The sequence below is a fragment of the Gymnogyps californianus genome, chromosome 9, assembly GCF_018139145.2.
Source record: "Gymnogyps californianus isolate 813 chromosome 9, ASM1813914v2, whole genome shotgun sequence".
In the NCBI taxonomy this organism is placed as follows: domain Eukaryota; kingdom Metazoa; phylum Chordata; class Aves; order Accipitriformes; family Cathartidae; genus Gymnogyps; species Gymnogyps californianus.
The window spans coordinates 14,959,499-15,031,587 of NC_059479.1; the positions used below are offsets into that span (position 1 = coordinate 14,959,499).

The 72,089-nt window shown below is 36.9% G+C and overlaps 2 protein-coding genes across 6 annotated transcripts; both read left to right on the plus strand.

Moving 5' to 3' along the window:
• Nucleotides 1–23,438: 23,438 nt before the first annotated feature.
• FMR1 (fragile X messenger ribonucleoprotein 1) lies at nucleotides 23,439–56,111 on the plus strand. 5 transcript variants are annotated; one of them, XM_050901595.1, is made up of 15 exons: nucleotides 23,439–23,640; nucleotides 31,683–31,735; nucleotides 32,779–32,872; nucleotides 33,956–34,027; nucleotides 34,302–34,450; nucleotides 35,565–35,658; nucleotides 35,749–35,865; nucleotides 40,615–40,785; nucleotides 40,889–40,967; nucleotides 43,871–43,980; nucleotides 47,404–47,490; nucleotides 50,656–50,851; nucleotides 52,022–52,201; nucleotides 53,585–53,667; nucleotides 55,472–56,111. In XM_050901595.1, the coding sequence occupies exons 1-15, from the start codon at nucleotides 23,590–23,592 to the stop codon at nucleotides 55,631–55,633; spliced, it is 1,698 nt and encodes a 565-aa protein (XP_050757552.1). In that variant the 5' UTR covers nucleotides 23,439–23,589; the 3' UTR covers nucleotides 55,634–56,111. The 5 variants fall into 5 exon arrangements, with proteins under 5 accessions (XP_050757552.1, XP_050757554.1, XP_050757555.1 ...); XM_050901597.1 differs by having other exon boundaries at nucleotides 55,523–56,111; XM_050901598.1 differs by having other exon boundaries at nucleotides 52,097–52,201.
• A 5,905-nt stretch (nucleotides 56,112–62,016) lies between these two features.
• On the plus strand, nucleotides 62,017–71,932 carry FMR1NB (FMR1 neighbor). The gene is made up of 5 exons (XM_050902023.1): nucleotides 62,017–62,086; nucleotides 64,070–64,183; nucleotides 65,755–65,892; nucleotides 68,617–68,713; nucleotides 71,830–71,932. The coding sequence occupies exons 1-5, from the start codon at nucleotides 62,017–62,019 to the stop codon at nucleotides 71,930–71,932; spliced, it is 522 nt and encodes a 173-aa protein (XP_050757980.1).
• The last annotated feature ends 157 nt before the right edge of the window (nucleotides 71,933–72,089 follow it).

A 72,089-nucleotide genomic window follows, 5' to 3' on the forward strand; every position in this document is an offset into this window, starting at 1 on the left:
CTACCATCTGCTTCACTGCAAAAGATTTTCCCCCTATGAAGACTAAATATATAAACACAGAAATGCAGATTTCATGTCAGCAAGTTCTTCTCTAGAGATTAGGAACTATTTGCATGAGCAGGGACTGTTAGCTTGATTGTATCTTAATATTGAACAGTCCCTAAATTGCTGGCTAAATAAAGCCAGACAACATACAGATAGACTGATTTTTATTTATATAATGTATATAATTAAGATAATACAGAATCTGAAGGAGCTGTAAGAATACAAATCTATGTAAATAAAGAAATCAGACCTATGCAAATAACCGACTTGGGGCATGATGAAAGGAGTTTCTGCTTAAATTAAATGAACTGTTTGACCTGACAGATCTTGTTCTGGAGAGTTTTAACACTTCCTTAAACTTTCATGTATGAATGAACTTTTTAAACAAAATACAAAAACCAAAACTTTATTGATCTGCCAATATCAAGGTTGTAAAGTCAAGGATGTGTTTGCAGAACTGAAGCTCCACAATGCACAAGCTGCATTGGCAGGAGAGGAAGAAATGAAGCCTGATCTTTTTACCTATGAAACTACTCAGAAATCATGTATGCTTGATAGAATATGTGGTACTTACAATGCAAGTGCTGTATTGAACTCTGTTTCTCTGGAGGAAAATAACTTCTCAGTCTGAGAGACTTGCCATATGAATAGCTGCTACTTACAGAATCTCTCCTCCTTTTCTACTTTGTCATTTTGCTGAAGTGGTGACTTACAACAGAGGTAGACAACTCAAATGTCTTGATCTGTGAGTATTCCAACTTTGATATATTCACATATACCAGGCATATGAAACAGTCGTCATGGGGAAAGTTAATAAAATTTATTAGTCTATCTTTTAGGAAGCCCTAAGGAATGGTTAGTGTGTGAAAGCCTGTCTGCTATTTCTGATTTAACAGTTGATTACCTGCGTTTGGAAACTTTCAAAGGTTTGCTGCCATAATAAGCTACATCAAGTTATTGCTTTTCAATACCCTTAAAAGCAGAACTCATGGTGCAATTATTTGGCTTCAGTTGGTCTGGTAATAAGTAGAAGTGGTAATAACCACTAACCAATACAGCCCACCCCCAGCATTGCACCTCTGCTGTTCCGCTGTCTGACCTTGCACTGTGCTACCTGATCTCTCACCAAGGTTGTGGAGCACAGCGCCTTGCCCTTAGGGGAAACTCAAACTGGGAAACTCAGCTAACCTTGTTGCTGAAACTTTTTGTAGTAGTGCTGCAGTCCTTTAGAAACCTGGAGAATCATGCTAACAAAATCCAGTCTGACTAGTAAATGTTAGGGATGAGAATAGATTTTCGTTCTACACAAAGTCTCTTCCTGGTGCTCCAGAAACAGGCTGGTCACACAGGGAGCCAGAAGCAAGAAACATCCTTCCTCTGCCTCCACCGTGATAGCTAGATGGCTTACGGGGTAGCAGTCTGCATCTATCATTGCTGAAGGAATGGCAAGAGACTTACTGAATGCAGTATGTGTCTTAGTATGATTAACACTCTGTTCCTAACAAGCATGTAGAAAGGAATAAAATACTAAACAGCTCACCCTATCTGCCACAGCCCCCCCAAACCTTTTCCACAGGCAAAGGAGGAGCTGCTTACGAGCATGCAGAGCAGCTGAAAGAAGTTGTGTGGTTTCTGTTAATGAAACCTGTCTCTGAAGAGAAGCAATGGTTGGAACACTGAATACTAAAGTGCAAAATATTTCTCCTTCTTATGCAGGTACTCCACAAAAAAAACATGATCGTATTTTTCAGTGAAAGAAGAGATCGTGGATTAAGAAAAAGAACAGAAGATAAGGAATGAAAGAAGTAAATAACAAAATTGCGATGTTGACCTTTTGCAGACAAAGATAAACATCTAAGGGTTTTCAGTGATATGTATTTTCTATGGGCTGTTTTAAAAATGCTAAGTGCAGAGTCTTTTGTGTTTATACCAATGTTTAGAAGAAGCACAAGGTATTGTTCTACGATGAATCATGATTAGAAAATAACTGAAACTGAGAGGCTTGTGAACATTGCTGTTTGAGATATATAAAGAAACACTGCTACATTTTCCCCAGGCTTCATCAGCTTTATTGCAGAAGTGATGAACTTGCAGTGGAGCAAAGGGAGGTTTTTCATTTCTAGGAAAAAAGCATCTTTAATTTATAGCAGTGTTTCTCAAAAAGGTCACAGATTTTTCCCAGGGTAAAATCCACATGCTTCCATGGGAATTCTTCAGTGCTTCTGTGGTCTTGTGTGTGACTTTATAATTATGTTCACTCTTCTGCTTTTTTGAGAGACCAGTAATAACTGATCTAGACTTATTAATACTCATTTGCATTCATTCTGTTTTCAGGGTATCTTTTTCCTACTTCCACAACCACCCTATTTGAATTCTGCTATGCGACAATGTTTTTTACTTTGGCAGGAGGAGCATTGAGGCCCAAAATGAAAAATGAGAGCATCGGATGATATGGATTCCCCTGTCTTTCATTCCTGTTCTAACAATCTTGCTTCCAGTGCTATTTAATTGCTTCTCTATGGTGTTCTGCACCAATCAAACTTCCTATAGAACTAATTTCAAAGTACATGAGGGCTGATCCCTGAACTGAACTCCTGTTGCACCACTGAATCATGCACTACATTAATTTATACGAGCTGAATTAGCTCTGTTTGGGATTGGGAGAGGGAATAGCAAACAAGCAATGTATCTCATCCTTGCTAGGAGCCTGAATCTAGATTGCTCCATTTATGAGGGCTAATTCCATACAGTGATTTTTCTGAATGTGCCCATTACTAGCTCTTTCACATAACAAAAAAGAAGAGGAAGGATCATATGGTGATGATCATTAGCTCTTCTCAAAGTAAAATGCCTGTATGAAAGGCGTTTGTGGAGGTGTTGCCATCTGTAGCTAAACAAATGCAGGTAGCTAGGGTTCTAGGTAATGTGACGCTCAGGCATGGCAAAATGCTGTAGTAGACTGAGAAACTGAATTTCAAGCTAGAAACTAAGAGTTGCTGTTGTAACACTTCCTAATGCACAAAGTTATAGACCAAAACAACATACACTTGAAACCATAAAGGAACTGTCACACTAGAAGCAGTGTCTAACAGAATTATTTGGAGAAAACAAGGACTAGGATCTGGGGTAAAATGAGATATATAGTGTGATGCCTTCAAGGGGACCCGGGCTCAACTGAAGATAGAACATGGAAAAAGAAAATTGATTCCTAAAAGCCATGAGTTTGTCATACAGGAAAGATGCATTTTGTTGCTTTTGCAAGCTGTTTGCCATTCCAGTGGTGTTTCTCTTAATAATAAATTTTTAATAAATCTGCTGTTACGTAGTAAAAGTAATACCCATTGTCCAAAAAAAAAAAAAAAAAAAAAAAAAAGGCAGGTCTTGCAGGACATTTAACGCCTGGAGCATTTAACAAAGCAAGGAAATTATTTCCTCCCATTAAAGTACATTGCAGAGAGTTACAACAGGCACTCAAAATCCAGAAAGTTTAAAGCCTAAGAAGGAGACATGAGTTTGAGAGGGCACAGGTAATACCTCCCTAAACAAAATCTGCTTTTCAGCCTAAATGTTGAAGCTTTGTTTGACTGCTCAATTTGCCTCTGATTTGCAGGGAGAAGAGCAAACCTAATTTGTATTGTGCTGGCTACCTGGGCTTCTGTTTACAGATCAGACCTGCACATAGCAGAAATAATTGGAAGGCTCTTAGTGGGGTTATATTCACTTTGTTGCCACTTATCAGTTCGTAGGTAAAGCACTGTAGACACTAAGACTTGCTCTTTGATACCCCAAGCTACATCCTGCTTCCGTGGCTCCTGGTGCAATGACCCGCACCACCCCACTGCAGTATAAGGGCTAACGGCAACCCAGAGACCCCGTCAAGCCCTAGCGTTTTCAGACAGAAGGTACTGGATAACCCAAGCCCCTAAACAGATCACAAAAACAAGTATTTTTTTCCACCATGGGGCTGCTAGATGTTTGTTCCACATGTACATCAACCACTTCAAGTCCTTGCCCTAACCAAGGCTCTTCCGTATGTGTCTTGTTTAGTCTTGTTCTTATTTTCCACATTGCTTGATCAAGGCCTGTTATGACAGTCTACCTTTTTCCCATAGCTTCTCTTAGCTTCTTACCAGCTTTCAAAAATGATCATCAAAACGTGACCTGATTGCCAGCCTTTAAGCCTTAAATGAGCCAAGGTGGGCAGCCATAGCTGTGGGTTGGGTCATCCTTTCTCTGACAGAAAGGTTTCTCCAAACTCCAGGTGGGCTACTGTGCGATTATTTTATTTCCACCGTGTGATCAGCGTTGTTTCTCATTGTACTCTTACTCACTGGGCACACAGTCATTGTACCTGTCTCTGCTGAGAAAGATGACTCCTTATTTTTAGTCTGAATGTCTGTTTTCATTAAAAATGAAGTGAAAGTGTACTTACATGTATAAAATTTGTCAGTAATATTTTGGTGGTTATGAAAGTAACAAGACTTTTCAGTATGTGCTGACAGCTACACATCATACGCTAGAAATGATAAAAGCACAGAGCTAACACAGTCCATGGACTAGCCTGGTCTGTAGTGAGGAACCTATATCCCAGCACAGAGAAAAGACAGTTTGAAAGGTTAGGCACTGGTTGCACAACACGGGTTAAATTCTGCTTGTTGCCTCGGAATTGCTCTTTGACACAACTCCCCATCTACAGATGCTCTTTAGCTTATCTATATTGAGAATTTAGATTCAAAAGTGAATGGTATCAGGTAGATTCAGATTCATTTAGTTTTTTCTTGACAAACAGTAAATAATTGAAATTGAGCAACCTGATCTCAGGTTTGCCTGGTTTCAGTTTGTCCTGAGCAGCATGGTCTGACCTTACAACTGACCCTGCTTTCAGCACGAGGTTGGACTAGATGAGTTCCAGAGATCCCTTCCAACCCAAAATACCTTGTGATCCTATGATATTGGGTTTTGAGGGATTGAAATTATTTATGAATTCCAATTAAACTCAGTAAATAATTCTTCCTGGAAAATGGACAAAAGCATTTTCCAGCTTTTGTCAATATCACATTTTCGAAATTATTTATTTGAAAAACTTAAATTGCTTCACTCATATTTTCTAAATGAAAGTTTTCATTACAAAACATGGTTTTTCATTTAAAACTGAATCTAAATTAGAGGAAGATACTAGGGGAAGAATCTGGAAGTTAAGAAGCCCTGAAGGGCATTGGACAGAACCAAATATATATATAATGAATTCCCAACAATATTTGAATCTTCAGACTAATTTTGCCACATTTGTCCTTTTTCTCAGTTTGAATTCTGTAACTATATATGTCATAAATTTTAACTGCCAGCAAGGCAGACTTATTATCGTGAGTCATAAATAGTGAACTATAAAAAAAGGCCTTTGCCACCATTCAAGTTCCTGTGAGCTTTGCTGCCAACTTGCTCCGGGCTCCTTCCAGGCTCCCACCCTGTCCTTTAGCCTGGCTGTGCCATGGGAAGCTATTAGCCCTGTCCCCTGGGGAATAGGTGCTTCACTGCGGTGGGTCACTGGACCCTCGCTACTGGAGCCAGGTTTGCAAATTGCTGCAGAAAGAGCTTCCGCAGTTTGATAATGAAAGCTTTGTCTCTGCTAGAGAAAGAGAGAAATTTATAGCTAGGGATGAGATTTTCACTAGTGTTTCATCCAAGTTAGATTCCTGAGTGTGTTTTAAGATACCTTGATATTGGTTTTATGTGTGCAGACCTCTGAAGCAGGTGCTGAGAAAGATCAAGTACCATGTGAACCTGACTTGGAGGTGGACTATCAGTTCATGTGTGGCTTTTCTGCTTTCAAGCTGAGACGTTATACCTACCCAGCAATATGCTACACTGCATGGACTAACAGATTCAGGCCAATGCAAGTTTAGGATCTCTGTCCTGCCTTCAAAGATTACCAGGTCCTGCTGGTTTTCCTTGTGAATCCAACTTCAATGTGTCTACTGATTACATCTGACTGTTTTTATTTTAACTTCTTATTTGATTTAATAATGCTTTTCCATTGCCAACGTGCATCTTGGTGCACTCTCAGAGCTATAGATTTTTCTTTTTTTCCCTATTTGCATGTTTTTCTCAGTGAAGTTGAGGAATTTCCTCAGGACTTTGCTCTGTTGCTTTGAGTAAGATATTTACTTGTTGTCACAGTAGCAGCCTGAAACCAGCAGCTTTCCTCTCTCAGGCTGCTGAGGGAGAATGTAAAGGAAGCCCTTGCGACATGATAGAAGCAGCAAGTTATTATTTTCTGTTTAAAATCTTAGGAAGTGCTACTGATCATGCTTTGAATGAAGCATAGATTTCTCTTCCTAACTTCAAAATGCAATTCTTAACTACATATCAACCCTGGAACTTTTTTCCCTCAGTCAGTCTGAGGTTAGCAGCAAACAAAAAAATGAGTGACAGTTGTATAAAGCCTTATACAACCTCATTTCCTTCAACCACAAAACTGGCTTTCTGTTTTGTTGTTCCAAAGCATCTAAATTACTTTTTTGAGACTTCTAATGAATTCACCCTAGGCACTGAAATTTCAGCCTTGAATGGTAAGATTTTAAGAAAACTAGAAGAATTCAAGCGACAGAATAGACCAAGCCTTTACTGCAGATTTCTTGGAGCAAAAAATATAGTTCCCAATTCAATAGAGCACTTCAGCTTTGAGCATGAGTACACTCATGACTGGCACATATATAAAAAAGGATAAATATTGTCACTGATGTATCTGCTCACGGGTTTAAGGTCAATAGCATACTTGCATCTTTTCCTTAATAATGGGAGGAAAACCTATAAGTTACACAGATACTCTTAGATTCTTTTTGGTGCTTTGAAGATGTAAAGTGTCATAAGAATTGTTACTGTGTCTTACTGCTTATGAATTATCACAAGGACAGAAGAAGACTGTAGGTTACTTGGAAAAAGATGGGAAAATACTTCAAATAATGTCCTAAATAGGTACCATCAAAGCTAGCTTTTGGCTTTCTATCTTGTGAAGCTGGATGCTAATCACACAAGCAGGTGTAAATCTTTAGTAACTTCTCTGAAATCTGCTAAAACTATTTATCCTGGTATGATTTAGAAAAGACTGTTTCTTGAAGTATGCATTTTTCTTTCTTTAACCTGAGGAAGTTTTTCACCTACATATAGAAAGGTGCTACTTTATTCTGGAAAGAAAAATCTATTTTTTATTTGAAGATTTCTTTGGCAGAAGAGAAACTCAGTTGTAGAGCTGCTCTTAGGATCCTGTGGGAAATAAAGGAACAGAGTATGCTGAAAGAGGGGGGAAAAAAAGCAAAGGAAATGTCTTCAAATATGTGCCACTATATTATTCTGATCTATAGAGGTCTTTCACAGTGTAATGCCATACAATTTATTTTAGGGGGGATAGCACCCCCATGAGGCGCAATTTTGAACTGATAGATGTCAAAACTGGAGAGGGGCAGCATAGAGCGTAGAAGGGAACTGCTGCTTGCTTCTGGCACGTGTTTATATAAAAATCAATTTGCTGTGAATAATAGTGGCTTTGAAAGCAGAGTAGAGAGAAGTGTGCAATAAAAGACGAAACAGTGCAGTGATTTTGGGTGCTTTCTTCACACATCTATGTGCATAGTCATGTTTGGAGAAGATTACAATTCATGTAAATAACTGTTGTAATGACTATAAGGATTAATGCTATTAAACTAAGAGTCTTTCTGAATTCTAGGGGTGTCTGAATACCAAAGCCTGCTGGTATTAGGAAGGGAATTAGGAAGAAGTTCTTTTCTTTTTTCACCTAGCCCTTCAGTGAATAACCAGTAAGAAGCAATGCACAGTGTTTAAAATCAACAGCTTTAGCTCTCTTTCCTTGGAGAAGACTAAAACCCAGCAGGAAATTCAGGATGATATGCCATTTGCATGCATAAAACCATGGACATAAAGGCTGGATAAATGTCCTTAGCTTGGATCACCCTGAAGTCCACAATGCCCCTACCGCCTTGGAAAACAGAGCTGCACGTTTGTTACACATGGTGTGGTAGTCAATCAGTAAGACCTATTTAACTTTATACTTCTGAATACATTGCTACTTTCTGCCTTCTAGGACATGCTCAGCATTTCATGCAGAAGATATTTTGGATTTGCAGATAAGCAAGCCGTTTAGTGGCTGAAACCTCTCTGCATTATAGGTCAATAGGAACTCTTTAGTCAGCTTTTTCCCTTCTCTGTGTACAGAGAAAATTTCAAAACACGTCACTCAGCCCAAGAAACAAGCTGATGCTCTGACTAGTTATTTTTAAATTTGGGACTTCACAAACAGAATATCTAACAGATTTCTTAATTTGTTATGCCACTCATTGGCTTCAAATCTATAGCACCATTTAGCAACAAGACCAGTTTTGCTGTCACTCTTGCTACCTGCCGTGTTGTGCCACTCTACTACCTGCAACCTGCAGGACTTGATGACAGCCTGTATGTTTTAACTAGAAGCAGCTTCAATTATAGTTTAAGCAAACTCAGTTTATTTTGGTATAGTGGATTAGAATGCTTACCGTGCATGCATTTTGCTACCTACCACATATGAGCTGAGGAGGAGTTAGTTTTTATATTGCTCTAGTTTGATTCCACACAAACATGAAGTCTTACATCTCTAATACAGGGCGGAAAGGTCTTACAGCTACGTGGTGAAACAGTGACAGTAACAGTAGATGGGTTCTAGCCCTCACTTTCCAGGATATTTCTTGGGTTACCTGTGAGAAGTTCTCGATTATGCTCAAAAGGGGCTCCTTCAATCTTGAACTGCTCAAATTAACATGCCTGTACTGTAATCTTTGACACACTGCCAATAATTATCTGAAATTGGAGCCCAAGACATTGAGAGCACCTTAAATCTTTGACTCCACATGCCTCAAACTTGGCTTCAGTATTGGTTACAAACTTCAAGACACAGACATTAGCCTACCAATGCTTCTGTCTACCTATGTCCTTCTGTTCAGAAAACACTGAATATTGTCTTAGTAAATGCTGACAACTCTGTGGAAAGCATTAAGGTGGTTTGTAGTTTTTGTTGTTTTTCATTTTTCTTTTCTGATGAAATATCCTGCTTCTACTCAATGAATTCCACAAGTACCATACTCAGCCTCGAGGTCTCTTCACGCATGCTTTGCTCTGTGAAAGACTTCATGTTCTACAACCGTGAAAAGTGATAAATAGGTTTTCTATTATCTGCCTCCTTTAGCAGCTCCTTTTTTTCAACTTTCTATTTAATTTAACAGTCAGACTCAGAACTCCTTCTTTTCAAGTTATGGCATAAATTTGATAAATGTCGAAATTGTGTAGCTTACATTGCTTATGCCTTATACCCTTTCCCTAAAACCATTTTGCCTACTCATATTGTCAATGGTTTGGAGCAAGGACAAACCTACTACTTTAAATGTACCATGCCAACCAAGTGAGCTCTCAGTCTAAGCTCTATCCAATGCAGTAATGCAGCAAATGTAGTAAGAGGAAACTGCAGTGAAAGTCACTGAGAAGCTGGTTGCTAGACAACTGAAAGAACAAAAGAGAAAATAAAGGCAATACATTTGCAGGTAAAGTTCAAAGAAGTCTGAAATAGATTTCTTTAATAGAAAAGTAAAAATGGAATGGCAGACCAAGAAAGCAGCAGAAATCAAGAACCTGACAAAGAGATCAGGGCAAGTCAGTATTTTAAACTTGACGTATTTGCTGAAAATTTCATATTCTTGTAGATATTCTAGACTCAGTCCAGTACTGATTATTTCTATTTCTTTGATTCTTCTGATTATTTTATTTCTTTGGCTCTTACATTATTCCTACCAAGCAGGGCTTGTTGTTTTATCATGAGGTCATCTTTCCCTTTTCTAAGCCGCTACCTCAACCATGCACTCAGAAAACCAAGTTGGTATCTGGTGCAATAAAAACGATTTTGGTGTTACCAGCACAGCAAAGGACCACCACCCCATACCATGTAATTCTTTTCCAACCCAGACTCCTATTACTTCACAGGAATGATAGCAGACGCAAGCCTTCAGGTAGGATCAAACCGATCAACCAATACTGCCCTTAAAAGAAAAGAATCTCAGATATGGATGCAGTCTGCGAAGTGAAATCTCAAACTTCACGGCACTCACTCAAAAGTACCAGCAATGCAAACTTAGGATAAAAAGGAAGGAATCTTAACTATTTTTTTTTAATGGCAAAATCTAAACACAAGTAGTCTAAAAAAGTTGGGCTTTTTCAGTGTATGTTAAACCTCAACAATACAGGCTGACAGCAGCAATGCTATTAATATAACTATTCATATTAGCACATTTTTACCACAGGAAACAAGATGTTATTGTTTCTAATCTCTAACCTATTGAATAATATTTTCAATAAGATAATTCCAAATGCGTTTCCTCTTGTAGCTATTTTATTACATTTCCTACAGATAACGCTTATAAAATTTTCTCACTTATTGTTATTACTATAGCCTCTGGTTCAGGAGCCAAACTCTAATAAAAAGAAAAATTCTGTTTTACATTTCTTAGTCCTAACAGGGATAAAACCTTCCTGTGTTTAGCCTCTATTACCAACGCTTACAGTGGAAAGTGACCAAAAATCCATAAATTAATCCAACTTCTAAAAAAATCCCCAAACCTCCAAGCATCAATCACCCCTAGCCTATCAAAGGGGACAAAATACCTTAAGCATTGCTTCTAAAGAAGTTATAATTATTCTGTTTCATGTGAGTGAAAGATTAGAAGGCTCATGCCATATTTTAGGGCAAAAAGGAAAAATAAATTGAATAATCACGTGTTAATGACAGGCTTTCACACCAAGATAGGAAAACCAGTGTTTCTGCACTATGGTACATCTGAAACTATGGTGTGATAAGGGAAAAAGGGAACTAATGTAAGCTGTTTTGTTTTATGGTACTGACCAAAAAGAAAATTTAATCCTGTTTTCTAGCTGAAAAAGCTTTTCTTTTTAGCTTTGCACAAGAATAGCTGGTCAAGCAAGCAGTTCTAGGAGACAGCAAACAACTCTAACAAAATACAAATTTCCCAGAAAACCATTTGATAGTCTTCTGTATAGTAACTGGAGAGTTAAAAATGAGTACCTATTATTCTTTCATTAAGACTGTCATCTGATAAGCACTCATTTTTTAAGAGACCAAGAATACTGGTTAGGAACCAAGGCTTCATGTTTTGACAGACACACTGCTGTATTTGCTCAGCTCGCATAAAATCTTAATGGTGATTAATTTGACATAGATCAAGTAAAGTAAAGTTTTCAGGGAGCTCAGATTTTTATTAACATATATCTCACTAACAATAGCTATTGAAGAACACCATACTGATTTTCTTCTATCTGCATAGATTCAGATCCTAAAAAAAAAAATTCCCCAAAAAACCCCAACAGGCTAAGTTCTGTTCTTTTATGTGGTAAAGTTTGAGTATTTTTCTACCTGTTTTCTCAGAGTCTTTCTAGTTTCTATCAAAATCATTGGGAAATTAGCCTTCATGTCTGTGGGAAATAAGATCTTTAATTGTTGAGAGCCTTGAATGGCTTGCACAGCATGTGCTTCAGGCTCTGAGAGCTGGGAAATGTCTCTTACTGGTGGATGGACCAAGAAGGATGCTACTCCCCTCACTGTTTACTTAATTTAGACCTAAAACAGACTTGAAAAGACATACCTCAGTTGTAGTTCCTTATTTGTCCTCCTAATGCCCTAAATAATTTTTATTTGAACATAGATCTTCACTTTTCTTCTCGGAGAATTCTTGCTCTGTTCTGATGTACAATTTTGTTATCCACAGGGGCACATACAGCCTTTTTCTCATTAAATAGTATCTCTGAATGACTTATTTTAATCACTCTTTTTCATGTTGGGAAGCTGTCAAAGCTAAAATGAAATCAAGTGAACACATTAGCAATAGCTAATTACTATATATCCAAGCATTGCTGAGATTTGATAGACCTGTTTCATGCACAGAGCATTGTTGGGTCTACCCTGCTCCTATTCAGGTAACAAACAAAACTGTTCTTGACTTTAATAGGAATCATTCTTACTTGATATTTGTCTTACTGGAATGCTTAACTAAGATTGCTGGCCTATTATGATAGACCTCAGAGATAAGGAGAAAGATGCTGTTCCACATAGCCTGCCCATGCCCTTCCTGTCCTCCATCAGGATCACGCTCAGTGGCTTTTCCTCCTGTCCTCCCCTACGTTCTTGCAGGACAGAGGGCAGGGAGAAGGTGGAAACAGGCTTTACGCCGTTGCTCTTTTCAGTGTGTATCTTGGCTTTTTCACTTCATACAGCTTCACGATCAACATACTGTTGGCTCATAAAGCCACTTGCTCACCCGTAAGTAATTCTCTTCATATCCAGGATCACATTTTCATCTGCTTCAGTGATATCTCCTCTTGGCCTTTCATCCTTCTATCAATTGCACCATCCAGAGCAGGAGTTCTTAATTTTTCTTCCTGTCTTCTCTGCAAAACTCTTATTATCATCATCTTCCCTAACACTTTAGCCCAGAGGTTGAGGTTTATTTATTCTTTGTCTAATCAGTAACAAATAGGTGAGAAATTACCTGATGAGCAATATTGTTTCATATCCTCTCCTCAGGTAATCACAGTTCTGCTGTTCTTCCTCAGGCTGTTGTAAAAAACATAGTGGGTTTCCAATGGGCCTAAAGCTTTGACTAGTTTGATTTTCTTCTTTTTCATGAGTGACACAACTAAAGCCATTGATAGCCTTTACAGTTTACTATGGGAACATTTCCGTTCATGTGAATTGGTACAACAATTTGTGTTTATACCATTTGGAAGCTGCTTTACATGAAACTGCCACACTACTTCATTAAGACAAATTCCTTCAGGGTTTAAGATGCCTATCATCATAATGTCATATAAGAATAATTGGTCTCTTGTGATTCTGACTGATAATGCTTGTCTCTTCCTGGGAAATGTTAGACAGTCATTTCAGAGACGTTTTCCTTCTATTCCGAGATGCTTTTTCTCAGTTGTTGGTTAACTATGTCTTCTGTTATTTTATCCCTCCATATTCATCAGCTACCTTTTGGCAATACCTGACATCCCTATAAAGCCTGTGTGGCAGAACCTGTGTCCACATTACAACCTTTCTGTGGTATAGTTTCCAAATCAGAGATCTGCTGCAATGCACTCTGTAGCAGGTGAGCTTTAATAAGGCACTGAAAGAGTCAATAAAGAAGGAAAATATTGCCTCCTAAGCGTTATCTTTTAACCACAGATGTGGCATTTTAATATTTAATGAAAACTGGCCACATGGACATCACTTCTTGTTCCATCAAACAGCATGAATATCTGAACATGCTTGAAATGCAGAATTACTGCACCATTACAGAATCACAGAATAATTTAGGTTGGAAAGCATGTCTGAAGGTCATGCAGTGCAACTCCATTCATAGCTGGGCAACTTAGATCCTGAAGACTGAAGTGGTAGATGACAGGAGGAATTTTGACCTCACTGAAACCAGTAGCAAAGCTCCTGGATACTTCTGTTCAGCAGAGCACTTCACCAACATGAATCTTATCACAGGACCTCAGTATTTGTGGTGTGGTTTAGTCTGTGATACAGAGTGAGAAAATAACTTGTGATTCCTAGTGATGACTTTTTGCACGTCACCAACCCAAGCTGTCATTTTGCATGCAGACTAGGTGATGCCAAGTAGCCTACGCTCTCAAGCAACCAACAGAAAAACAGCCACCTGCAACTGGTGCAGAGGCACAACATCTCTGCGAGAATAACCACGTCTTTCACTCACTGAAATCTGTAACTTTCCTTCCGCAGTTGAAACATTTCTTCCACCAACTCCCAGATTCAGCAATGTCTGTTATTCCAAGAGATTCAGAGAGCACTCATAAAATAAATTTACACTTCTTTTTTCCATCTCTTCTGAAAAATGTTACATGTACAAAAGGAAAAATGATGCATTGAGTGAATGACACCTCTTTAAAATGCAAATCAATAATCATGTCTGACATCAAGACACTGGAGTTCTGCCAAATCTTTTATAAAGGTGTGAACTGCTAATCTAACTTAATACAGGACTAGATGTTTTGACAATAATGCTAACAAAAGCAGAAGATGTATAAAGTGGGGAGACAAAGCAGTTTTGCTAAAACATATGGTAATCACAAGCTAAAAGACCACAAAATCATCTATTTAGTCTCATGATCCTTTTTTTTTTTAGGGCAGGGGGTGGGTGGGGGAACAGATACCATGTTGTGTCCATGGCATTGAATCCCTGTCACACAAGTTGTGATGCAAGAGCCTTTCAAACTGTATTTTCAAAAACCGAACATACACTCTCAGGCTTTTGCCTACAGTAGAATATATAAATATAGGAATGAATTAGCAGTGAAGTTAATTTATATTTTCTTATTGGTGAATACACCATATAAATTTGGGGCTGAATTCCCTTCAGGTACAATACCATCATTTATAAAGGAAATAATTTTAATTACATTAAATTAGGTCCAGCAGTGCTTCTGATTGCTGTCTGGTATTTTCCATAGTGGCAGAGAAAAGACCCGTCAATGAAGTCAAACACTTTATTGATATTTACACATACAAGAACCTGGCTTCCTACTAACATGATGATACATCTGCATGAGATTTATGTTAGTCTTTCAGGCGCTTTGCTCTTGAGGAAGTACTGATTAATACTGGATAATCTATCTAGATGTATCTTTGTGAATAAAAGCAGACTGACTATTGTAGTAATGATTTATCTAAACTCAAGCTTATTCAAGTCTCGGCTCAAAGATGTGTCATCAATATTTTCATACCCAGATTAAGAGATTTGAGGAAAATGTTCTCTATGACACTGCAGTAAAACTAGTTCATACTGGTTTTAAGAATACCTAAGTGTTGCTTGTGTTGAACACGGGCCTAGAGCCTTTGATTGTTACATGAACTGCAGGGATTGTATAACTTCATACAGAATGGTGGGAATATTCATGACAATTAATTGCCATTTAGCTTGATTATCATTGTAAGTAGAATATCGCCTTCTTTTATAGTATCAAAATGTGTCTTACTTTCTGTGGGACTATAGTTGGTTGAACCATCATAAACTATTTGCACTTCATGTTTTTTCTAAAAAGTAATGGGAAAATGTCCTGGTTTTGTCTATCTATAAAGCCAGGGCCTTGGCTTTATACCATATACTTTTATAATCTAGATTCACCTCTTCTGTAGTTGAAATTAGACCATTCTAATGCGTTACTGTAATTTTTACACATATATTTATTCACCGAAGTGTCCTGATTTAAAATTTTCTGAACACTAGGTAGACTATCTTTCTAAAGTTATGACCTTAATTTTTCTGTGGTTTGTAAAGATAGACTTTTCTAACTTGCCATTAAAAGGTAGTTTAAAAGTTTTGAATAAGTTTCCATTCCTTGTTTGATACTCCCTTTTTTTTTTGAGATTAAATTAAAGGGGATGTTCCTTTAGCAGCCTTCCATTTAATATCATGATGGTTTTGCTGAAAATTTCATTTGATTTCGTTCAGCAATACATTATTGAAGTGGAGCTTTTTAAAGAGTAAAGCACCAAAGTCCTTCCTGTAGAATGAGAACATTTAGTTGACTTTTCATTATAATCCAAGAGAGCACAACCTCACTCTCCACCTTCAGTACATAGGATTTTCTTTGAAAGTCTGTGAAAATGAAAAAGAACTCTAAGCTGAAAGGGACAGGACCATTAAAGTAGAATAAGTATAGTCTAGTTAAAGGGTTCATAAGGGAACTTCAGGATTGAACACATGTACTGCATAAGTGTTTCACAGTCTTCTGAGTGGATGAAAGTAATGGAAGATCAATCTAGATCATGGTATACAAGACAGTTCTCAAAATTAAAATACATTTAGCAATAATAAAAACTAATCCTTTATAAGTGTTTAAATTTACTATTAACAAAAATGATTTAAAAAGGTATTATATATTCCTAGTGTTTAATTTGGTTCAAATATGGTTCCTAGGTTTATGTGAAATATTATTAGTCCTAACACAGTCTGTAGTCAGTATTTAAGGAGCTAATATCATGTCTTCTTTCACAATTACAGTGAAATGTATGAGCTATCTTAAAGCATAATTAAATATATGGCACATATCAGTATTCTGAAGACAAATTTGTATCATCTCGTTTTTCACACTATAAGACAACTTGTCTTTGGGGGTCCTCTTGTGGTAAGACTTAATTATTGCACTTAAAAATCTTCGTGGTGTTCAGGCAATCTTTAAACTCATCTGTGTTCCAACATTATTTTCTGCAGTTTGTGAAGCTACAGAAAATGCAAGTTAATACTAAGTGATTTTTGAAACCTGCAGGAAAAAAAAGAAAGATAAAAGTATAGCTATGCCAAATACGTCCAGGATATAAACCTATAAATGGTATGTCAAAGACTGTTTTTCAAATTAGTAAAGGATAAAATGTTAGCTATTGAGACAAAAATGTCAGCTATGTTAGCTGAAAAATAAACCCACAAAGCAGGACTAAAAGACTATTATTACAGGCTGATTGCTTCCTTTGCTTTTTATTTTTTTCACACTATTCACCTGTTGCCACAGCATAAGATTACAGTGTTGTTTTCTATAACAATTTAGTGGAAAAACACAAATCGTTTAAGTTATATATGCTTGTAATAGGAAGTTAAATATCACCGTCTGTCAGGATTATGACATGTTGTATAGCACTTCCATAGCACTCCCCATCAGGGTCGATACAAATAATGTTAAGGCCATATAAATGTACTAGCATATGTAGCCTTTGAAATATAGACCTATTGCTGCCCAACATCACTGGGAATTCTGCTATGGATTGGGAAGAGTCATGTGGTCTTTTCAGATTAATCTCAGCAAAAACTGCAGTATGATCAAAAGGGGCAGTAATCAACCTTCATAAATCTCTGTACTAGCTTCAGTATTGAAGCAATCGGCTGGTACACACAACAAAATGAATGCACTGCTAAAATCACTACCTGATGATCGCTCAATTGATTTACCATGGGTGCTAGAAAAACATGTTTGCATTCTGTGTTACAGAATTAGATGTGAAATATTCTAGAAATGTCTATCTATTGTACAAATAACTTTATGTTCTAGATATTGACTAGAAATGTAGACCCTATAAGCTCACAAGTTCCATCTGTGACATTGATGCTGATGAATACTACCCTTTAACAAATATACAGGAGCTGGTTGTAAACTCAGTAAAGGCTCATAATGTGGAATTCATCTAAGTGTAGATGTCGACAGCGTAGCTGTCTTCGTCTGAATTGTTATCTAAGGTTCTGCTTATGGCCACTGAAATGTAGAGCTGTACTTGCCTCACTCTCAAGACGGTCAAGTGAATCACAGCCATTTTGACGCCAGTAACCTTTGGGTATGATTCTTAATTCTATGAACCAAAGCCAGCCCTGGTGAGTTAACTCCTAATGTACCAATCTTTTCTTTTCCAAATGGCAACATTAATGCCTATACTCATGACGATCATAGAATATTAAGGTTTGCAGCTTCTAGACAAATAAACTATTATTTAAGTGCTATATGTTCTTACTAAAACTCACTTAACTGAAATGAGGACTACTGTATGGATTACCATACAGTATTCATGCACAGCCATCCAGCGTGCATATTGTAGGGGAGCATCTGTATGTTTACAGTTACGAATGCTGTCCAACCACTTGAAAAGAAGAACATTTCTCTTGCATTGTATTATAACCAGTTGTACTCCAGGTTTTCTGTAATTTTTTTCTAATTCATTCATTTTCAAGACTCATATAATTCAGGGAATCTTTTCACTTTCATCTCAACTGTGATTTGGTTAATGATTAATAAAAAAAAGTTAGCTGAATAAACTAACGTGGAGTTCCACACATGAATGTGAGTGTCATCTATTAACATGGACTGTTTACAATACCAATATACTTCTGCAGATGAAATAACATGCAGGCTTAATATACTAATAAATGCATTTGTGGGGTTACAAGAGAAATGGATAGAAACTCATGAGTGGAAGATGAAACTGAATAATTAAGCAGCAAAACGCTACACGGTTATGTTTTCAAATTCACTACTGATATTCAAAAAGAAAAAAGGAAATGTGTCACTGAGAGTTGTAGACCAACAACAGGATATACAGGTATCGTTCTGGAAGAATGTGGAAATTACTATTAATTTTAAATGAGACCCATTGTTCCAACAAATAACATGGAGCAAATAAGAAAGAGATTACCCACCAAGACAATTATTTCACAGGTGAGCTGAATCACAATGACAGTTGTTTTTTGGATGACCAAACTGAACTAGAGCTTGATAGTTAGTAGGTAATATTTTAAAAATACTTATTTTTAGAAGATTATATTTTTGTAAGTTAGAAAGTTTAATAATCTTCTGAAGTTTAGATTCCAGTGTTTACTTCTTTGACTCTTCTCTGTGAAACTGGGAAGCTTCTGTACTGCAGGTGCAAAGCAGACCTAAATGCCTCGGGCTTCCTTCCATATTCAGGTCAGGAAGACACAGTATACTGTAGAAACTGAAAACCACTAGTGGAAACATATATCTACACTAAAGTAGAATCTGTGACAAAATGAACCTTGGATGCCTATCTACTCTGAACTTCCTATGCAGAAAACTATACATTTGGAGGAGGAGAAGGTGGAGTAATGACTTATAAAAGAAACAAAGAAACAGTAAAGCTTAATCGAAGGTCAGCTTAAGTAATTATGATAGAAAATCAATAGAGATTAGTTGGCTTTTCTCAGTAATATATTTTTACAAGACCAAAGATTACCAAGACCAAAAGAGTAATACATGTAATGAAGGATTTTTTGTTTTAATCATTTTACAATATTTGTTTTTGTCTTTTTGTAATGGCTATACTTTCATTGCCTCTACATGTGAATACTTTAGAGTATTCTATTGGGACTCCCAGATAAAGTTCACATTGACTATTCAAAGAACTGAATGAACAGGCATAGCATAATCTGATTTCTTGTACACACACAGTAACACTTGCAATTCTTCCTGGTTTAGTTCAGCTTCTCTTCACCAGTTCTGGGAATACCCGCTGTTCTACACCCTGATTTGGATATATGTCATTTCTGGGTATCACTTTAGTCAAGGACAAGCTAATAAAACTGCAATACTTTGGTTATATTCAACCTTCAGCTATTATTGATTAATCATAAAGCAACCTTGTCTAAGAGGTTTTTCATCTTTATATCTCTATTGATTGCACCTGCTTCTTCCAATTGCTAACCTGGTTATTGTAACGTCACCATTTCAGTTAGATTACTGACAGGCACTTTATTGAGACTACATTGGAAACCAACAAGAAAAGAGCATCTGACCACCTTTAAACCAGTGCGAGTCTCCTGCCCTCTGAAACTTTTGGCTACAGCTATAAACTGGCAAGACAACAGTCTGAACTGTTTGGTCTAATTGAAATAACTCAAAATCCTATGTATCTCAGATGAATGTAGTGTCTTTTTTTCTCTGTATCAAATACAGTGTCAGAAATAAGATACACATATTGTGAATACCAGGCTGAGATGGAAATACAGAAGTCTCAATATCACCTGTATGGCATGCTGAAAACCATAATGCAGGAGAAAAGAAGTCATCCAGGAAAGGCTCCTGTCTGAAGTGATGCACAAGGAAAACCAGCAGATAAAAATTTGAAAGGTTGAATTAAAATCGCTATGAACCTCGGCAAGAGTAAACTGAAGCCCAAAATGGGTGTGTGAATAAGAAGAATTGTATAAAATTCCATTAAGACACTTTGATAGTTAATCAGATTACCATCTTTTAAAAAGAATGTTTCAGGAGTAACTGATTTGTAGTCCCTGACCAAGCCTTAAGCTAAATAACACAAGGTGAGAAAAAGAGTCAGTTGTTTCTGTCACTCTTACCCCAGTGTCTATATGAAGGGTCTTTCACAAATCAATTCACGAGCGATTCATGACGCTGGGAAAGGCTCTGATTGTTGCTATTGTTCTGAAAGGCTGGTGGTGATGGCTACATTTTAAATGCTTAACTCTTTCAATGTACTGAATCAAAGCTAGCATTTCCTGGTGAAGATGAATAGACAAAGAACTGGAACACCTAAGATACAAATCCTAGGGAAACAGTGTTAGCTAAACTGGTACTGATGATCAAGGATACAGGACTCTGATATGCTCTGGGGAGTGCCATCTACCTTAGCTTTCGTCCTTCAGCTTTCCTAAGCAGGACAAGATGGGAGGAGCCCTTTATTCTCTACCAATATTTAAGAAAGCATTTGAACAAATCCATTAGTGAATAAAAGTCAAAGTTGCGGGTTTTTTTTAATTATTTTGATGATGAAAAGAGGTATTCCAAAGGCAGAGTGCCTGAAACACTTTCCTTTTAGCAGATCAGCCTGCAAACACCGAGTAGTGTAGATCTGAGTAAGAAATAGAAGCACTGAGCATCTGTAGGACCAAACCCAAGACTTGGAACAGGTGAGTTGAGATTGTTGGGGAATATGAAAGAATTCGGGGGGGGGGGGGGGAAGAGGGGTGGAGAGTTTTGGTTGAATTACAGTCCCATAGCCACTGCATAGTGTAACTGAACACTAGGATTATATGTAAGAAGTGAAGTCTAACATTTTACCTTTAATATTAAAAGACTTTAATGGAATTACTGAGATGTATTTTTATAGTATCACTGTGTTTGAAATATAGACACATTTAAAAGGATCTAGTTTACTCAAGTCTACATAAGAACTAGTTACTTAATTTGTGAACACATTTCAGAAGGGATGGACAGTTCAGTCTGAAGATAGTTCAAAGTAAAATAGCAAAAACAATAAGTAATTTGGAAAAGAAGAGGAAAGGTTAAGAGTCAATCAGCAGAAAAACTAGACAGTGGACTCTGGAAATATGTAAATTCTCTAAGTAGACAAGGATTAGAACACTCACTAGTCAGGGCAAAATAAAAAATGGTGAATTTAAGCAATGGCAAGGAAAATTTAAGTTAAGCATTAGGGAAGATTATACAGTACAGCAGCTTTTAGCTTAGGGAAAGCGGTGAAATCATCACTGGAAGTCAGAACTAAATTAGACACCTTTATATTCTGTCTGCTCAGAGATAATCTGCCTGTGTGACAGCAACCTATTTTATTAACAAGAGAATAATTGTAACAAACAATGAATGCAAAAAAACCCTTCAGCTAACTTTGTTTTAGAGCTGGGCATCATCCCTCCTGGCAGACTGTTGAAATTTTGAGTTGAACATTTATACAGTTTCTAGTTTTTAAAAAAGTGTTTCTAACACGAACAAGTCACAAGAGAGGTCTATTTTACCTAAATTTCTTTATGGAGACTCTGTAAGATCTAATCCCCGATGTGTTTTTGTTCATACACAAATCTTGTGTCATTGTTCCTCGTCTTTAAATTTTTCCTCCTTCGGTCCTCTTGGACCCTCTGCCACCCCCAAGCACGTCAGTCCTGTGACTGCCTGTTTAATGAGCACAGCAGGCTGTCAAACTGAATCATTAGACTGAATTGACCCTTCATCCTACTCAAGAATTTGCTGAAAAGAGTATCCAAATCTGATGAAAAGAGAATCAAACCCCTTCCCTTCAAGGTACATTGCACAGCAATCATACTATTAAATTTACTTCCAATACTGTGAATGCATAAAATAAACATCACAATAAGCAGGTGGTGAACACATACTATACAGGGATTGCTACAGGCAACTCTCAATCTCTCGCACATTAAAAAAATAAACAGAAAGGAAAAGTTTGGTGGCCAACAAGAAATACCGTACACTCTTTCATAGCTTAAATATAAAATGCAGCATACTGAGAAACACTAATTTGCAAGGTTTGAAACACAATAATGTAAAAAACAAGAGGAAAGATGAAATCATAGGCTTACTGATTTCAAGAGTTTTGAAAATTCATCAGTAGGTGCAGAATTTCACCCCATGACTTCTATAAGGAGAGCATCACACACTTATTCAGAGAAATCACCGCCATGGCAATACATTGTAATTGTGATTTTTGAGGATAACAGTAGAACTATTTTTTTCCTTATTTTTTGTAGTTAGTAGACACATAGGAAGATCATGTTAATGTTTGTGCAGGTCTAATGAAAGGCTGAACAAGCAGCTTTTGTGCCAGTATACTTTCAGTTGTAAATGCTCCATCACGGATACAGCAGCTCTGTAAGATATTCTCCACCAGGTTCGACGGTGAACTGTATGCAGAGTGTTACCCTTTGCTGTCAGAAAAGTTAGGAGTTGGAACGTCCATGAGTGTTTAAATGTAGCTAAAATAATAGTACGTGTTACATGACGAACTTGTTAAGTTTGTTGAACAAAGCTTACTCTCATGGAGCGGCAGAAGGACCAGCACATCAGCCTTCGAGGCTGACAGGTCTGTTCATCTTGCATTACACCCCTTACGAGGTGTTTAGGTCTTCAGCATAACCACAACAGCCAGCGCACTCGTTAGTGCAGAACTCGTTAAAAACTGCCACAACAATTCACATTTTATTCTTCACTCTTGACCATAACCAGGGAGGCAGAGACCACTGCGTGGCTGAGCCTACCTCCCCCTGCCGCGGCAGCCATCTCTCGCAGCCTCCCTGAGGGACCTGAGCCGAGTCCCCACAGGCCCAGGCCTCCTCCTTCCCCTACCCAACCCAGCAGCCTCCACGCTCTCTCGGCCCTCCCTGGGCCCCTGCCATATCACCGCTCCCAACAGCCGTTACCCGGCCCCGTTTGTTCGCCCCGGCGCCCCAGCACTGCCCCCCCGTACCCCGCCTCAGCCCAGGCCCCCCCCGGCCCCGCACAGGCCGCCGTGAAGACAGGGATCCCCCCATCACGAGCGCCTGGCGGCGCAGGCCGCGCGCCCCCCCCCTCCGGTCAGAACGCGCGGTGCAGCACGCAATCTGATTGGCCAGCGGGGCAGTCGCTCAGGCGAGCGCCAGGAGGGGAGGCGGGATTTCAGTCCCAACTGCCGGGTTCGATGGCCCCTTGCCTCTGCGGCTGCGCGCGCGCGCGGGAGGGGCGCGGGGCGGGGTGGCGCGGCGCGCGACCCGGCCGTTAGGCGGTGGACGAGCGGCGCGTGCTGGCTGGGGCCAGCTCCCCGCCCCGCCCCCCGCGGCTCGTCACGTGACCCGGGCTTCGCGTTTACATTCGAAACGGGCGCCCCCGCGCCCCCCCCCCCTCCCCGCGCGCGCCGCCCGGCGGTGACCGTTTCGCTTTCATTTCCGGGCGGCCGAGGGCGAGGAGCGGCGGCGCGGAGCGTCCCCGCAGTGCCCCCCCGCGGCCCTCCCCTCCGCCCCTCGCGCGGCCCCACCCCCTCGGGCTCGGCGTGAACCGAGATTCCCCTTCCCCTCCCCCGCCCCGGCACACGCTCCCCTCCTCCTCCTCTTCCCCCTCCTGCGCCGAGAGAGAGAAAGGGAAGGGAGGAGGCGCCGGGCCTGGGTCTCCCGCACCGAGCCGCCGCGGCACAACATGGAGGAGCTGGTGGTGGAGGTGCGGGGCTCCAACGGGGCCTTCTACAAGGTACCGGGTGCTCGCGGCTGGGTCGGGCTGGGCCTCAGGGGAGGGAGTGGGGCCTGGGACGGGAGGAGGAGGAGGCGGCGGCGGTGGCGGCTCCTCCTCCTCCCCGCTCTGAGGGAAAGCGGAGGCCCCGGGGCAGGAAGGAGAGGAGGAGGAAGAGTGAGGCAGGGGTGGAGGCCTCGGCGGGTCCCTCTCGGTGGCTGGGGAGAGGGAGCCGGGCCTCTGGGGTAAGAGGAGCCGGGGGTTGCCGCCGCCCCGGGGCCGAGGGAACTCGAGGCCTGATGAGGAGGGAGAGAGGGAAGACGAGAGAGGGGCCCGGCGTCCGAGGAGGCCTTGGGCCTTCCCCCTATTGTGGGAAGGGGAGGCCCTCGCGCTGCCGGTGTGTGAGAGGAGGCGAGGAGAGCCCTGGGCCGCCTTCCTCTTGGCGCTGAAGCGAGGATCAGGGCTGGGGATGGGGCATTAATTGCTAAATCCTCAGCTTTTGTCGCTACTTAAGGAAAGTCTTTCTCGCTCTCTAGGTTTCCAGGAGAGCTGCACTGCTAGTGCACGGCGTTTAAGGCGGGGGGGGGGGGCTTGTTAAATACACGTTCGGAATAACATGCTGTCGTGGATTCCTGCTCTTAATGCCATGGCAGGGGACACTGCCTACTGATATTAAAGAGACCACTGCTTGACCAAATATATATGTGTTGAGCTGCTAAATACATTTAATTATCAAACGTACTTCTTACTGAAACTACTTAATGGCATTCCATGTTTGTTTCCAAGCCCTTGTGCTAGTGCTGAATAAAGCCATCGCTGAGCCTTGAACGTATATGCTGAGTACTTAATATTTTTATTAATACTGTGTAGTATTGCTGTGGCTTTGCATGAGTTGGGTTGTATTAATCAGCATATTAATAGGGTATAATTTGTGGGTTTACCCTATTCACAGAAAAATAAAATTTGGACACAGTGGGTTTGGGCCTGCTATCATTGACATGTTATCAACATACCAGAAACAGTCATGGATCGGTTTCTGCAAGTCTACCATCATTTGGATGTTCCTAGTACTTTAAAAATTGGGCCTAGTTATTGTGCGACATCCAATATTTATGTTAGCTTTGAAGGAACAGGTAGAATTTCACACTCTGATGTTAGTGTGGTAGGGCAGGTTGATATCCAAATGATACAGTTCCAACAGCTGTGAGTGTTTCTAAGAAAAAAAGACCTCTTAAAAGCTTATTTTTAAAATATGTGTGATAATCTCTTATTCTGAAAATATTTTTTTTTTTTTTAAAGTATGTGTGAAACAAGTCTGTAAATACGGTAAATAAGCATCCTGTGGGTTCGCAGTGTTGCAGCCAAAGTCCTAGATCTGTATATTGCTTCCTGGAATTAAATTAATTGGCGCTTTCAAAAATAATTTTTACATTTTTAAAGATACAGTATTTGCTTAGAAAGAAACAGAAGGCATAAATATGTTGCATAAGAGAACTTTTAATGAGGCTTTTATCAAATTAAACGAGAGTATTTACACACTCATGTGAGATAGATGATGATAAAAATGACATTGTGCATTCTTTAGTGACAAATACTATCAAAGAAACCTGGAAGAATTGAAAGCTTCTGTAACTTTTTTTGGTTACAGTCAATTTTGACATCATGGGGTCCTGTACGCCTTTTGTCCATAACATACTGACATTTCTGGTTGTAGTTTAGGTGAAAATTTCATTTGAGTATATGTTCATGGGAGCTTATTCATTAATCATGATTTAGTGTGTGCAAGTTATAACACAGACGTTGCCTCCAAGTTTCATATTATGTTTGCCTTTTAACTTTTAGAAATTTAAACATAGGAATTTTTTTGTCTCTTAATCTCTAACCAAGAGGACTTGGTTAAATTATCTAAGGGGACAAATGGGGCACACAGATTTATTGGTCTTCACCTGTATTACCTGTCTAGATGGAACATCACACTTAAATGCAGCAACTTTTTTTTTAAACTAAAAGAAGTTTGTTGTTTTTTTTTTTTTAAAACCCTCATGCAATAATGTTCAATGTAAATCAGCAATTTTCCTCTAGCCTGAATTACCTGAGTTTATAGGTACAATTTTTTCTTTCATCATAATGTCACAGTATCACTCTGTTATTAAGTAATTTATCTAAATGTTTTCTTGTGAGTTTTATGCCCATCTTGCAGATGGGGAATTTGATTATAAAATGAATTGCTTGACCCAGCATAACAAGAAGAGTGTGGTGATGTTAAGTGCAGATTTAATTGCAAGACGATGGTTTTTTTTCATTTAAAAAGTTTCTTTAAGCAGCCTCCTGAGAAATGTTTTACAGCAGTAACACGGCAAACAAATCAAAAGCAAAACAATTCTTTTATTCAATCTCATGGTTTACTGATAACTTGTGATAATTTCTTTGGCTTTGAATCGTTCTGAAGATCTTCATCAGAATATGTAAATGTTTTGGAAAAATACACCTCTATCTTGATATTAAGACATGGAAGGGAGGAATATGAGGCTGCTAGAGTCGTGAAGGGACTAAGTGGCACAAGTAGGCACCTCATTGGCACTTCAGGTTTTCATGTCCTCCTTGTAGCTCTCTTTGAGGACCTTATAAGTTCAAGTCCCTTAGCACTTAGTTTCATTTTTGAGTGTATCCAGCAGCATCTTGATCTTGACAGTACAAAACTGATGCCTAATTGTCACCTAAGCCCTACTGAAAGTAATAAACCAGTCTTTTCTCTGCTTGTATTACCTGTGGGATTTGATCCAGAATGCATTCTGTGATACATCTAGAGGGATCATGTTTCACACAAAACATAGGAGATGGTTTGAGGATGCATTCATACTCAACTGGAAGATTTGAATTAAAATTTCATACTGGTCAGGTGCACTATGTTTCGCAGAGTTCTGGAGCATGTTGGTGTGATCGCTGTAGTGGAGACTAGTTGTTTCTGAATAGAATTAAAATATCGCTTGGTGCATGCTTCGTGCTTTTATGAATTTTTTCTCCTTGGCTAAGATGAATTATTCTATGGAAAGTGCAATGCAATCAATGAGCATGATTCAGGGATAATTGACAATCTAGTACCTAGAGATGCTTAGTCATGACTTGGTATGTTGCTGGACCGAGAATCCTTGGAAAGAAAATATTAGATTCCCTTATTTACTTTAAGAAGACAGGTCCAACAAACCATCAGAACTGAGAATCCTAAGGTGAGGGGACTGCCTTTTGCAGCTCACAGCGAAGTAACTAAATCTTGAAGATGTGTGCTATTAGGGCATATCTTTTTACGTCTCTTCTTATATAGGTGTAGTAAATTGGGTGTTGAAGTTCTTATCTCATTCTCAGAGGACGAATAGACAGTCCTTTGTCTAATCTCTCTGGGACCAGCTTTAGATGTTATTTCCCTCTAAAAGGGGACATGCTGGATGCCTTTCCCACACGGGACTGATTTTTCTTTTCCAGTTTGGGAGTGATTCTCTCTTGTATCCTCTGCTAGAGATGGAAGGCATCCTGTTTGAGGCAGATAGTTTTGGAATGATGTTTGCTATTAACCATCTATATGTTTTCTGTAACTAATTTTTGCCACTTCTTGCTCTATAACCTTGTTAAAAATCTTCCACTTTTTATCCCAGTAGTTTCAGCACTTTGCCATTGTTTCCTTGGTTTTATAGATACTTCAGATTTTTTTGTTGAAGCTACAATTGACAAAGTCATTCATCTTTCTCAGTTCTTTATTACTTCAGGTCTCGCTATTAACAACTGTTCCTTTGGTCTCCTGTTGCATTCCATATCAATTTTTTTCTTTTCTTTCACTGTTCCATACAGACATACCCTCAGCAAATATGTACATTCATAAGCCAGTCTACTTAGTCCTTCTGAGGATGATAACCTGTACCCTTTTCCCTCGTTTGGTTACAATTGCTGTGACTATTCTTCTTTCCCTATTCTGTTTCCTTGTATGGCCTGCCTTTCTCACATTTGATTAGCCATGTGAGTTCCTTTTTGACTTTCTCCTTCCAACAGGTATGAAATGTTACAAAACTGTTACACAAACAGTAGATGCACATTTGTATCAACATAGCATTTTTAATATCAAAAAGCGTATTTTCCCTACTTTCACTCCTTACAGTTAATTATCCTCCTTTATTAAAATGGTTGACAATGCTTACATCATCAGATGTGAGCAGACTTCAAAAAAAGCAACAAAACTTCATGGCAGCTGGAGCCTTTATTTGTTCCTTTGAAGTGTCTGTCATTCCATTTAGCACAAAAATAACAAATATACTGGTGTCTCCAATAATTTTTATATCAAATAATTTGTAAAGTTTAGACCATATCTTCAGCATATAACCCTTCTTAGAATGTGAATGATCATGTGTTTGAGAAATGCCATGACACGTCAATGTTGGATTGTAAGCTTTTTTACTTAATTATGTCTGAAGCATGGAGAGAAACATTAATGTTTTCTGTGACTGAAAGTCAAATTTTCACCTTTTTCACTGATTTTAATTTGGTTTTGTGTACTCTTATTTGGTATCTCTGCTGTTAGTGATAGTGATATCCCAGCTGCTGTCATCTTTCACTATCCTGTTCCCTCATTTTACTTCCATCTAGTTTCACTGTGCTTTTAATTCTTTTCATCTATGTGTTCACATTCTTCATAGCCAGTGTTCTGTCACTTTTTGGGTGTGCATTTCAAACTCACATATATGCACCTTTGTGTTTGAATTTCCATGCCCAACTTAAACGCTTTATTTCAAAAAAGACTGATAAATGCTTATTGTACTTTTCATAATACTTTGTGTGAAATCAGTACCTGTTCTCTGCCTTTACTGACATCTGGGCCTGGCTTGTCCTGTGTCTGTGAATTTGGCTTATGGTGTTAAAGGTTTCATTTCTTTTTAGCATTGCATGTGATTTTACACATATCACAGAATAAAGAAAACCAAACAGTTCTGATAAGCTTTAATTTTGGTTTTCCAAAGGCATTAATGGTTAAGTATTAAATTTTTTTTACGAAGACTTAGAAATGTTTCAAAACATTTCTGTTGGTGCTTAGAAGTGTACAAATATATAGTGCTGTGAAGTCCAAATACATTTTACTTACTACAGATCTGTTCAAATATTTATACTGGCGGAAAATTGACATAATGCTATGATACTTATTACATCAGTTTTTCATAGTCTGTATCTCTGACATTTTTCTGTGCCACAAGAAACTGAAGAACAAGGAAAACCACCTTTCTGTGGGTAGATGGGATTAGACAACCAAATACTTAGGCTATTAATATATTTTGGCTGGTTAATTGTTTTGAAGCATAAATCTCACATAGAGGTAGGCAGAAGTGTTGTATATGTTGCATATTTGAAACTAGGTATTTGGCAACGCATCATTCACTTTGTAATTAATTAAAAATTCATTACAATGAATTTTTGTAATTCTGCAAGGCTGGAAATTAAAAGGCAAACAACAGTGTTATGACATCAACTTTGGCCAGGCTGGAGTAAAAACCAGGTATTCCATCTGTTTCTGTGGTAGAGTCTTCTAAACTTGGTATAAACTAAAGAAATTACGTCAGTTTTATAATTTTCACTAGCAATGTCTGTATTGATGCTACCTGTGTATGGTCAACAGTTATCCTTAATGTTCCTGGTTCAGGTTCCTTCAGGTTTCTGGGTTGTGACCAAAGCAATGTTGAAGACCTGTTTAAGGAGAGTTTGAACAGGAGAGCATAGTTCAATACTCTTTCAACTAGCTATGTGTCCCAGGTTTTACTTTTTCCAGATAACATAAGGGCTAGACTGTTTAAAGGTCTTAGGCTAGTCTTCAACTCAATAACTTCCATTTATTTGTGTCACCATCTGGTTTACTTATTAATGATAGGTTTTAGGATTATTACCGCTAGTTATTTATATTGCTGTAGTCACTAGGATTCTACGCAAGATGACTTGAATGTTATGAGCTATCAGATCTGAATATGAGATGTAGTCTTGCTCTTTGGTGCTGTGCTTGTGTATTTTTCTGTCATTCCCTGTAATTTTTACAGAGCACTATTTAGAGCATCTTCTGGTGTTTTCATCACCATAGAGGGGATGACGTCTTCTCCAAAAGTGTCTTTCATAGCAGGAGAAGTTATTTTTTTGGACTACCATAGTATTTGTCAAGTGCATATCCAGTTCTGGAATTTTCTTACAGAAGACACAGCAATACGAAACATGAGATAAATGTTCAGTATCCGTAATGATCAACTGTGAGTTCTGTTGCCTCTTTATGTAAATAGCATTTCTGTACTACTGTCAACATGATCCTGAGATGTGGTCTTAAATCTGTTTTGTATCATGTCATTAAAAAATATCAACTATGCTTGTAATCCCCTTGGAAGGAATATCTTGGAATTTTGAAATATGTAATTATGTAAATACTATTAGAGACTGTTCTAAATGTCCTTTGGATGCTAGCAATAATAAACTTTCCAGTAACCTTATTCTTACAGTATTGAGAGGTGAGCAAGCAATAAAACCCTTTTTTGCTCTTGTCATTGTGGCTTTGCTTTGACTTCTATTCAAGGTGGCATTAGTTATTTTCAGATTATTAACTAGCATGGCCCTTCTTTCTTGTACTGAATGTCTCTGAGTAATGACACCTGTGCGCATGTACTGCTTAATTTTAGTATAACCAGTTCTTGGAGCTTTGTATCAGTCATCAGGCATTGCTCTTCTTTGATACTGAGATATGAGTATCAGGATAAATATCAGTATCAGGAAATACCAAAGTATCAGGAAATACTTTGGAATACTTTATAAAGGAAAAATATTAGAAGGATTTTTTAAAACCGTTTAGATTCCATGAGAGAAACTCTTACCTTCTTGTAAGAGATAAGAGCTGTTCTTGTCTTGGAAACTTGAAATGCGAGGAGAATAAAATGTTCCACAGTTCATTAACTAATTCTTCTTCAGAAATGGTAGTTGCTGCTAAATCATTTTCAATTTCCTGAGAATTTTTTGATCTACTATGACTGATCTCCATTGATCGAACAAACTTTTATACTCAGTCTTGCTCATGGGCTTTTTTATCTACCTACCTTGCAAGGATATACTATATATGGACAAATATTAGTGGAATACTCAGCACTTCACCAATGTTTATCTGTTTTGGAAGTTTGTAGAGATATTTTTTAAGAAGGAAACAAAAAAACCCTCTATCTTTTCATTCCTGGTTGCCCTGTGACCTCCATCATTTGAGGCTATAAAAAATATTTTCATTGGTAAATCCCAAAGTTCTTTGAGTATTGATCTTGCTGTTCTGTAGATGGGGGGGATGTTTGGGCTTAAAGCTGAAAATTGATCAAACATCAGTCAGTTGAGTACATAAGGCAGGAGAAGCCCTCTTGGTGCTGAATCTTAGTTCTGTACTCTGCTTTGTGGTTACATGGGACACTTAGCACAACTGCTATCCATCCCCCAGAAGAAAAGTGAAGGAAGGCTGCAGGGCATTTATCTTAAGTTTGTGCACTACAGAAGTTAAGTGTGATGAAGTAAATAAGGGGAAAACTGTGCTGAAATGGGTATAGATGAGTTTTGCTAGCGCAGTATTCAAACTTACCTTGAGGTAAAAGAGAGAAGAGACAGGATTTTTTTTTTTAGGAGTACTGACGTGGTTTAATTTCTACACCTGTCAAAATATAAAATATACAAAATGTGATTACAAATTCAAACATTTTAAACTTTTGTTATAAAACTATTCAGAATGATCTTGTCATTTGTTAGTAACCTCTTCCATTACTTCTAAAAAGTAGGAAGAATGCATGTATAGCTTGGGCGTTCTGTTTGTGTATCAGTACGCTGGCAGTCGTGAACCCAAGGAGGTTATCAGCTTTCAGTATGCATTTTATGTAAGTCTACTGCAAAATTAAAAAGGCTGACTTGAAAGCATACTTAAATTTTGAGTTTCATCAATATCTATGAAAGGAGGGTGTTGTATGAGTTTAAAATTATTTTTAAAAATATCCATAAGCATACCATAATTATACCTTTTTTCTACACAGGCATTTGTAAAGGATGTGCATGAAGATTCTATAACAGTTGCATTTGAAAACAAGTAAGTGTATTGCTGATGTGATACCTATAAATGATACAGAGTATCAAGCTTGCATTTGATTAACCTAAATATAACTTAATAATGTAGAGTAGCATCTTTAAGGTACCCTAAGCTAGCTGCTAGCATGTTTTAGAATTATGTTTGATATTTACTATGTTGTAACATTTCTGTATAAATGCTTTTAATTGTTTAAATATTTTTAAGTACAAAACTATAGTAACATGGGTTTTGTTGGGAAGATAAACGTGTTGTTATTGAATTTACATGATGACAACCCATGTTTGAATAAGTCAGCAGTGGTACCATGACTGCCTCTTTTTCATGTGAATGTCTTGTCTTAGATTTAGCAGATTACATTATTACAAAATTTGCTTTATAGATAAGTGATAAATACCAGTTTTGTAAGCTAGAAAGGAAATTACGTTCCTTTTGCATCGTTTAAGGGCATAAAAAGTTAACCTTCCATTATACCATTTAGTTCAGGTTTCATTTCCTTCAGGAAGGAAATAACACACTGCTATATACTTTTTCCTGTGAATCTCTGTTATGGCATCATCTGTTGTATTTTGGAAATTGTTTCCTAGTTTCTTTAAAAATAATCTTTTCTTGTCATGCTCATTTTATCTGGTCTCTGTTAAAGAAACTGAAAATTAAAACTGTATTCAGACTGAATCCTGATCAAGTTTTCATAATCTATAGTAGAACCAAAGAAAAAGAAGAAGCAGGCTTGTTTTGAAGGAAGTGTCCAAACATGTTATGAAACATTTTTTTAACCTGAGTTTCTAATGTTGGGGGTTAAAACCTGTAACTGTAAATAGAGTAAAAACTGCTGCTGGAAGATTTCAGAACAGTGCAGGCAGCATCAGGGATTCATTTAAGATGCTTAATGGTATATACATTGGATCACATTACCTATAATACATATATGCACAGAAGCTCTACAAAATCTAAAAATTCAAAATTAATGGATTGAAAATGTTTCTGATTTCTATTTACAAAGAAGGTGAAAAAGTTTAGGTCATTCACTGTATCTTTATTTGTAGCTGGCAACCAGAGAGACAAATACCATTCCATGATGTGAGGTTTCCACCACCTGCAGGCTATAATAAAGATATAAATGAAAGTGATGAAGTAGAGGTATGTATGCTCCATTAACAACATTTGTTTTGAGAAGTGAGAGAACTCACTTGAGAAGAGAGGTGAAAAATGTCAGCCAAGCCAGTGGAAGGTTTGCTTCCATGTTATATGGTGTCACCTTTTTTGATTCCAGCTACTACATAAAACACAATGTCAGGCATGTCAACAAAAAGAGATTTTGACAGTTGTAAACCATACAGCTGTTTTGGAATTCCATGTACCATGACCTCCATGCTGATTTACAAACATGATCAGCGTTTCTTTGATTACAGATCAGTTCTGATAAAGAACTGAGTTAATCTAGAAATAGATGCTGGACTGTAGTTCTTCAACTGTAAGGGAATAATGTCTACATTACCAACACTTCAAGCAGAATCAGATAATTTGCATTATATGTGTGTGTACATAAAATATAAAAATACATGTGTGTATGTAAATACTTATGTATATTAGTGAGAGACTGGCTTTAATATAGCACATTCCTAAAACTTCCTTATTTTATAAAATTATAAAATTGAATTTTATAAAATTATAAAATTGATTCTTATAATTACTTTATAAAAAGATAACTTTCAAGATTTACATTTTGCTTGCATGCTATTTAAGTTTATTTTGATTTGAAAGATCAGAAAATGGCAAAACTTCTTTGATGTGGATGTGGCCAATATCACGTATGTGCTAAAGAAGTGTAGCTGTGTGTCCTCTCCCACCCAACTGGTAGGACCTCATCAGACTTACACACAATTAGAAGTATTGTGGATTGAACATTAACAGATGTAAAAGGCTGAATTATCTCTCTTCTGACTGTATGCAAGACTGAAGCAACTAATGCCAGTACATTGGGTACAATATTATTTATCTGTGCAATCTTATACACATGATTTTATATCCTACCTGAATTTGCAATAGACATTTCAGCTGTTACATGCTTGCTGTGTAATGCTTAGATTAGAGGCTTTATGTACCAATATGTTTTGCTGGATTTTGTTCCTATAGCAGAGTTCCTGATTATATTAGTTAGTGTCAGATTTTGTGATGTCTTTTAAGAATGCTACAGATATGTAATGTATGTATTTTGTTTAGGTTTATTCCAGGGCAAATGAAAAAGAACCCTGCTGTTGGTGGTTGGCTAAAGTGAGAATGATAAAGGGTGAGGTAGGAATATGCATATATACATATATATTTTTATATTTATTTATACTTTATTTTTCTTATGGTTTTTTTAATACTGATGTGCATGGTGTTTTTAACTTGTCCCTCTCCATTTTCAAAGTTTCTTGATTAGGACTGTTGCAACTACCATTAACCTCAACCTGAAAAGTTCAAATTTGACTTGTACAGTTAACAGAAGTGCCTTTCACTTAATAGTGTAATGCTCACTCTTGTTATAAAATGTGTGGCTTGGATGATTTTATTATTTTTATATCAGTTCTACGTAATAGAATATGCAGCCTGTGATGCTACATACAACGAAATTGTCACAATTGAGCGTTTGAGATCTGTGAACCCCAATAAACCCGCAACAAAAGATACTTTCCATAAAATCAAACTGGCAGTTCCAGAAGATTTAAGGCAAATGTAAGTACAAGCATTTCTTTATAACTTGTTTCAAGATGTGGATAACTTTTTGAGCCTGAGACGAGAAGGACTAAAAATGCTTTTTACTGTTCTAAATTAACTTTTAAAATTTTCATATAAGAATGTAGAAAATACAAATGTGGACATGCTTATACTTCAGAAATAGAAAAGATGATTTTTGAAATGCAGTTTAGTCCTGGAGGAGGAAATACTTTCTTCAAAGTTTTAAGGTTTGTGTGCAGTATAGATTAAGATTTTTATTCTTACAGCTGTTCAGTGATGTGTACAGATTAACCTGTCCATTCTTTGTCAACTTTATTGATAATTTTCAAGTGGTCACTCTTTGGTTGGTAGAGTATCTGACAATCTATGCAAGTTGGTATTTAATGACAAAAGAAGACACAGCCTTATATTGTAGGGCATAAGGCATTTTGCACAACTATTCCCACAGCCATCATCCGTAATCAAACCTCCCATAGCATGGTACAGAAACAGCTAGTTTTCTCCTAGAACACGGACGTGTCATTCTCATGTAAATATAGCTCAAATTCAGATTAATACTGACTCCCCTTTTTTAGCTTCAGATCACTTTCTGCTTTTTTGAGATACATGTTATTGCCTCAATGTGGAATAAGCTGTAAGTTCAGGTTAAACTAAGAATTTCTGAAGTTAACGTTACAGTACACAAGTTCACTAAGTGGGCAGAAGAAGCCTGGACAAGCAAAATACAGCATGAGATAAGCATAACATCATTAGAATGCTGCAGTGGTTACAGTGAAGTCACACATCATACTGGTTCATGGTGTGTTTGAAATTTTGGACATGCTGATTGTAACGATTATAGCTTTTTAGTGTAGTTTTGCTTAACTGGTTTGTCATTTCATAGATGTGCATACAGAAAATTTCTGAAATATTTCTAATCCTACTCATGAAAACAAATGAAAGAAAAATGAGTAAAGTAAATGATTATAACAGAATAAAATAACACCTGCATTAAAAGGGAGAACTTGGATATATTTATTTAGATTCTTTGTATTAAGAAATTAATCTTTTTGGCTGTGAACCATAAATGCAACGGTTATTATTTTTAACTTTGTAGCATTTTTATTCCTAGGTGTGCCAAAGAATCTGCACATAAGGACTTCAAAAAGGCAGTTGGAGCTTTTTCTGTAACGTATGATTCTGAAAACCACCAGCTTATTATTTTGGTATGTACAAATGTCTAACTATACCATTGGCAGTGGTTTGTTTCAAAAGTTCATGTGTAAACCACTGTGTTTTCTTTATTAATAATTTAGTCAATCAATGATGTAACAACAAAGCGGGCAAATATGCTGATTGATATGCACTTTCGAAGTCTTCGTACCAAGTTATCCCTGATACTGAGAAATGAAGAAGCTAGCAAACAGCTGGAGGTACGTTGTTTGTTTTCCCTGAAGTAATTTCTGTTAAAAAAAAAAAAATAAAATACTTGTGCATTTCTTAGCTGGTAGGACTTGCATTGGGGTGAAAGTAATTATTATGTACTGATACTATTTTTGGTGATAAGAGGCAGATGGAGATGTAATCCAACAAAGAAGTTTACAGTTAAAGGGCCTGTTCTTGCAAAGACTCATTTTTTTCCAATCCCATTTTATTCAGCAGGATTTTGTGGGGGATTAAATGCAAATATATACACACACATATATATTTCTTTCATAGTTTGAAGCATAAAATAATTAGCCATTGTTGCACGAATAGTGCCACATATTTGATAGCTTTGAATTACTGTTTTTAAAAATAGATGGGAGTGAATATAGCATGATACTGAGATGGACTAGAACTGGATCTTGCAAAACAACACAGTGAAAATGAGAGATGGAAGGGATGAGACTGATGTTGGTAGGATGTACGAAGGGATGGGATTGTCTATAGATGAAATGTTAGGAAATCATCTTACAGCAGATACAGCTTCTGATATTCCTGTGACTGCAGAGTGGGTGTTGACTGGCAAGAAGCTTGACTCATACTTGTCCATGGGAAAAAAAAAAAGGGAAGAAAAAGAGTAGGCTAGGAAATAAGGGGATCTTTATACAGTAGAATTAACATTTCTTCATGGTTTTTCTCCTATCTACAAATCAGAAAAAATAGCAACATTTCTGAAAACTTCGTTTTAGATTCACTGTCAAGAACTAGAAGTACCACTCGAACTATTGTAATTCAGTTTTACATGGATGTATACCAGCCTTGTTACTTTAGAGCCAGATTTCATTCCCCCCCCACCCCAAGGGTTACATCTACTTGGTTTTAGCTTGAAGTGGGATGTAGTGTAGTAGTTCAGGCCTCTTGTATTCAGTAGGTGTACTCACTGTTACAAGAAGTTCTCTCTTCTGTTGTTCTCTTTTAGTCTCTTGATTTCTATATTTCAGAGCTGTAATCCAAGTTTGGTTTGGGTCTTCATTTTTCTCGAGACCAAGAAAGAACCAGTTTCTTCTCATTGGTATTCCTTCTTGAGCACCCCACTGTAGCTCTTCAGTAATCCATTCTTGTCTGTCTTCCTCCAGAACTGACAATTGTGTGGGCAGTTTACCTCTTGAAGTGCCAAGTATTATTTTGGAGGTGGGAAGAACAACAGCCTCTGTAGAGCTAATTCTCTTTACATGCCCCCACAAATGCATGAACCAACAGCTGTTGTCATTGATTCCTTTCCCAAACTAATGTTGGATTCTTACTGTCATTGTAAGGCTGAACCTTTTTGCTGCTGTGAAGGACTCGAGAACTTGATTTGGTTCTCGCTAGAAAACCATTATTGGACTTTTGTTTCTACCTGAGCAGTACTTAAGTGAAGCTTGTGAGATAAATATATATGGTTATAATTTGCGTGACAAAAGTTAGCTGGTATTTTTCGTGTTGGCATTTGTGTTTCCTGTACTTATAATAAATACAAAATCAATTTCAACCAAACCTGAAAAGAAAAGCTTCAGATAGTAAAAATCATACTCATGATTTCTGTTGAGACACTGACATACAAACAGACTGTACATGTCCATCTGCAGAAGAAATATTTAGTGAATGCTTTGGGCTTTACTGCATTATCATTAATAGTTCGTTGTTTCCGTCAATCTCTTTTCTGTGTCTTATACTCTCTGAACTTTAAATGTCTGCCATTTTTTTTTTCTTCTGGCAGTTTTACCTTTCCTGCTTTCTGAGCCATGATCACTAGACCAGCTTTTTTTTTGTTGTTTTTTTCCTTTCCATTTGTTGTATCTTGTACCTGCTTTTGTTTCTGCACCTTAGCTTCTTGACTTGCATGGCTCTACTTCTCAAACATGGCTTTTACAGCATCAAGTAAAATAACCAATTATTTTTGTTTGCATTCTTTCCCAGTAGTAGGTGTGACTTAGTTGTTGTTTTGACATCCTGAAAAGCCTGAATTTACAAGTGTACTTTTGCATTCTGCTTTGTATTTTATTCTATCTAAATGCACTTCAGTCGTGGCCTCTAAGTAGGTATTAGTACATTATTTGCATAGTTGTTTCTTACTAGTTTATTGGAGGGAAGTAGAATACAGAATTTCCTATGTTTAAATAAAATACATCTTGTAATACATAATTTACAGAAAAGCTAATGATATTTTAATACAAGCAATATAACTACAGTTTGACTGTCATAGCCAAGGTCCTCAGTGATGATGTAGGTTCATCTTTTCTACATATTGTAGATAGTTGTGTTAACAACTGGTCGTTGACTTGATCATCCTGTTCTCTACTCTGGTGGCAGTCTGTAACATGTCAGCTAGTAAACTGGCATTTGGATTACCTGTTAGAATGTAGATCTGTGAACACTTAAAATAATGTTTGCTTTCTAAGTTGTCTGTAATCTAGTTAATAAAGTGCTTGATAGAGTTCTCTGAGTATATGAAGTATTTCATGACACTTGGATACTTATACCACTATCTACCGTAGCCAATTCTCTGCGACAGTGATTTAGCACAGGATATTTATCAACAGCTTTAAGCAGGAGCAGGTCAGATAACAGTAGAGTTTAGCTGGGACAGAGTAGGGCTTACAGTGGGTACTTTCTTGATGTTTTCTCAACCTCTGTAGGGTCTCATGTTGCTAAGGTTAAACTGCTAATTTAAAGTGTGCTTATATATGTCTTCACAGTAGTTACAGCTTTGATTGCGATGCAGAAACATGTATAGGATTATGTATTTTGGCTTTGGAAAGATAATATACAGCTTTATCTTTTTTTCTTCCTTGCAAAACACTCTTTCCATTTTACTTAATAGATGATCACAGTTGGAAATTCTCTATCTTCCCTCAATGCATTAAACTATTGTTACTTTCCTGTGTTCTGTTATCCTTGGACGCTTGTGGGTAGCGTCCACATTTTTATGTAGGAATTTTACTCACTATGGTAAATAATGACTTTTTTACACATTTTTTATTTGCTCTTCTCTGTTGATTTAAGTACTATAACTTCCTTTAAATGTATGACAACTTCATTATCATAAACAATATATATTTTGTTCTGTATGTTTACGTCTTACTGATTTCTCTCTGTATGTTTCTTTTAGTTCTCAGGGTGACCAAACTTAGTGATCTTCCTGCTTCTTATAGCACAAGCATTCTATAATAAAACTATCTGGTTTTTGAAAGTATGAAGAGGCTGTGTAGGAGAAACTTATGAGTCATTGTTTTAGTCTTTTTAAACATGTTTTTGTTTTTGAAAAAGATGTGTCCACTTATCTTTAACAGTTTCCCTACTTGCTTAACAGGTTCTAAAGTGCATGCAATTGAGCATTTCCCAAGTGTTTGTCCTTGCACTCATGAGGTCTGTTCATGCTAATAATCTGAGCCACCTGGGCTTGACAGAGGCTGTTCATATCAATGCAGGATTGTATGGGTGTTGACGAAATCTACGTTTCCTGCATGTTTGAGTATTTTCAGCACCATCCAACTCCACAGTGTGCTACAAGATATTTCTCAAAAGCTTCCCTCTGATCCCGGCTCTCTTCTGCATGCTTGCTATGTGATGGAAGCTTTATACAATTAAGAAAATATTGAAACTGTATTTTACGTATGGGCATGTATATGCATACTTTTGCATCAAGTCAGAGCTTGCTAACATAGTTCTCTTGGAAGCTCAGGACTGCTTTAGGAAATTGTTTGCTATGGTCGCTGGAGTTATAGTTTGTTTGGTTTTTCCCGTTTCATATATTTTTTTGCGAGTTTTATCCAGGTTTCTAGTGATACTTTTTCAGTTACTTTGAAAATCCTCTTCCAGATCCAAAAGTTGGTTAGTTTTTTGTTGGTTTTTCTTTTTATTTCTTGGTATCTTATTTCTTATAGGAGATCCTCATTAAGATTCTGTAAGCCATTTTGTATTGTTTGGTTACACCATAGCATGTTGCATGCAAAGGTGATGCAAGTTGCAAAACAGTAACCAGGTGTTTAATTCGAGAACAACTGAGCCTCAAACGTGATTGAAAGTCATTTTAATAGTATAGTCTTTAGTCATTGTTACTGCCCTGCTGAAGCAAGGAATTTTGTCTTGATAGTATGTGACAATCTCAGGTTCTCAGATGGACCCTTCTGTCTTGGTAGAAATGTGATTCCTGGGTGAAATTCTTAATACACTTGTTCTCTGAATTCAAGCAATGTATTGCAGTTATACCTTAATTTTGTGTTGTCTTGCATAGGCACGGATTCTTCATTTTATTTTAAGTGCAGTAGATATCCATAGTTACTGTTTTCCATATAATTTTTGTGTCCAGTTATTGAGTTATTGCTGTTTCCCTCTACCTGTTGAAATGGGTGCAGTTTTTTCTCAGAGATCATAGGGTTTGCTTTAATAATCAACACAGCTCCTATTTTACTAACTTACACGAATGCTGTCTTACCTAGTAACACTTGATAGCTGTAGATATTCTGTGGTAGTTCAAAATATAAAGGTGTCAACACAGCTAGAGGCTAGCCTTATGTTAATATTTAAAAGGCAATATTAGGACTTCTGAAGAAGACTTTTCAGTGTTTTTGAAGTGAAAATAAGTGCATTAAAAGGATTGATTAAACTAAAAAGTAGGCTGAGTACCCGATTAAAGAATCTGCTCTAAATTTATGTTGATTTCTCTCTCTGGTGTACTAAAAATCAAAGTAAGCTAACATTGTATTTTTCTTCAGAGTTCTAGACAACTTGCGTCACGATTTCATGAACAGTTTGTTGTACGTGAAGACCTAATGGGTTTGGCCATTGGCACTCATGGTGCTAATATTCAGCAAGCCAGAAAAGTCCCTGGAGTGACTGCTATTGATCTTGATGAAGATACTTGCACATTCCATATTTATGGAGAGGTAAGTTCCCTTCCTTAGCTTTTCAAAAAAAAAAAAAAGAAAAACCCCAAAACAAAACTTGGGAAAACGGATCTTGTTTCTCTCATACATCTGTCTATTTTAGGATCAAGATGCAGTGAAAAAGGCAAGAAGTTACCTTGAATTTGCTGAAGATGTCATACAAGTCCCAAGAAATTTAGTAGGTATGTCAATGCTGGAGGCTAACTGTGTGATAGTACGGAAAAATGCCTTCTGAGAACTGTTTTTTACTTTTAGAAGCATGGCAGCATGAAAGTTTGAAGTTCTCTTTGTGAAAGGATTCTAGGTGGTACAAAGTTTTGGAGTTTGGGGCTTTTTTTTGTTTTGTTTTCCAGCTCCATGCAGAATTTTTACGGACACATTTACCTTCAGTACATTGTAAGAAATTTCCTCCTGGTTTGCAGTTTAGGGATATCTTAAACTAGAAGCAATGTGCTGATGTTTAAATATGAAGTAGAATAGCTTCTGGATTGAGCCAAAGAATTAAACTACTTCCTCCAAAGATGTCCAGAGATTAGTTCAGCTGTACAACAGATGAAGCTGCAGTCTAATATTTTCCTGGTATATTTTGAATCATTTCTTTGACTTGTATTTGTCTTTTTTCCTGTCCTTTTCCATCTGAAATACACTTTGTTTAGAAGCAGCACTGTGGGATGAACTGAACACCTAGTTAAGGTATCCAATGATCAAGAAAATACCCCAAAGACAATCTAATAGATTTCCATTATCAAAAACCCTAAAAAAAAATCCTCAAGAATGCATGCAGCCTTTGTGTACGGGCGGAAATCTTTTAATGAGCTTTTGATGCTACAAAGCAACATAAAAATACACGGCTTAATTCAGTAGATAAGAAAAGAACAGGGAAAATACTATATGGTATAACATACCTCTAAAAGCAAATACTTTAATAGGTTGTCAAGCAGTGTATGAAAGCTGGTGTTGAAGCAGTGTGAAATTCTGCAATGGGACAAGTACTTACAAATGTGGCACCTTAGCTCTGGAATTGATTTAAAAACAGTAGTTTTCCCTTCCCTACTCCCTCCTGATTCTACTGGTGATACGTAAAAATGATAAGCACCCATCATTATTTTAACTTGAGGTTTTAATTTCTTTGTTTCTGTTTAGAACTTTGCAATTATTTCTGTTTTGGCAGTTTTTCATTTCTACTCTGCTTCTTGGCCTGGATCCTTTAGAATATAAAATTGGCTGAACCATATGTTATATCCAAAATAAGCTATGTTTGATAATTTGCTTTTTAAAATTTCTAATAATTTGCCAGAAAATTAAATAATTTGCTTTAAAAAGACAGAAGGCTTTTTTCCTTATACTACATTATTGATATGCTGAATTTTTTTATCTAAAGAAAATGCAAACATCTGGCTCTTTCTACTTAATTATTCTTTAAAAAATTTCAAACCGAACAAAAACAAAACAACAAAAAACCCTACCCAAGATGTTGCTTTTGTAAAGGCTGTATGGAAATTTATAACCTGAAACATAGGTTAAAAATATATGTGTGCAGTCTTTAATTATTTTTAAAGATTTTTATGTATGTTGCTGAATTCTAACTAAACCCAATTATTTAAAAAGATGTATTTCTTTCATTGGGACAACCAGTGTAAGGTTTGTTCTTTGTTCTTTTTTTTTTTTTTGGTTGGTTTACTTGACTTTTTTAAATCACTACCAAGGCTTTTTTACGTTTATTAGTAAGCTGCTGTTACATTTGCCAGTGATGTGTAATGGAATAAAGTACTCAGAAGATGGTTTTGACTCTCAGAGCAGCCTTTGTCATCAAGGAAGAAGTTATTGGCCATCTGTTGTCATGTTTTCTACAAATACGTAGGATTTAAAAATTCATGGTAGAAAAATTGAAACACAAAAATGAAAACTTACTTAGCTTTGAACAATAGGAACAATGTCCCATGTGATTAGAAGTGGGTTTTAATTTGCTCTTCATGGATTAATTGTATCAGCAAAACAATAGCTGTCATGCACTCAGTATTTTTTGCCTTTATTTCAGTGATGTGCCTGTGAAAAAGATTACGTTGCAAGTTTTCCAGCATTTTTGTTAAAAAAAAAACCCAAAAACTTTATTTCTGTTACATGGAGAAAACGTCTTTTCCATCACACTTTTAAGCTTTTCTTTAATGCTGTGATGGAAGGACATGGCCTTTCCTCATTACCTCCTAAGCAGCTCAGTTTTCCTGTCAGTTTTCAGACAGCAAGTTATTTTGCTGAGGTTAGAGAGAACTAAAGTTTTCATTTTCATTGTCTCAAATTAGAATGTCTGTTTCCTAAGATAAATGTATGCATTACTGGCATTAAAGTATAATTTATTTCCATTTTTATCTTTCACTTTTTAATGAATTAGAGATATTTGAAAATAGTTCATAAAAAAGCTGAGTTTCAGAGAAGAGAATTTTACATCTGGCTCAAACAGTATCTTTGGTAGTATCAGAAAACTTCATCAACTAAAATTTTTGTGAACAAACTGAGTTTTGGTTTGTTCTCTACCCAAAAGGTAGTTACAGCACATGTTAGGGCATTGTAAAAGGATTTTTTGTTTTGGGTTGGTGGTTGTTTTTTGTTTTGTTTTTTTTAAATGCAACCAGCAATGTTTATTTGTAAATCACTGCAGTTATTTTTAAACCTACCAAAGCAAAGCCAAATAAGCATGCAAGATACTGAATATTTCTGTAATCAAGATGTGTAATTTCAAATAATTTTATACAAAGGTAAGGCATTTGTGATTGAATTTCCTTTGCTCTCTTATAGGAGCTTTGAAAAAGAAGGAAACTATACTCAGTAGCAAACTTTCATAATAAAGTACCTCTCTTCCTGTATGCTGCAGTGCTTGCTTTGGAACATTACCGAAGTTAACACCCCAAGCTTACTTAGACATTTTAGTTCATGGCTCATTAACTAAATCTTTGTTGTGGAGTATTAAGTCATTTTTGACAAGTTCTTGCACTGGTACTAAATGCTCTTGTTTAACTGGAATATAGTAATACACTCAGGTTTGGGGGAAAACCCTAAAGGTGGATTGTTCTGTATGTTCTTTCTGTAGGAAAAGTAATAGGAAAAAATGGAAAACTGATTCAGGAGATAGTGGACAAATCTGGTGTTGTAAGAGTGAGAATTGAGGCTGAAAATGATAAAAATATTCCACAAGAAGAGGTATGTTTTCAGTTAATGTGATTTCTATATGTGTTAATTGGTGGTTATGTTCTACCCAGTGATAAAATAAATTCATCCCTTGTATCTTTGTAGTAGTAAGATAAAGTTTTGATTAATGTATGTTTTTTTGATGGAATCGATATTTCCCTATTAATGCTGAGGGGCATTTTTATATAAATTTGGCTTGTTATCTGTGTTCGAAAAATGCTTTTTGAAATTTTTTGGTGATGCACCTTCTTAGAGATTTCATTTTATTCCTGTTACGAGCAGTGACACTTTCCCAGCACTAGCTAAGCTGTAAATTAGTGTATGTGAAACTTACTGTTTTCATTCATTAATTTGCTTTGAGTTTGATCTCTTAGGGGTTTACCTGGTTTAAATTTTTATTAATAATTTCTTATATTGTAATGAAAAGCTTGTGCTTTATGTATAAACCTCTTTTTTTTTAAATATTACCTAAATTCACAATAGCCTGTAGATTGTAACCTAAAAAAAAACCAAGCATGAACAATGTGAAACTCTAGGTTTGCACAGGAAGGCTATCAGCCTTGTAAAGGGCCGTAATGAAGTCTTGAACTTTGTAATTTGAGGCACTTTTATGTGGGGCTGTGTTGAGGGGAAAGGTTGCAGGTTTGCAAGGAAAGCTTCAGGCATGAAGCTTTCAACATCTCAATGCAGAAAGATTCCCTGCAATTTCAAATGTGAAATGTGCTTAAAGAAAACTGAACTGTCTTTAATTTACCTGGAAATTTAAATATGTACCAGGTAAGGAACCTTTGCTACTTTGAGTAAGATATGAAATACGTTTCTGGAACCATTACATTCTTGCTTGAGTAGTTATTTCATCTTTTGTATTATCACTGTAAAACTATTACTGAAGACCCACAATCCAATTTCCATCTTTCTGTAAATGGTGGCTAAGCAGTTAAGTAAGGTTTTTTTACTACTTTACTAGTTTTACATCTATCTGAAAATGTAAAATAGTCAATGTTTAGATTTAAAGGATTCACTGCTATGTCATATTTCGTTTCTAATGATAAATTCTTGCAGCATAAAATTCTTGAACTAGCTTAATAAGCAAGAGGGTGCTATTATTGCTGCAGGCTAAAACTTTCAACATTTTTAATGTGTCAGCCTACAGAATAACAGAAGGGTAAAAGAGCAAGTAGTCGTGGCTGCAATTAGTATGTCAGGTTTTCATTTTTCTTCTGGCTTGAAAAAGCTTATTTGTTGATGTTCTTCAAAATGCAGCTTTTAAAGATTAACTTGAAAGCTTTTTTACCTGCCAAGCTCTGCATTCATAACTTCTGTTTTACCTGTTAATGACATTGCTAACACTGGCATTGCTTCCACTGCTTCATGTGTTAGTTGTGTCATACCAGGAGCAACACAGAAACCTGAGATCAGATCTTGGCAGGTAAGAGTTACTTCTTGTAAGTTTATTTGTATTTTGTATTTGAAATAAATGTGCATTAATCTTCCCATGTGTGAACTTGGATATTACAGCCCTTCTTTTTGTAAAGAACGGTAGTTCAGTTTTAAATTTTAATATAGCATTGGGTTCTTTTTCTTATGACTGAGATGTTAGAATACTGCCCATAAATTTCAGGTGCAATTTCATAACTCCTGTAATTTTATAACAGGATCTTAGGGTTTTCATCTTTTTAAAATGAGATAGGTACTGTTTGTTATAGTAGTATATATTATTTTTATCTCTAAATTTCTTATGCACATAAGGTCTGCTCGGTATTCACCACTGAAACTAAGTTGAAGATTGGTACTTTTGCTTTGAAGACAAAAATAAGATTCAATAAATAAGCACTTCTATGCTTTTGTATCACTAAAATTGCTTGACATTGTTACCAGCTCGTGTTCTTAATAGGTGGCATTGCTATACCTAGAATCCACTGCTAAAAGCAATAAGCCGTTTCCTTAAATGCCTTCTTAAGTCAATTGTCTTGTGATCTTTTAATAATTGATAATACGTGCTAGTTAATGCCAGTTTAGTAGAAATTTCATTGCTTTTTATCAGATTGTATTAAATATTTATGAAACTTAAAATACCCCAGATAATAAAACATTTCAGTCAACGATGCCTGTGGCTAAAGGATTTCTAATGCTCATGAAAGTTAGTGTCAGTGTTGAGGTTTCTTAGGATTAGAGGATTATGTCATTTTTTTCCTTGTTATTTAATGCAAATATGTAAGATCTAACAAAAGTTGTTTGTATGTAAAAGAAAAAAAAAACCAAAAAGCAGAAACAAATTATAGACTTGCCACTCTTAGGGAACCTCAGCGTACTATGCATGTATTAAGACATTTGTGTCTCAAATCACTTCACTTTTGCAAAATAACCCTTCTTTGGAATGCAGTCCTGTAAAGGGTATGTGTACAGTGAAAATTAAAGGTGTCTTTAGAGGTCATGATGAGATACCAAAACAAAATTTAAATTAATTCAGTAGTTGTAGCCAAGCTCTGGGTCTGCAATGACATAGGTTTCCGCCGCTGAGTGTTCATGAGACTTTCATGTTGACTTCTGCAGTCCACAGTGAAGCTTATACTGCCATGGTGAGGCTGCAGCTGGTACAAGAGTCAAGTAGTTTAAAGCTAGCTCATTGGGTCTGCGTGGGCTGCAATCACACCTCTGAAATGCTGCATAGACCTATTTTAGTGTCAGGAGTTTTGCTGTGGAAATTATCCTTGTATCTGCTAAAGTTTAGTTGTTTTCAGCACTCGGGGGGCCCTTTTAGGTAGATTTCTTAGCCTGCTTTGGCCGCCTAAGTTAGTCTTTAGACATTTTATCTCCAAGTGTCATAATGGCAGGCATTAGAATTTCCAGCTTTACATTTTTCAGGTGTTTGTTGAATTGCTTAAACAAAATGCTTGAAAGGTAAAAGAAATGTAAGTTAGCAATCGTTACCTGAAGTACTAACTCTATTTCTTGAATATTTTTTGTTTGCCTTTTACAAATTGAGAGCTCCTCAAGAAGGATCAAGTTTTGTTTTCTGATGCGGTGTTAATTTGATTCACCTTTTTAAAAGGTCAAAGGTTTCTTTACTAACATGTAGCCTAAGAGAACCTGGTGTGAGAGAGTAGACATGTGATCAGCAAAGGTGGTATTAATTTTGAAGGGAGGAAACCTGAAGTGTTTTGAATTGACTTTTTTTTTCTTTTTCAGAAAAATAAATGTTGGCATTCTGATGTATACGAGCTAAGTTTTCTTATTAAAAAAAGCTCTTTGCATAAAGGGAATTAGTCTACATGATCTAGTCAACATCAAAATTTAAATATACTAGTCTCATTTTTTAATTTATGCTTATCCGTGTTGTAAAAAATGTTTTCAAGTTTTACAGTAATATGTTTGGTTCTCTTCAGTATTTGATGCCTAATCAATAACCATAGGACTACTGTTATTGTGTTTTAGGGAATGGTACCATTTGTGTTTGTGGGAACCAAGGATAGCATCACTAATGCAACTGTTCTTCTGGATTATCATCTTAATTATTTAAAGGTGAGGAAAATGATGCTGCTTTATCACTGAAATTTTTCTATCAATACTTAAGATGGTAACAATAAGATGATGATCAAAATCTGTTCAGGCCCCAAAGGCTGTTGAAAAATAGGTGTTACAACAGGTTTTCGGTCTAAAAAGGCTTCTTGTAAAAGCCATGTTTTATTAAAAGAATCATTTATCTGAAGGATGGGGTGAAAAACATTTTTTTTCAGAATGCAAAATACAAAGGAATAAGAAAAAAAAATCTATCTCAAAAAATGCTGATAACTTTATATACAAGGAATAGTCAGTCCCTCGTGCAACTGTAAAGCAAGCAGCGTTCTATGCAGAGATCTTGTATGCAGTGGGCATTTTATTCTAAAATCCTAAACTTCTTTTTCAGTAGTTAATTGACATTTCATACTTGAGGATGTTTTGTACGCAATTCAGCTTTATATGTATGTTTGCCTCTTGGCTCCATAACTTCTCCAGTAGTCTTCAGTGCTTGTTGTCTTTTGTATAGGGAGCAAAAAATATCCCACATTATTGCTTGTAGTTACTTTTGCTGATTGTTATTATGGCCAGGTGCTCAATCTTTGATGGCAGAGCCAGATGCTAACAGTAGAGACTGCTTTGAGTTCATTTAATTAAATATATTCTTGCATCTCTTTTGAAACCTCTAGACCATTCATAAAATGACACATCCAGTCTGTGCAGTAGCTATCATTGAATCTCCTAGAATGCTAAAATTTCTGTACATAGCTAAAAGAACCTTCTCAGTACAGGTATCAGAGGAGTTAGAAGAAGAAACGACTTTAGTTCCCTTGCTTACCTACTCAATAACTGTACCTTTTAATTCTGATTGTGGAGCACTTGGATTTATCAGTGTTTTGGAGCAGAGATACAGCAGCTCTGCAGCTATCGGGTAGTAGAGGCAGAAGGACCATGTGAAAACTAGTACTGAAAATCAAGCTCCTTTCTTGCATGTTCGTTATTATTTCAGAAGATATTTCTGGTTTAACTTCTTTGGCTGCCTTAAATGGGTACTTGCATGTGACTCAGTACTTAAATGGGTACTGACACGTGAGTGGAAAGTGCTTAATAGCCCACCAATTTTTTTAGATTCTTCAGTTCACTGTCAATTAGGGTCACTTTCTCTTAGTACTGTCCTTCTAACCTTTCTGAACAGAAGGGCACATAAAACAGTTTTCATCAGTCTGTATAACAACTAGAGGATAGATTCTTACCTTGGAGGTTTTGAGCTCTGCCTTCTCATCCCATTTAACATAGACACACACACACATATAACGTTGTCATCTTAGTGGCTTGTTGCCTTAAGGTTCTGTTTCAGAATAACGTCCTCCAGTTCACTGACAGGAAGCGGAACTGACGTATTCCTTTAAGATTTTCTGTGTTTTTATGCCTCCAGGAAAAGTTTATTAAGGAAACTTTTTGTAAAAGAGACACTATAGGGCATCAACATCAAATGTACTATATCAACTCAAAGTAGTGAATTTATCTATAAAAGAAGAAAGCAGACTTGGCTGGAGTGACTGTTATGCAGTGGTTTCAGGATCCTGAGAGAAAGGAGAAGGACTAATACCAGGATCACAGCCCCAGTCTTCAGGAGGGTGGACTTTGGCCTGTTCAGGGATCTGCTTGGAAGAATCCCATGGGATGCGTTCCTGGAAAGAAAACAGGTCCAGGAGAGCTGGCTGATATTTAAAGAATCAGCTTTTCCAAGCTCAAGAATAGTCCATCTTGATATGTAGGCAGTCACACAAAAGTAGCAGGAGGCCTGCATGGATGAACAAGGAGCTTCTGGCAAAATTCAAATAAAAAAAGGAAGCATACAAGGGGTGGAAGTAAGAACAGGTAGCCCAGGAGGAATAAAAGACATAATCTGAGTGTGCAGGGATGAGTTTGGGAAAGCCAGAGTCTATTTGGAGTTGAATATGGCAAGGGATGTGACGGGCAACAAGAAGGGCTTTTACAGGTGTCTTGGCAGCAAAAGGAATGCTACAGAAGATGCAGGCCTGCTGCTGAATGGAGTAGGGAACTTGGTCACAAAGGAAAAGGATGAGGTACTGAATGTCATCTTCACTTTGTTTTTTTATTGATAACGTTTGTCCTAAGGAATACCAGGCCCCTGAAACCAATGGGAGAGTCTGGAGCAATGAAGACTTACCCTTCCTAAAGGAAGATTGACTTAGGGAACATCTGGGGAAAAAAAAAAAGGATATACACAAGTCAGCGGGACCTGATGGGATGCATTGCTAAGTGCCGAGGGATCTTGTCAAAGTCCTAGCTGGACTAGGCGACCTCCAGAGGTCCCTTCTAATATCACACTGAAACTTCCATAAATAGCTTTCTCCCCAATTTAAAAAAAAAAAAAAAAAGTAGTTCCCACTTTTTTATGTTAGCTAGACAATATCTCAAACTGACAGAAGTACTCTCTGAATATGTGTCGCTGTAGATAATTATTGTTTGTGTTTATCTCTTTTAGTAGTTATATGTGGTAAGAATTCTGTGTGCTGGCTGTCTTTCTATGCCTGAGTTACAGCACTTTGCTCTCTATGCTTTTATGCTTCCTTACTTCCCTGGTATTATTCATTATAATTAAGTAGAATTTAACAGCAGTGTAACCTGTAGCCCTTTTTATGAAACAATACTATTACATCATAATTGCTTAATACTTTGATGTTTGTTACATGCAACACTGTAAGAAGCTTGTGTTGGAAACTAAAAAGTTTAAATTATGCCACTGTTGGAATGCTATAATGTATGATATTACTGTGTTCAAAAACAAAGGAATGTTAATTTCTCTGTTTAAAGAATGTTTAACTTAAGGGTAAAGATCTCATAAATTTAATACTGAAGTATAGTTAATTGTATCTCCTGAAAACAGTTGATCTGAGTGTTTTTTCTTGATATATCTATTTTAAACAAACCTAAACTTGCCAACTGTGCCACAGGGAGAATTGTATTGGTAACAAACAGATTTGAACATTTGAAAGTTTTTTTGGTAAACAAATTATTCTCAAAGCTGAGTTACTATTTAAATATTATATAGATTATTAGTTGCAATACGTAAGTACTCTTTCTTTCTGAGAACTGCATGTCTGTACATTCAGATGATTAAATAGTGGTTACATATGACTTGCTATGCTTGTGTTTATTTAGGAAGTGGACCAGCTGCGTTTGGAAAGATTGCAAATTGATGAGCAGCTTCGACAGATTGGAGCTACTTCTAGGCCACCACCAAATCGTACAGATAAGGAAAAAGGGTACATGACTGATGATGGTCCAGGACTTGGACGCGGTAGTCGACCTTACAGAAACAGAGGGCATAGCAGACGTGGTCCAGGCTATGCTTCAGGTAGGTAACTAGAAGTACGCTTACAGTTTTAAGAGCAGACTGTTGGTCTTTTGATTTCTTGAAAAAGACTGGACTTGGAAACAGAGCTGTTCATACACAATATTAACTGAATTTCTGTTTTAATATTTGAAGATGATATAGAGCTTTATGCTGTAGAAAATATTCTGAAGTAAAATGTAGTGCTTATATGTAATCTAAACTTATTTCCATGCAGTTCCTGTCTCTTACAGCATGTTTCTACATTATGAACTCTTTAGGGCAAGCATTGTTATTTTATCTATATTTTGAACAATTCCTAATAATAAAGCCTCAGTTTTTATTTGAGCCTGTAAGAGGCTATCTTAATATTTATAAGTGAAAATACTGTGTAGCTCAATTTGCAGAAAAGCTATTTTCCTCATATGAAATTGAACTTTTATGTTTTTACTGGAAGAGCATAGTCACCAAAATATAGTGTTCCTCTTTAAAACCTTGTATAATTCGTTAATGAATAGTTTTCAGGATCTTTTAGAAGATGTGAGGTCACCTGGCTAATAACAAGGTTATGGGGGAAAAAAATTGGGGAAAAGATCTAGCTTTCATCAGTGAAGGTGATCTGTTAACTGGAAAAATTGTAATGGCCAGTTATTTTGGATTTGATACATTTCTAGCATTCTATCTTTGTTCTCTGCTTTTGTAGTGTGTGTTACAGGCTGTTTCATGATGGATTTTTTTCTTTTCATAAAGGAGTTGCTGTGGTGAGGGGAGACAGGACAGGTTATATTCAGAACTTTCAGCTTTAGAAATATGAAAGAAAGTCTAGTCTACTAGACTTACGTTTTACTAGACTTATTACATTTGCATACTAGGTTCAATAATGTATTGATAGGCTGATAACACCAAGTAACTATAAACTTGTGGCACACTTAATTATTTAACCTTAAACACACTTCTAACTTTTATTTATGTCTGTTGTCTTGAGGAAGTAGTGTATATTATACACATTTCTGTATTATGTATGTTATAGAGGTTGGAGGCAAAAAATCCCAGAACTGTTTATTAACAACAACAAGCAAAAAAAAAAAAAAAGAAGAAAATTCATATACTTTGTTCCATTCTGCTATAGTATTTTCATGCTAAGCTACACTGGCATGTTTCGATTTTTTTTTTTTTTTTAAATCCTCTTAATAGGAACTAATTCTGAAGCATCAAATGCTTCTGAAACAGAATCTGATCACAGAGATGAACTTAGTGATTGGTCAGCAGCCCCAGCAGAAGAGGAGCGAGACAACTACCTTCGTAGAGGAGATGGGCGAAGACGTGGAGGTGGTGCAAGAGGGCAAGGAGGGAGGGGTCGTGGAGGATTCAAAGGTAAGTATAGACTTAATTTTGAAAAAGAAGTCAGTGTTGGAATCCTTAAGCAAACTCACTTCTGTCAGCCTCTTGTTTTGTCATCTGCTCCAGCCTCCTAACCATCCTGGTGGCCCTCTCCTGAATTCTCTCCACTTTGTCAATCTCTTAAATTGAATATTTTGTTTCAGATGTGTTGACTGTTGAGCAGAGGGGAGTAATCCCTTCTTTTGATCTGCTGGCCACAGTCCTGCTAACACAACCCATTATTCAGTCAGCTGTCATTGTTGCAAGAGCACACTCATGTCTTATTCAAGTTGTTGTCCACCAGGACAGCTCCTTTTGTGTGGAGCTGCTGCATACACAGTCGGTCCACAGCGTGTGCTATTGCATGGGATTATCCTGTTGAAGCTGTGGGACTTGGGATTCATCTTTAAAGCTAACGAGTTTTCTGTCAGCCCATTCCTTCAGCTTGTTGAGGTCCTTGTGATTAACAGCCCTGACCTCCAGTGTATCGAACCACCTCCCACAGTTTGGTGTCATCTGCAGAATTGCTGAGGAGGCATTCCATCCCAGTGTCTCTTCATACATTATATAAAGCCTTTCTTCCCTATAGAAATAAATTGGGATAGTGTTCTCAATAATTTGCTTTCCTGATATGCGTTTTGACTCAAGTTTGTGGGCTGTGCCATCACATGTGGAGGTCAAGGAATCAAGTTCTAGTTTGTCAATGGATATAGCAAAATCTTTTTATAATCTTACTTATTCAACTGTCCATATTCCCATCTTCTTGTATTTGATTTTCATGCAACAGGATTATATAAGGTTGTAATTTAAGTGTTCAATGGAAAGGACCAGCCAAAAGTAAGATGGGAGAACTTAAGTTAAATACATATATTTTATAATGTGATATTTCATTATTTTTATTTATTTAAATATTTTTGTTTACAACTCTGCTTATTTCTTGAAATGTTTTTTTCAAAGTATGGGGATTGCTTAATTTAATAAGTTTTTTTTGAAAAAAGGGAACACAGCATTTAGAAAGCTCATAAGCCATTAGAAAAAATGTGAACATGTTAAACCTCACTAAAGTTGACTGTACTTCTCTCCTATGGTTAATCATTTTGAGAGGTGTTTTTTCTTCAGTCAGTAGACAGTCTCTTTTAAACTGTGGTGGTTTTAAACACTGGTTTTGTCTACTTTGATTAACACCTGAGAACATTCTCTTTAGTGATTCTTGGCCCATAGTTTAAGAACTGTTGTTATAAGTTAGTAAGAATATTTGTTTAATGTTCTTTAGCATGAAAATTTTGAAGTAATTCCCTGTTATGCTTGCATAAATTTTAAGTAAAAGAAGATCATATGTCCTTGTCAAACAACTTAGTTGATTAATTCTTCTTACAGGAAATGATGAACAGTCACGAACAGATAACCGTCAGCGTAACTCAAGAGATGCAAAAGGGAGAACAGCAGATGGATCTCTTGAGGTAACTTTTCTCTTATTGGAAGTCTGCACTGTTTAAAATTGCGTAAGTGTGACTTTAGAATCTTCAAAGCTGCAAGGGACACAGTAGCCTTGTCGTTCCTTATTCCCTAATCAGATCTACAAGAGTTCTGTGTCATTTTGTAACGTATACACAGGAATCTCAATATATCAGGTTGTGTAAAGATGCAGCTTCGTAATGTTAGCTTAGCTCTCTGTTTGGTTAGAACTCTGATCACAAGTCCCAAGGATTTACTAACCAGCTTGATTTCAGTCTTTGTTCTTACTAGCTTTTTGTTTTTAGCTTTTCTTTCTTGCTGCGTTGTGTATTGTTGTCTGTCGCCTATATACCTGAGGGAGGAGAATCCTTAACGCTTTATATAAAGAGAGAGTGTGTTGTAGCCAGAATCTTCAGAGTAAGAAAGATTAAACTTCAGAAACTACCTTCACTACTAAATGAAACATTTGCAATTGAAGGCTATGCAATCTAGAAAGTAAGTTAAAAATGCACATCAAGAAACTGTTCAAGTCATATATTGAAATATTTTATAACCTTAAATATTTTATAGCCTTTTATAAAGATATTTCTACAATTTTTTCAAATATTTTGTTACGTAAAGTCATTCAGGCTGATATTTTATGTATGTATGTTAAGTTTCCCCACATGGAAACTGTTCTTGCTTCAAATGATAACATGCAAACCTTCTGCCATCTCTTACCGCATAGGATGAGTTATGTTGGGAGGAAGAAATAATGAGCAGCTGCAAGCTGCCGCCTTCTGCGTGGTGTTACCAGGAGTCATGGTTCCGATGGGAGATTGAGATGACTCTTGGTTTGGTTTTAGAAAACCTGTTTAAGAAAGGAGGGGGGAAAAAATGGAACAAGTGACCAAATGCTTAGTTTTCCAAGTGGGAATGCTGAACTTGAAGGTGTAGCACCTGAATACGCATCTGAAATGCAAACAATTAACATGCCAAAAAAAATTTTTTTGGCCATACAACTTTTATAGTTAATCAGTAATTAACTTACAAAGTTTGAAGTAGACAGTGGAGAACTGTGGTGCTGAAAAAGAAACTAAGGCACTTATCAACAAGTCATCATTTTTTTTCTGTTGCTCTGAGATTTGGATGAGATGATATTCTATATGAAAATAAGTACTTGCATGTCGTTGAAACCTGACTGATCAAGTTGTAAAAATTCTGTAATATTTCAAGGAATAAAGGCTTACCCCCTTTACGAGCATAAAAATTTTGCTTCCAAAATGCTTTTTTGAGATTTTTTATGACCACTTAAGAGGGCCACAGAAGTCTTTTTGGTGGATTAAATTAAACTTTTTTCAGATTCAAAAGGTGGCTGAGTAGATTTATTTTTTTGAGTGTTAGTATCATTTCATGGCAGCTTTTCTATGTTCTTTTTTTTTTTCAAAAAAAGTGTTTGTATACAACAAGTAGGAAGTTGAATTATTGAAAGTGAAATGATGTTTCAAAATTCCATCTGCTATTAGTTCTTCAACTTTCTCTTGCACAAACACACTGGAAAAAAATTTTTTTATCTTCCAAGGCTAGGTAGACGGGAAGTTTTTGGTTTTGGTTTTTTTGGGTCACAAGTATATGGTATTTTTGAACAGAAAAGAATTCACACACTCACCATTTCAGCTGGATACGTTTCACAAAGCTATAAGGGTGTAGCACTATTTGTGTCTTCTGACTATTTAATAAACAGTGCTCCTCCCAGGCTGCTAAGGTAGCGAATGCATAAGGGGTGGATGAAAGGAAGAGAATGCTTTATATAACTCTAACTTGTTCCAGATCAGAATTGACTGCAATAATGAAAGGAGTGTCCACACTAAAACATTACAGAATACCTCCAATGAAGGTAGTCGGCTGCGCACGGGTAAAGAACGTAATCAGAAGAAAGAGAAAACGGACAGCGCAGATGGTCAACAGCCGCTGGTGAATGGAGTACCCTAAACTGCATAATTCTAAAGTCATATTTCCTATACTGTTTCAGTAATTCCTATTCCATGTTAGAGAAACTTGTTAGGCCAAAGACAAATAGTAGGCAAGATGGCGCAGGGCATGAAATGAACATATGTTCTCTGTTAGCCTTTTTTAACATCAACAGTATGCAGTTGTTTTCAGAATAAGAAGTTATTCAAATATTTGCATAAAAATATCTGAATTTCTGAAAATCGCTTTCAAGTACATATTGCAGTTCAAACAATGAAAGATTCTTTTTTGTTTGTTTTAAAAATACTGAGCTGTGCATTGGTAAACTTTCTGTTCAGTTGTACCATTTTAACACATCGGGTCAAATTCACTGCTCAATTTCAATTTTCAGAATAAATAGTGTTTGCAGTAATCAAATTGGCTTCTGTTTTCAATCTAACTTACAAGTTCTTCATGAAATGCTATGTCGTTTTATGTCCTGTGTCAGTTCACATTCTGGTCCACCTTTTTCAATATTTTAGTGGACCCTGAAATATGTGTGATGTAACAATTGTCATTTTCATTAGCAAAAAAAAGTTGTATGATCTGTGCCTTTTTTATATCTTGGCAGGTAGGAATATTATATTTGGATGCAGAAATCAGGGAAGATGAGTTGGTAACACTAAATGTAAAATATATGTAGCAATCCTTGTCAGACGTTAGTACTTTATAGACAAGTGCATGCTTTCCATAATTTTTTCCTTACATAAACATTGAGTTAGGCAGTTATAAGAATAGGAAATTTATTTTGCACTGAAGATTTGGCAAATAGTGTTATTGAAAAAGGGGTGTAATTTTTTTCTTTGTAGGCAGTACAGAAGCTTTTTTTTTAAAAAAAATAATAATTAAAAAAAACCTTTCCATTGTGGAAAACTAAAAAAACTCATTGTTACTGAGGGAACAAGTGTAACGTGTTCACAAGCTAGTAATGTGTGCCTGCTATTTGGCCAGATGACCAGTTTAAAGCGCTGATGTTTTTCATCCTCCCAAAATTTTTTGAATTGCTTATTTTAATTCGGGGGCTATCTCAGGAGAGGTAGGAAGGAAATCACCACGTGTAATGCCCTGGAAAGTACAGATACAGTAGTTGGAGATATTGGAGGTAGAACAAAAATTCATCGTACTTTGAGGTACAAGGTCTGAATTACCAGCCAATTTGAAGGTGTCACAGAATTTGATCCAAAGTACAGTTGTACACCAGGGAAGGGTGGGAAGTGGTGGGAGAAGCTGTGCTTTCTTTTATTTCCGATCACACATTAAACTTACTGGGCAAAACTGTATAAGGACCTTCATTTTAATCCATTTTTATTCAGATTACTCCAGAAGGAGAGCCACTGTTTATGTACAGAATTGTACAAACTTGACCTTGCCTCTGATGTATTTTGTGAGTTTTGTTTCTTTGCTTTTTTCATTCTTTTTTTCCTTGCATACAGGTGAGCATACTAAAAATGGCAACGAACTGCACATGATTTAACAAATATAAAAATGTCTTAAAAAGTATTGCCAAACATTAATGTTGATTTCTAGTTATTTATTTTGGGAATGTATAGTATTTGAAAACAGAAATTGGTACCTTGCACACATCATCTGTAAGCTGTTTGGTTTAAAATACTGTAGATAATTAACCAAGGTAGACTGACCTTGTAATGTAACTGCTCTTGGGCAATATTCTCTGTACATATTAGCTACAACAGATTGGATTTTATGTTGACATTTGTTTGGTTATAGTGCAATATATTTTGTATGCAAGCAGTTTCAATAAAGTTTGATCTTCCTCTGCTAACTGATGTTGATGCAATCCTTATAAATGATTGCTTTTAAAAATCTCAACTTACAAAAAGTAGAGAGAAAGTATTTCTTTGTTTAGACTTTAACTGTAGCCATTGATTATTTACACATTTTAGAAGACTTCTAAAATATTACCGGTTTTCAAAAATATGGCACATAATGCTCAAGAAAACGCAATCTCATTATGAAATGGTACAGTACCTGTTGAGTTGTCATGCTACATGCACTATATTTCTCACATTCAGTGGTTGAGTTCACTAAGGTGCTAACTAGGTTAAATGTGAAATTACTAAACTACAGTCTGACTAATTAGCTGCATTCCATTTTCAAGTGCATTTTGGGGGGTTATGACCTTTTTCAGTATTTGTGTGCTTAACATGTATCCCTTTCAATTCAAATTCCAGTGTTTTTAAATGTTATTAAATTTCAACAAATTAAACTGTGAATCTAAATGTACAATTTTATTTTGAAAAGTCATATTGTTACAAAACTTGAAAGTGCAACAAATGTCTGATGCTTGAGTTCAGGTCCGTCTTATTGGTAACTTATAAAGTATGGTCTAATGAATTAAAATTATTTTTAAAATAAAGTTCTTTAAAAAGAGTGAGAGGTATTTGTGAATGATGCCAAAGCCTAAATTCAATAGGGTTAAGCTCAAAGCCTATGAATTAACAAATGCTTATGAAAATAGAAAGTTTGTGTTTCCTTTCTTTGCTAAACGCATTTTTGTTAATGATGGTGGGAAGTTAAGATTTTCACAGTTGGTATAAAACCTTATCAAGGAAAAAAGTCTTTTTATACAGCTTTTCTGAAACAGATAAAAATCCCTCTATGAGCATTCATGAGTTCAAGAAGTAAAATAAGTTTAGTTTCTTGAGTACAGAAATTATTTAAATTACTTAGTTATAGATGGGCTTTTTCAGCCCTTTGCGTCTCTAATGTCAAATACTGTGTACCATGCTTTCTTTCAGCAATCCAGAAATGAAGTACTGCGAGTATGATACTGAGTGTAGAATCTGCGTTGTTCGTAGGAGCACTTATTGTGAAAGTTAACTTATTTTCCTGAACTGCAGTATGTTTCTCTGCAAAACCCTTCAGGATTGAATATTAAAAGGGAATAGATTAATTAGCTTCTAGTGAGTATTCCTCAGTCACTTCAGGAACCCTGCTGTATGGTTCTGGTAAGTGGCATTCTGTATTAATCTGCAAGAGGAAAGGTGGGTCTCAGATTTTTTTTTTTTTTTTTTTAAATCCTGTGTATTGTTAAAGATTTTGTCTATTTCCAGAAACAGTAAGACTTGTAGTGGAATACCTGTATTGAGGGGTGAGGGGAGATGTTGATACTGGTTCTGGTGGCTACTTTAAAGAATTTTTTTTAAAGTGACAAGGCTTGATGTAGTTTCCATAATAGTGCTTAATAAACTTGTTCGTCATCCACTTGAACTTAACAATACTTAGGTTTTCATCCTAAAAGGCGCTAGTCAGAGTCTTTTTCAGCCATATTCACATCCATGAAAATCAGGGTGACTGGAAGAACTTTTAATACCTTAACAGTGTAAGACAGCTTTCTATACGTTATGAAAAGTGAGGTTAGTTCTTCTGAGTTAAGTGTTCTGAATAGATTCCAGTTTGATCTGCAAGGTTCTCCTTGCCAGAGTTTCACTAGGCTTAAGTGCAGTGCAGCTTTCACATCACATTTTTATGCTGTTTTCACCATTGAAAGGGTTAGATTTACAACAAGAGCTCTTTTCAGCAGTATGAGTCTCTCGCAGCAACCAGTGGATCTTTTGCCTGCATCAGGGGATGAATCTTTTTTCTACTCCTAACAATTTTTTTAGATGTATACCACATCTGTCACTCCCGCTTTCATGGTTATGAAGATCATCCATCTTGAGCAATTCATGATGGAGATAAATAATTGCTACTGAACCATGAATATGAATTAGTTGCCACTATTACTTTTCTACATTGTTTAAAAATTTCTTTACAATAGGCTTCAAAGTAGTAATTTTTGTGTGCTTTGAGTGCTGTATGGAAGTGGATAATAAAAAAGAGCAACAATCATAGATGATTGTTTTGTGTTTCTGCTGAGGGTTCAATAGGACAAGACTTTTTCTTACACTTTTGCACTGAATATGAGAAACTGGTTCCCAATAAAAGCAGTTAATTTAAAGGAAAAAAAAAAAATCCCATGGATGTAGTCTGTATAAATGACTAGGAACTCTACTGTTGCAGAAATGGTATAACAAAGAATTGTTTGGGATGGTTTGGGGTATTGGAGGTGCCTTTTTGGCTAGCGGACTCAGGTTGAGCCTTAGGTATAGACTACAGTTACAGCAAGGAGAATCAACAGTCCTAAGTTTAATAAAAAGAAAATCAATAAAGTAGTCAACATAAAATGTGGGGGCAACTTTCTCAGATTCTTAGCAGTCTGAAAAGTTCCATATTTGTGCATCAGAAATGCATCGCACTGAGAGAAATCAACGTGGAAAATCTTAACTGCGTGTGAAATCATATGCTTCAGAAAATGAAGAATGTTTGTTCTGTATTAGACATTTTAAATGTCTCCTCATTGGTACTATTGAGAGTGTCTAGTTTGTGTATAGAATGAAACAATGAAATTGAGGGTACTGTATATTGTTGCTTATATTAGCAAGCTAATGCTGCATACAAATTAGGTTAAAGAGAGTCACCCTTTAAACTCATTACTCAATTAACTGAAATGAAAAAAAAATCCCACAACATTTGCATGTGAATATATAACTTTTCAAGATCACTTGTCTGTTCAGATGGCTGTTGTAGCATACTTTTTTTTTTTAAAAAAACATAACGAACTGCTTTAGGCAGCTCAACTGTTCGGAGAACTGCTGATTTTGGGGCATCTGTGTTTACTTTAGGTTTCTGTATTTTTTTAAAACACTGTTCCTAGTTATTCAAAGAGCCTTTCCTAAATAAAAGGAATGGAAATGTCTAAGAAAGATTTGTGTCAGACTGTGCTTTTGCTTCAAGTGTGCAGATATTTGGTGAACCTACGGGATGATCCTGTTACCTAATTAATTCACATTTAATGGATTATTGGGAAGCTCTAACTTAAGCACTCTAACCAAACTTTGTCTGTTTTGAGAGGAGTGTATTTTGATGTCCTGAGGTAGCTGTTAGCTGGTCTGCACAATTAGGTGGTGTTCCTGTGTTGCACACTGAAGCATGATTGGTAATAGCATAAACTTGCTTTTAACTTAGTGAATTAGAGGCTTTGTAACAATCTTGGGGGCAGGCTGATTTTTTTTCAAACCACGTGTGCAGCTTTTTTCTGGCCCCTCTGTTGATGCGTTTATCACATCTGTACTGTTTATTCGGAGCTGCATCATGGTAACAGGGAACCCATTATGATGAGCTTTGATTCTACGTCGTTGTGCGTAACGAGTCTGTAGTTGCTGTACTCTGGATAGCTGTGGTCTTCCTGTTCCAACAGTAGCAGAGAAGACAGCAATAGAAGTATGTAATGGGGAAAACTAGAACTGTCTCCATCTCCCTTGTTTTCCTTTTCCCAGGAAGTGCTTTCCTCTTCCCAGTTTGTCCTGGATGGCATCAGATTTTAATAGGTATCTTGGAAAACATGATTCCTGTCCTTTTAAGAAATAATTTCACATTTAACTACCAAAGCAAAGTTTCTATGTGGGACAGAATGTGTTTGTGTATTACTCTACAGGTAACTGCAGGAAAGCTTTCCTCATTAGCAGCAGGAGTGCAGAGAGAGCAGACCCTTCAAAGGCCAATACCTGTGTAAAATGCAATCTTTCTTTTCCCTGTATAGCACTTCAGAAAATGGGGTTCTCCTCCCTTACCAATATTAACAAAATAATCTCTAGGTTTAAGCTGTCTTAACTAAATATATATGGTAATAATTGAAAAAGACCTTTTTAGGGTAACAACAGGAGCAGCAGGCAAAGTGAAATATAGCATCTGGCAAGGCAATCTTCAGGGGTTGGTTGGAGATGAAAACCCAGCTTAAACCTGCTGTTAAATTACTATGAATGACTTGGGGATTTCTAAAAGCATTTTTCTTCATAATATCATTTTGTACCACCTTTTTAAATTTTTTTTCACCCAAAGCATCTCATACACCCTGAGTTTGAAAAGACTGAAGAATTCAACAAGCTAAACTAGCATTCAGTTGTAAGCTTCCAACAATTTTTAGTTCTTCAGTCCTGAATCCTGTTCATTAAACCTGGATTAACATTTTTAGCCAAAAGTGATCTTTTTTTTTTTAAGGTGTCAGGTGTCCAGCTCTGGGACACTTCAGAGAGATCATTTTTTGGCTAGTCTCTTAACAAGATGCCTCCCTTTAAGCTCTCTTTTAAATGAGTAATTTCTTCAAAATCACTTATTGCAAAAAAAAAAAAAAAAAATTTTTACTGGGTTTGGCCTCCTTATTGCAAAAAAAAAAAAAAGGCAGTCCTGCTCTGTGCAGAAATCTGCTGTCATGCTTGTTCTAATCCATAGATAGGAAGTTTAAGATCAATAATTTTTTAATGCATAACCACATACCTATAATTACTGTTGGTTTTATTGCAGTAATGCTGCTAATTGGCACGCATCTAGCGTGGAACTATGTGGTACTGATACTGCTTTATAGCATCAATTCAAGTGAGTATTGCAAGGAGAAAAGCATTTTCATAGAAGAAGAAAGTACTTTTACTATCAAGAAGTTAAGTTTACAATTTTGTTGTCTTGGTAATGATTGAAAAATAGTGAAAAATATTACAAACCGTTAATTACTCCAGCTGGGAATGATCAGTCCTGACACTTAAATACAGCAAAATGTTTTATCCCCCAACTGTAGTTCCCATTTCCGTCTTTGTGCATCTGTACGAGAAACACATGCTGCTTGTTTCATCCCTGGCAGTGTATCTTGCTTTTATTTTACCTTTGATTATAGATTCTTCTGGTTTTTCCCCATTTTGACTTTTTTTTCCAGCGTACAGTTAAAGGTGTTCTTATAATCTGTTGAGATTTGATGTATTTGCTTACCACAGCAGGTGGCTCAAAATAGTTAGCAAAGATTTTTGGCTGATAACTTGCTCTCACACCAGAAGTTAAATTTGGTTGTCTGACGTGTGTAAAGGATCAGCCCACACATTAATCTTCTTGCTGCAAGTGTCATTGTCAAATGCTTCTGCAATATCTAGATGAGGAAGTCGTTCTGTCTTCAAAAAAAAAAAAAGGGCAAAAAGATTTTTCTGGGGTGTGTATGTGTGAGCTCTAATGGAGATATAAATGTGATTCCTAAGTACGTGATACAGCTTATATTGATCGGCAGTGCCCGTTAAACCTATGTTATATAGCTTGTGTCTCTTTAAACTCATATGAGAGAGTAATGTGTAGGACAACCATGGTCATATTTTCAGATAATTCTTACCAAACTGATTGTTGGATGCCTCATCTCATGAACTTCCTGTGAAATCATTACAAAATATTTAAAATTTTCTGTTCTTCTGTCTTGATTACTGGCAGGGAGGGGGACCATGACATAACTGTTAGTGTGAACTTTGCTGGTCACATTTCTGTTATAGGTTAGTTTCAGATTCTCTATCTTGACATAAGTTCAATTCTCCCTACTCTGATGCTTCTTTTTCCCAAGGGAGTTCTGTGTGGCACAGAAGAGGCAAGTTGTGCCTGAGGACAGCTAGAGAATTTATGCTCCTGATGCTGCTAGCTGAAGAATCATCCAAAAGACTGAAGTTGTTCAATACCTTAGTTTTTGGTTAGGCTGTGATCTCACTTCTGATCACAAGGAACTATAAAACCATGAAACGGCTTTCAATAAACTCCATCACTGAAAGCTATTAAAGTTGTGATGGTCTGAGTTTCTCATATGGAGAGAAAAAAGGCAAGCAAATAGGAATAGTGGATTTCTACACCACCACCCCACCACCCCCATTGTGGAGTGGTTGATTGCCAGTGGAGTCCCACTGTGATCTGCACTTTTGGTTTAATGAAAAAGAGATGTAGTGAGGCAGCAAGGTTTACTGATGCCACATTTTTTGGAGTAGTGTAAATGAAAGGTGATCGAGAAGTCCCAATTGGGAAAGTACTCCAGTACTTCTATATTCAGGGATGTTTTGCTCTTTTCTACACGACTGCTGTAGGTCACTGTCTGAAACAAGATGTTGGGATAGATGCATATTTGGTTGTGTCTGATAAAGCTGCCTTTCACCATGTTTCTGTGTTTCAGTTGGGGTCTGATCTTTATCTAAAAAGGCTGAAAGTTCTTCTTGCATACATAAGAGAAATACATCTATAGATACAACACAGAGTTTTCATGTAACCTGCACCTTATAGGTGAGCAGTAGGGCTTTTTATCTTGACAATTTCCGCGTGAATGGATTCTTTAATTTAAATTTCACAGCTTTAGTTCTTCACTCATTGTGGTTCATGAAGCAATTTGAAGTAATGTAAGTGAATACAACAGAAGGACATCTATGCTTAACCTTGCTAGCCATCAGTAGTCACAATTCATAATGACTATAAATGCCTTCAGAATGAAAGATAATCAGTATGAAAATGTCATTGCATTTAATTAATTACGGATATTTTGATGGTAATGAGCTAATCATTATGAGCTTTCAGGTTTTGCGCCACCAACTCAGCATGTTTTAGAAAAAAGTGAAGTGGCACCCAGCAAACTTAACATGAAACTGAAAGATGCATATGAAGCTCTCGTAAGCTTCTTCAGGCCAGTGAGTAAGTGTCACTTCATCACTGCAGCATTGTTTCTCTCTTCCCTTTTCCCTTCTGCCTCACTTCCAGGCCACCCTCCCACCCCTCCCTGTCAGCATCTAGTGTATTTAAAACCCTCAGTCTGATACTGTAAAACTCACTAGATCTCTTCAAAATGGTATTGTTAAACGCCCCTTTGGAACAATCATGAATTTGCTGCCGCTGTGTTACTACCCTCCTACAAAACCCTTCATCGTCAGTGATGTGATTGTGCTAGAAATGCTGGACAGTTCGGCATAGGATCCACCTTGCCTAGCTTCCTTGTATCTGATCTGAGCTAGTTTTCTAGTCTTCCCATGTATGCATCGGAAGAAAAGAAAGATTTGGCACATCCTAAGTGAGAGAAGGATTTTGCCCCACAGTAGTGTGTGTCCCGCTTCTACTGGCTAGGGAAGGCTCCGGGGCCATTAGCTTAGACTGAACCACTCACCTTTTGGACTGCTGAAGTTAAATGACAAGAACTACGTTATTTCATAAAACTATTGAGAAGGAAATAGCAATGCTAATTTGCTGATACCAATGAGAAAGATAATATCTATGAATACAGAAAGGGCTTGACATGTACAAAAATTGCAAGCCTGCTTCCATAATTAGATCACAGGCAAATTGAAAGGACAAGCAGAAATACCACTTTTCACTTAGTATGTTTCTGCATTACCTTAATATCAGTGTACCTCCACTGCTATTACTACCACCTAGCCCTAAGTAAACACAGAGGTCTTGTGAGGTGCCTGATCCCCTATTTAATAAACTGACTTTGGCTACCAGTAATGTCTGTGATAAACATGAGACTGACAATGCAGCCAGTCTTGGGAGTGTTGTTGGAACCAGATGATACTTTGCAGCTGCTGTGAAAGTGTCACATAAGGGATGTGACACCAAGTTTTACAGGAATTAAATATATAGAGACATCTACTATGTATAACTATCTTTTACATTTAAGCCCTTCCTACAGAGGATCTCATGGTTATCAATAAATCTGTAATTAAATAGCAAATTTTAAAAATTGCTTAAATATTTTGTTCAATAACTGGATTGGATATCTTGGGGTTTTGTTCCTATCAGCTGATTTTCAGCTGCTTGTAGAGACATGCAATTAGTGCGAAACAGTGAGATGGTTAGTTGCAATATATTCTATGCTGGGCCCTTCAAAAAAAAAAAAGTCTTAAATTTCTGTTTTCTTTTTTTAATTAAAAACAGTCCAGTCAGAAAATTTAGTTTGTCTTTCCCACTTACTTTACAAACCTAAGTACAAAAAAAGTGGTGCAATGGTGTTTAGATTCAGTTTTGTAAATGTTTCTTACTGAAACAAAGCAAATTATGTAAGATTTTGTATGACATGATTTTAGCTTTTCTGTTAATTTTAATATAAAGATTGATTAGTTTTTGTGAAAGAACATACATGAACCTCAATGGTACTGTTTTCTGGCAGAAAACCTACCTAAAACGTACTAGGGATGCCAAAATGATAACTTCCCTATACTTGAGCATTGCTCCTAGAATAGAGATCTTACATATTATTTCTTTTTTTAAAGCATGCCGTCACAAAGATGAACAAACCTTAATTCCTTGTCGTGTAGGAGAGGGCCTTAACACAACTGAATGCTTGGAAAATAAATGTTGTCCTTCCAAAACCAGCCATGAACTGAAATGTTACATGCCGTTTAAAGACAGTAAGTGTACTTCTGTAGATTACTGCCTTATAGCCAAATGCTGCTTCTGGTCAGACAATGCGATTTTCATTTCTGTTTCTTCCTTTAGTTTTTCGGGTCACCACTCTCTTCAAAGTAAGTGTAAGCTTGCATTTATTTCTGCATATATATTAATACAGAAAACGATTAATTGATAAAGAATTGTCTGGATATCTTGTCAAGCCCAGCACAAGCAAAGAACAAGTGATGTGATAGAAATAAATGCAGTCACATATGTTAGTACAAAGAATGGAGTGAAGGCTTTATTTGTGGGAAGGGGGGTTTAATCCAAAGTAGTAGTGACTCTGTGAAAGTGCTGTGAAGAAAAGGTGAAGGTACTGGATGTATTTAATCTGGTGAAGAGGAGGCTAATTGGTTATTTAATAGCTACTGAAGCCTGTTTAGAAGGGCAGTTACTAAGATGAGGGTGCCACAAATTCTTCTTGGTAGAACCAGATGATATAACAAGTGGGAATTGCCACTAATTGATGCTTGGGAAATTTAGCTCGGACATTAGGGAAAAAAAATTCATTAGGAAAGTAGTGCAACTCTAGAACAAGTCAGCAGAAAGGTGGTGGAGTCACCAGCCTTGGGGGTTTTCAAGACTTGGCTAGACAAAGACACAACTTACTTGACCTCATGGTGGTGGTAGCCTTGCTTCAGGAAGAAGGTTAGTGTATGTGATCTGCAGAAGTCTCATGCAACCAAGATTTCTGTGGTTCTGTGTTTTCAAATTCTAGCCTTAACATAGTATTTTACCTTCCTTTTTTTCTTTGAGCATAGACTTGGTGTGCATGACTTTTTTTTTCTCTCTCACGAAAGAACGCAGCAAATTATTTTTGTACATCCTACCTTTGCACATAACTCTATGGTAATCTCTGCTTTACTAAAACGGTTGTCTCAAATCTTGATTTTTGTCATAACTTTTTTTCTGTTTGTACAGCTTTGTAGAAACCGTTGTTGCTTTTCATGGTGAAGTTGCTTCAACACACTGAAAAATGCAAAAAAGTTAGAGGCTTTTTATTAGACACAGAATTATTGGGTGTGGAAGGGACCTCTCAAGAACATATAGTCCAATCCTTCCTGCTCAAGCAGGGTCAGCTACAACAGGTTTCCCAGGGCTGTGTCCAGTCAAGTTTTGAATATGTTTTGAGAACAGAGACTCCACAGCCTCTCTGGGCAACCTGTTCCAGTGTTTACTGTTTAAAAAAAAAAACCAACAACAAACCAACTTATGTTCAGATGGAATTTTGCATCTTAATTTGTGCCCTTTGCTTCATGCCCTGACACTAGATGTGTACCTCATGGTCAAGATATTAGAGTGGTATTTGGAGATTCATCATAGACTTAAGTAGGAGCAGAGCCAAATATTACCATGTTTTTTCTAACACAGCAATTGCTGTTATATTGTATCCTTTTTTTCACCAGCAATTAGGCAGGAAGAGTTCTCGGACACAGGCAATCTTGCCAAACATGGATGTTACGTTAGTAAAAAGAAACCATAATCTAGAACTTAATGGTTTAGGTCTTCCTGATATAATTCAGCGTACCTCCGTTGATTTCAGAGATGCTATCCAATTTTCAGGAAGAGCTGACTCAATACAGATATGAAACCCCAAGGGAATACTTGTAAGCTAACATGAATTTACTTTCTGCTTGTTTGTGCTTGCTCAGAAGCAAGCAGAGGTCAGGATCAAACTTTGAAATTTTTCTTGTAGTTGAGCAGCTCCACATTCCAGTGCTAGGGCAGCTGTAATTACTGCTAGCTAGATAACTTTTGATAGAAGAAAGTACCATTCAGCGTGAGGCCATCAGAATCTGTTTGTTAGTTAGGGGCATACTGCAGAAATAAAATGTTTTCATAATATTAATTCCCCACTTGGGCCTTTGTATTATGTATAAAAGACACTTCACTATAGCAAGAAGAAAAGCTGTGCAGTGAAAATTATAGCTCTTCTGCTCATTTTTAGGACATATACTCAAGCAAATGTTAAAATTAAATATGCTTATTCAGCTGTGACTGCTTGATTCCTCATTCCAGTTAAGCTTTTATTGTTTGGACGTAAATATCAAGGGCTGACTATTTTACAGAATTATTTGTTCATAGATTAATTAGCTACTTGAATGCTCCTGGATGTACAACATATGTTCAAAGAAAATACAAACACTTACTGCCCTGGGAGCACATGCTGTTTGCCTCGTAGCAATCTGTTGACAAAATAGAAGCACTTAGCAGATATTAGACTCATGGCACTTGCGTTTCTGTGAGATGGCCACAGGCTGCGTACTTGAATGGTTCTTATCTGGGAGTTTTGTGTTTGTTTCAGTAGGAATAAAATTTAAGAAAAAAGCTTTAAGAAAATGCTGCAGAAGTTATGAACTGAAATAGGTAAATAGTATTTGCATGGTTTTGTCTCCATTCTTAAAGAAGCTTCTAAAGGATTTTGATTCCCCCCCCCATGCCCTGGGCTCACTCAAACCCCAGTTGCTTCTGAAACTAGCCAAACGCTTGGGCTATTCGAACTCAGGTCAAATTTGAGACTTGGTCTTTCTCATCTGAGCTCATTTCCAGCACCTACTTTTTTCCGTTGTGTTACTGGCTGAGACACATACATGTCTGTCTGAGAGGCTAATCTCTGTCATCTATACCTCAATATATATCCCGGAATGATTCATAACTAATGCAAACTTCTGCTGACTCTACAGATATGCAACTGACATTTCGACTGCTTGTCCTTGTGGCAGGAGGATTTTTGATTTTGGGGTGTCTACCATTCTGTTTCTGTGCTTTTTTGCAGAGAAGGTAAGCGTTAGAGTATGACCAGACCAAGTTTATGATGTACTGCTTCTAAATGTAGAAAATATGGACAACTGGCATGTTTGAAGTCAGTGAGGGGAGAAAAGACTGGAAAAAAAGGCAAGAAACTAATGTGCAAATGTAAAAAAATTAGTCCTCCTGTTTTGAAGCTACATAAAACAGAGACTCAATTTGGCTTAAGGAAAAAAGGTTTATTAATGCCCCAGTACTCTTTCTAAAGACCCAGTTATAAAGGACTTGGACTTAATCTTACTTCCCTTGCTTGGGAAGTTGCATGTAAAACACGAAGGCATGCTGCCTGCAGGTTAGAAAAGAAGTCTGCACATAAAGCTCTGCATGGGGCTTGAGCAGTGGTGCCTGAACGTGAGTTCAGCTCTGCAGGAAACAGATCCTCGCCTGGGCCAGTATGCTGAGGTATGGAAGACCAGGCCTTTGCTCCCTTGGCTCTCCAGTTATCTTCCCCCACTTTCTGCCCCTGCTCCCCACCAAAGGCTAGTATATCCATATATGTTCAAGGAACTTGGTTTCCATTCTTGTCTTTGGCAGGAAGGCAACAACAACAACTGCCAGTTGTGAGCAAAAAAGGTGGCAAATGTGTCCTGAGTGCAAAGAAAACCCAGAACATCCATAAAAAAGAAAAGGAAAGTTCTGAGGAAAAGTTAATTTCACTTTATAACATAAGTTTAAACAGAAACAAGTGAGAAAACTTCCTGCCACTTGCCTTAGTTCTCAAAAATCACAGGGAAAAGGGAGACAAAAATGGTTCTTTTACCACTGCCTTTGAAAGCACTTCTACAGAAGAGTGACGTTGCCTATGGTAAACAATTGACTGCTGCGCAGGAAACAACATGTGCAAGCAGGAATGAATTATCTGAAAGATAATAGGGAAGAAATGAAAAATGTGTCTGTGTGGGATAGACGTAGCGTTATGCAGTAAGACACAGAAGGAAAGAACAAAGTAGTAGGCCTGAGTAGAGTGAGAGAGATGGGCTGGGAGTGTGCTTGGAGAAAAGCGAATTAATTATCTGTAGTGCTTCTAATGTGCAGTGTGGTTTTTTTAACGTATAGGGCACATTACAGCCTGTGAGTGCTATGCAAGCAAGCAGTTTAGCGTTTGGTATTCTGAAGAGAGTTTTGGCATGTGTGTATGTTCTTATGATAATGGGAAAATGTAAGCTCCACAACATCAAAATCGTTAAACTAGATGGAATGTATTAATGTAACTGTGCTTTATTTTTCTAAGGTGATAGTTCACATTGAATGGCTAATGCTATAGCTTGGTTAATATGACAGAAATGTCTTTTTTGTGAAGATCTTTTTTCCCCCCAAGTGTTAAACTTTTGTTTTACTAAGATATTAGTAGTCTGTGTGGGATCATATACATGCACGTACACACACACATAGACTTTACTAATGTGGCTGCTTAGCAGATGGCTATTTGCTATGGAGTTCCACATTTAGATAAAACCTGCTGTGAAAATCTCCACATTACATCTTACACTGTGCTCAACAGCTGATGTTCAGCATACAGATAGCTGCACTGAGTCATCAGTGACTCTGAAAACAGGAGGCAAAGAATTAACATGAAATTATCATAAATTTTCTGGAAAATGAATTAATGTGTGTTCGTTTTGAGAGAATTCACATTAATGTTTAAATGATCATTTCTGTGTTTTTTCATAGCCAGTGAAACTAGGAATATTGCTGTTCTGCTATGACTTGTTTTTTGCTTTGTTTTTTAATGCAGTGATTAACCAGATGCTAAGTGGTTTTAATTTCCAACATCATATATTTGAGTTCTAGGAAAGGAGCAATCCTATAATGTAGTAACTTTGAGTTTTACCAGTTTTAGAGACAATTGATAGAGGATACGGCTTTGAAAAGCATTCCTTTAATGAGCCTAAAACCTTCTCTCCGGATGGAAATTCCTTTGTTTTCAACGTTGCACAGTCATTGTTGAGAGGGTCCTATGTACAATGCCAAAACTGTGCTGCAATAGACGCGCATAAAAGTAAAATTGTTCTCTAGAGTTATCAGAAAATAAGAGGGCTTGTGCTGATGAAATTTGGGATAATTGATTAGTTCTACTGTGCCTCTTCTAGAGCAAATTCCAAGGTTTCCCATGGGAGTCTGTATTTATATTAAAAAAAAAAAAAAGAGAGAGAGACACCAAACCTGGGTGACTGGCCCTGGAAAGCTTTTGCAGGCACTTATGCTATGTAGCTAGGTTTGTCAAGAGATGCCCAGGAGTAGGGCAGCAGAGGTAATTCCATAATATGGCCAGACTAAGAACAAGTAGGAGCATGGAATTCCTGTAAAACTGACAGAGGGAGCCGAGTACTCCTCCCCTTGCCACACTTGATCAGCACTGGTAATTTCCCGAGTCAGTGAGGCTTTGTTACTTCCGCATCCCCACTGATGAACTCCGTATTTGTCTCCTTCCAATGGAATTTTTCATGCAGGAAGCAGAATCTGTGTGTGCCTGTTCCCTGATAATTGCCAGTTTCTCTTGTGTGCTATCAACATAATATCTCTCTTCTGGAGCTGTGTTCTCTGATGCTTTTGCTATGTCCACAACTGTGCTATCCTATCTTATTTCTCTCAGTTTTGTTAGTCTTCATTAACAACCACATGCAATGATGGGTAGGTTAAGACACTAAAGGTTAGGAAAATACAGGTGCACTTAACTAGTGCTATATTTGAACAATATTGTGTAGGTTTTAAAAACAGAGTAAGAATTAGAAAAGTCTTCATTTCCTTCTGCTGAATTCCTAGTACAGCTGTGGGAAGCAGGCCATAGAATTTGGTTGACTAGTTACTGGGGAAATTTCTGGTCATGGTTGCATTATATGAATCAGAAGGTGAGTTGAAATTCATGAAGAAAATGTAGGAGATGGGAAAAGCTTATGGAAATGCTTTTCCTAGCCTTAATCTGTCTATGTTCTAGTGACGAAATCTTGTGATGGCCCCTGAAATCAACTGTAGCTTTGCGGGTTTTTTTTCTCTGGAGCTAGGATTTCACGGCTAAAGTCTAGGTGATCTTCTCTAAATTCCTTCTTTGGAAGTCAAGCAATTTCAGCTGTTGTTTTAATATGTTGCAGTCAATGTGTCAATCCTTTACGAAAGGCAAACAAAAAAGTAGAGCAAATTGTGTGGAAGAAAAGAGCACATGGTGAAGACACTTATGGCCTTTTACTGGATTGACTTAAAGACTCTAAGGACCATAAGAACAAAAAAAAAGGTAAACTAATCTTGGACTATTCTTTTGTTCTTTCAGTTTAGGATTGTTATTTTATATCAGTTCTGTATAGAATACTAAACATATGCAGTACTAAATGCCTGTTGCTTCCCAGTCCAGTAG

Excerpts from the sequence above, each read along its gene's own strand:
- FMR1 (XM_050901595.1), top strand. The coding sequence starts at position 23,590 with ATGGAGGAGCTGGTGGTGGAGGTGCGGGGCTCCAACGGGGCCTTCTAC. Across the intron at positions 35,659-35,748 it reads ACCACCAGCTTATTATTTTG|TCAATCAATGATGTAACAAC; the intron begins GTATGTACAAAT and ends TTAATAATTTAG. Across the intron at positions 53,668-55,471 it reads CAGCAGATGGATCTCTTGAG|ATCAGAATTGACTGCAATAA; the intron begins GTAACTTTTCTC and ends AACTTGTTCCAG.
- FMR1NB (XM_050902023.1), top strand. The coding sequence starts at position 62,017 with ATGCTGCTAATTGGCACGCATCTAGCGTGGAACTATGTGGTACTGATA. Across the intron at positions 62,087-64,069 it reads GCTTTATAGCATCAATTCAA|GTTTTGCGCCACCAACTCAG; the intron begins GTGAGTATTGCA and ends ATGAGCTTTCAG. Across the intron at positions 68,714-71,829 it reads TGTGCTTTTTTGCAGAGAAG|TCAATGTGTCAATCCTTTAC; the intron begins GTAAGCGTTAGA and ends AATATGTTGCAG.